Source organism: Condylura cristata, unplaced genomic scaffold (genome assembly GCF_000260355.1).
Source record: "Condylura cristata isolate star-nosed mole 26May11 unplaced genomic scaffold, ConCri1.0 scaffold00027, whole genome shotgun sequence".
NCBI lineage: Eukaryota > Metazoa > Chordata > Mammalia > Eulipotyphla > Talpidae > Condylura > Condylura cristata.
This window is the reverse complement of record NW_004567128.1, coordinates 20,468,369-20,531,168: the sequence shown is the minus strand read 5'-3', so window position 1 is coordinate 20,531,168 and position 62,800 is coordinate 20,468,369. Positions and strand designations below refer to the sequence as shown.

Below are 62,800 nucleotides of genomic sequence, written 5' to 3'. Positions count from 1 at the left end.
TTGGGTTGACTTTTGCCCACGAGGGGATGGGTCACTTCAGGTGTTTGATTTATCTTCTTTGTGTTCCGTATTGTATATTCACTGTATTAAAGTCCCTTTTCATTAAAGTTTTATATGTTTTGTCTTGTTGTGGTGGATGGCAGAACCCACTTAGAGCAGGCAGGATTTTGGGGCTTCAGGGATGTCCCTCTCCCCTTGTCCTCTAATAGAATTGGGGTGCCCTATAACAGGACCTCTCATTTTTTAAATTTCATTTTCCTGAACATTGTGTTTTAGAGAATTACTCATGTGCATACAGGTAGACCTGGCTCATTTATTATAACTGCTCTATGGTATTCCTGTTTGAGTAGACTCTCCACTCTTCTTCTGAGATGGACAGTTAGAATATTTCCACTCTTTTATTAACTGATATCCTCATGCCTCTTCGGACACATTACTTTCCCAATTTTATCTAGTTTGGAAAAATATTTTCTAATGTGGTTGTAATCATTTACACTCTTACCAGCAAGCTTCCTGTGGTCCTAAATACAAAAACACCTAAAACCATTCATGCTATTATTTTTGCCAAATGTTATCTTATCATGAGTTCTCTTGCACTTTTTTTTCGAATTATGTTGGCTCTTTCTATATGCTTATTGACCATTAGAATTTTTGTCATTGTGAATAAGGTCCTCTTTGCCCATTTCTTATTTCCTCTATGTCTTTTTCTTACTGATCTGTGAGTGTTCTAGGCACCTTCAGAGTACTAGCTCTTTTATCTGTTAAACTGTGTTTAATCAGTCATATTTACCACCCTTTCTTGCTTCAATAAACTACTTCTTATGCGCCTGTGAGCATTAAAGCCCTTACCACATAAAGTGGGAGCCACAGACCAACGGCATCAGCACCATCTGGGAACTCGTTAAAAATCCTGATCCCTCGGGTCCACCTTAGATCTGCTGAATCAGAATCAGAATTTTAATAAGACTACTAGATGATTTGTATGCTCATTAAAGATTTTAAAATACTGGATTAAATGATTAAGAAAAGTGTAAAATTTCTCCCCGGGGTAATAGCTCAGTAGTCCCATCTGCCTCCTATTGTCTCCTTATAAATAACCCCCCTGGCTATGGACCTACATGCCCTCAGTTCTCTTATCATGGAGCTGCATTACAAAATTTTAGACATCAAAGAAGACATTAGAATGTCAACTGTAAATTTGGATGTTGATGGGATTTCAGAGTGGAGTTCTCCAAGTGCAACATACCTGTTTATTCGATTGCAAGTAGAGAAATTGAGAAGGCAGAGGCATTGCAACGCAACTCAAAATGCAAGTCTTGGAAGTTCTGGTGAATGCTGTCAGGAACAGAACAAGTTAGCTAGGAATCAAATGCCTTCCTTGTTCATACATATTCCATCAAATGTCTTCCTGTTCTTACATGTCTCTATTTTTAGTTGGCATAAAATGCTCCACAAATGAATAACAGCTAGAATTAATAAGGAAAATTACCCAGAATTGTGCATGCTGTCAGCTGTGTGATGACTTCTGTATATCAGTGTGATTTCCTGACGCATATATACCTGACTGGCCACATGTGAAGGGACTATCCAAAGCACACGCAACTGCAGGAAAGACTCACAAACTTACACCTTGGACACTCTCCTTTCTCCAACATGTGAGCGGAGACACAGTAAGAAACTATCCAGGACCAGCCAGGGACAGTGGCAAAGGTAGAGAATAAGCACTCCCCACTGGGTCCTCCCTCAATTCTCAGTCCTCTTGCAATACACAGGAGCACAGAACTCTGGGTCTGGCCAAAGGTTTGTAAGCAGGAGAAACGTGTTTCATTTCTGGCTCTCTCTCTCTTTCTCTCTTCTCTCTCTCTCTCTCTCACTCTCTCTCCTTCCTGAGGTCAGAAATCACATGTAGTGCAGCTACAAAGTAGTTGACCCCCTGTCTATAGCTGTGGCCAGGTGGAACAGATCTTCCTACGGACCCACAGTGGACATAAAATGAGGAAGAATTGGTTTTGACCGTGGGAAGCCACTGAGATTGGGTGCTGTTTGCATTGTGTTAAATTGACTGCTACAGTGAGTACAGCTGACTCTGCCTTATTAATACTAGCGAACGCTGTGTTGAGTGATATTCTCTGCCAGACGCAGAGCTCTAAGTCCTTTTTTTATTTCAAGAGCAGATTTATTTATCCATTCACTTTTAATCCTGACCACAAAGCAGCAAAATCTGTAGGCTCATACTTTCAGTTGTAGATGTGATTCATTCAAGCAATAGCAATGAGATCAACCTCAGTGCAGCTTTATTACAATATTCATTTCGATCTGCAAGTTCTCCATGCGTTACCTAGTAGCTCACAATTTCTGAGAAAGACAATAATGTTTCCATAGATAATAGATCATGTGTGATGTAGATCCTATATGTCAATAGTACTTGGATAATATATGTGGATTAGATATGTAAATGAGAGGTGTGTTGGGAAGGAAGAGGCTTTCTTCCGTTCTTTCTGTTAAACTAGAAATTGTCTCAGCTAAGGCCAGTCTGTCCAAATGAGATCTGGATGCCATCACTTCCTCCCTAACACTACTGAGCATTCCTTCACTCTCCGGAATCTGTGATTTCTCCTCTCAGCACTTTCAAGTGTCTCTAAGCTTAAGAAAAATACTTCCATTTGTCTCCACTACTCCAATCACTGCCTCCCTGCCTCTCCTCTCCCATGTCTGTCTTGTCTCTCAAGCCCACTTCTTTCTCTCCATTTCTGCTGTTTCTTTTCCTTTATGCTATAAACATACTTTCTGATGCTAATCATGCCTAGATTGCTGTGCTCCTGGTAGGTTTTTACCTTACTGCACTTCCCAGCATAACCCATCACCATGGGCCTCACCTTCCTGCTGAAAACTCTATCCTAGTGTTTTGCTGGTGGTTGTGGGGTGATATCATACATCTGAAGAGGGGGGAAACTGTAGCCCCCCCAATTATCTACAGTGTTGTAAGCCATGGTCACCCTTTCTTACAAAAAGAATATATATATATATAAAAGATTTATTTATTCATACAGAACTGGGGTACAGGCCAGAGATGCGGACGGTGAGAGGATTCACCAGGGACAGAGAGGGGAGCAGAACAGGCAGATGGACGAAGTACACTGCTGAGGGGAGCAGCGAGCGGGTCAGGAGAGGTCTGCCACGCCATGTGGGTCAGCTCTGGGGTGGGGATCGAACTCATGCGGAAGTGGCTTTAGCTTCTCAGTGCTGTGCTTTAACCCGCTGCGCCACCAGGGAGGGCCCAAAAGAATATATTTTTAAATAAAAATTTATGTTTTTAATAATGTCTATTGACGGTTCGTTATTACCTAGTAATATCAAGGTCCATTTTAATCTTGCTTCTCCTCTCCTCCTCAGGGCTTACATACTATGTATGTGACTAGAATTTTTAAAGGATTCCACAAAAATGCTAGTGCATCTATATGATGTCAGTTAATATCTCTATAAGGTTATATGTAGTTTGATCTCTCAAAATATTTACTTAGCTAGCTTATTTATGTTTGCTCCATAGGAAAATAACTGAAATTGCTCTTTTCATGCTTTCTTGTCTAGGCTGGAATGTTCTCTCTACTCCCTGTACTTTGCTTGCCTACTCTCTCATCCTTCAATTATCAGTTCACGTGACTTCTTTCAGAAAGCCTTCTCAAGTCTGGGCAGAGTGTTAATCCCATATATTCCAACACCTCCTTTTGCTGCTCACCTTGTGATATCCATATTGTAATAGCCTAGTTGCTAATGTCAACTAAATTCAAACTCGCTGAAGACAAGGTTTACAGGTTTATGTTAATATTGTTTATGGTAGTATTGCTCAAGACTGGTAACATTTCTGATATCTGATAGACTCCCAAAGACTGTGCCTTGAATCAATGAATAGTTAGAACATTAGGGGGAAGTTCAACCTGTGGGTAATAAAATGTAATGTAATATTGGTGTCTCTGAAAAAAACAAACAAGAAATCCTGTCATCTGGTCGTTCTCCGTTTCAACTTCATACTCTGTCTTTGGGCTATTAAATACTGGTTTTCATCAAAACCCAAGCTAGCTTCACTTTCTTCCTCATTTTAACCCAGGCATTCCCCAAATATGAATCTCCAGATGGAGTTTCTGCCTGTCCATTGTATCTGCACTTCGAGATCCTCAATGTTGGCCACCACAGGAAACTGCACTCCTCCTTGTTTGCTAACACTAGAAAACAGAGTAAAGCTGCATCAGTGCTCTGGGCGCGCCCAACACCCAAATGTGCCTGTAAAAAAATGTTTTTTGATAAAATACAAACTAAAGCATATAAGGACTAAAATAAGTCTTTGGAAATTCTGACTTTCCCATAGTAACTATTATGATGTTTCTAAAAAGAAAATGAACTATTTTCCAAAATACTTTGGGGTCCCTTCTTACTGTTGCTTTAAAAGCTACTTGTAGAATGGCACTACCTAGCTGTCAAGAGACACAATTTCTTATTCATTCTACCTCCTGAAGTAGTTTCCTATCAGTCTGCTCCTCTCCAGTGTGAGTGCCTGTCTGCATTTCTGCAAGAATCTCTGAACATTCCTCCCTGCTCCAGTGAATTCTCTACACAGCAATCAGGCAGAATGATTTCAGGAACACACATAACGTAGCTTGTCACTCCATTGCTTAAAAACCCTCAGTGGATTCTCATTGTCCTTGGGATAAAGTCTCAGTTCCTTAACAGGCTCAAGAGGCTCACCATTTGTTATGAACTCAGTGTCACCTCTTTGAACTCTTGGAAGGGAAAATCTCGTGAGCCTTTGCAGATTTACTTTCTGCTTAGGGGTCTCCCAATCTCCCAGCATCTCCTGCTTAGATTTAATGTCCTTTCTTCACATAAGGTCAATGCTCCTTATAAACACTTGTAATCTGCTTTATTTATTTATTTATTTTTGGTAAGTGAATGGCTATTTGTATATTGGATAGCTTAATCTCCCTTCCCTAAGAAATTAGTAACATGCTCTAGTTGACACAGGAATTCAGGGATCCTATTTTGTCTGAGTTTAGATTTCAGGGCAACAACTACCACGTGTATATATATATCTACTCATCTTGGAAGAAGGTGACATTTTGCATCTTTGATTTACGGTGGTGAAGTGTTGATACATGGGAAACAAAGGCTTAACTCTAGAAAAATGACATCTGAGGAAATTCTAGCTATGTCATCCTGCTGCTGGTGAATCTCTTTGATCATAATTGTCTCAGTAGGAGAGTATACCCCTCCCCTCTGTGGGAGGACAAATGGGGCCATTCTAAGATGGACCCAGCTCTCCCATTGCATAATGCCCATACAATGAACATAGGGGGTAACATTAACCACCTTACAAGGTGGTAGGATGGGACTCATTCACTTAATATTTAATGAGCATCTAGTGTATAAGCCAGGTGTTGGTGTAGATGCTGGAGACATCATTTAATGTGATTAGGATGTTTAGCAGAGTGCCTATCTTATTGATACATATATTGATGGTTACTATTACTAGGGTTACAGTTTCCTGATGACGTTTGCCTATGTTACATCAGCTCTGACGACAGAGCATACTGTGTCTGTGACGTCCCTTAGTTACAATGTGAAGGAGATCAGGACAGGTCTTGCCTCTCCACCACAGTAAGCCCCCGCCTCAAGGCATCACGAGGCGTGGCCGCCTCTCCCCTCCGGGCCGCCAGAGGGCGCGCGGCCTCTACCTCCCCGCCCGCCCCTGGGTGTGCGCCTGCGCCGAGCAGGCCACCCGCCTCCTCTCCCCTTCCCTTCTCCCCCGCCCCTCCCCTTCCCGGCTCTCGTCACCCGCCCCGAGCGTTTAACGCTCCGCCTCCGTTGCCCCTAGCGGCTGTTTGTTGACTTCCGGGAGCGCGCAGTTGCCTATGCCCGGAGTGCCGCCATGGGGGCCCAAGGGGCTTCTGGGGCCCGCGTCGGGACCGAGGAGCGGCTTTAGGAGTCACCAGATCGCCCTCGCCGGCCTCCCGATCCTGTCAGAGGCTCCCCGTTTCGCCTTCAGCATGGGAGAACCCACCGAGACCGTGCCGGGTGAGTCGCGCCCGCCGTAGTGGCGGCGGGCCGGGGGCAGGGCTCGCTGGCGGGCGGGCGGCCAGGCCCCGCCTCTGGGCCGGCCCAGTTTGGGGACAGGCCCGGCGGCAGGCGTGCTCCTGGGGCCACAACTCTGGCCGCTCTGCGGCCATCGACGGCGGAGGGGGATAGGAAGGAGGAGGACCCGTGGGGGGACCGCGGGAAGGGGGACCGCGGGGAAGGGGGTGCCTGTGTTCTTTGTAAATATGATTTCGATAAGTTTCCCGAAGGCAGGGGCAGTTTCTACCGCCGAATAAACTTTCTGAAGTACCTCTTCGAAGTCCGCGAATCCAATTATGGATTCGCTGCAGCGGTTGCGATAGTTTCGTGGTGCTGTGTTCTAACCCCGAGAGTTGTTTGTCTCTCTTTTTTTTTTTTTTTAAAAATTCCCCCCATCCCCTTGATGGTTATTTGACGTTGTGACCTGATATTGAATTGGGGGGGGGGGGGGGGGGGCGGGGGGTGTGTGGTGGGGAGTGTGGGGCGAAAACGATCTGGGGAAAGGGGGTTGGAGAGGAACCTTTAGAGAGTTGTTTTTTTTTAAAAGATTTATTTATTTGTGCGTACAGAACTGGGGTACTGGCCAGAGGTGTGGGGGTGAGAGGACTCACGAGAGACAGAGTGGGGAGCATAACTGGCAGATTGAAGTACGCTGCTGAGGGGAGCAGCTGGCTGGTCAGGAGAGGTCCGTTGTGTCATGTGGGTCACCCCCCTTGGCTGGGGATCTAACTCGTCCTGCCGCGGTTGAGATAGTTTCGTGGTGCTGTGTTTTAACCCCGAGAGTTGCTTGTCTCTGTTTTTTTTTTTTTTTTTTTTTAAGATTTTCCCCTATCAGCTTGATGGTTTTGATGGTTATTTGACGTTGTGACCTGATATTGAATTGGGCGGGGGGGGGCGGGGGTGTGTGGTGGGGAGTGTGGGCGAAAATGACCTGGGGAAAGGGGGTTGGAGAGGAACCTTTAGAGAGTTGTTTTTTTAAAAGATTTATTTATTTGTGCGTACAGAACTGGGGTACTGGCCAGAGGTGTGGGGGTGAGAGGACTCACGAGAGACAGTGGGGAGCAGAACTGGCAGATTGACTGAAGTATGCAGCTGAGGGGAGCAGCTGGCTGGTCTGGAGAGGTCCGTTGTGTCATGTGGGTCACCCCTCCCCTGGCTGGGGATCTAACTCATGCTGCAGCGGTTGAGATAGTTTCGTGGTGCTGTGTTTTAACCCCGAGAGTTGTTTGTCTCTCTTTTTTTTTTTTTTTAAGAATTCCCCCCATCAGCTTGATGGTTATTTGACGTTGTGACCTGATATATGTAGTGTCACCCCCATACTTACCGTAGAGTATAACCGTTGCTTATACTAACCAGTTAGAGTACGTTCAGATCTTTTCTGTAATACATGTCTTTTAAAATGGTGATTGTGACCAACACAACTGACCCTCTGGCCCACAAGTGGGTCACAACCAACAGGTGGAAAAAATCGCACCTTCACTGAACTATGTATCACCTTTTCTACCATACTCTTGGCTCTAATATGGTTAGATTGCTACCTTATCCGTGCAGAGCCTAGAAAGAGAAAAGAAAGTAAGCAAAATGATATCATTTGACATTGGAGGCCAGAGGGTCAGAATTGAGCCTCCAAACCCTGACTTGGGTGATAATATCAAGGAAGGTGTTCTGGGAGACCAAAACAAGACAAAAATAGTTGAAATTATTCATCCTAGAACAACGCAGAGCCTATTCTGAACCCTGGCCTCCCAAATCTCCATTACCAGTTTGAACTGAGATACCTCGCAATTGTTATCAAAAGGTTTTCTATAATGACTTGTATTTGGTGCACTAATATTTATTAATAGTTAAATTCACTATGCTTTCCTTTCTGGTACCTATTATTAATAGTTTGTGTCTGATAATCCTTGAGATTTCAAATGCTGGATTTGGCCTATTGGGGACACCATTTGGTGGCAACAAGACTACTAATAAACAAGACTACTAATAATCGAGGACGGCTTTCTTTGTGATGATTTATTTCTTACTTATGCCAGTAAATGAGTAATATATAATTCACTTAGTAGATTTCAGAAATAAAACTCCAGTGAAGTTTGAGGAGTGAGACTGATTTCAGGGGCAGGAGGAGGTTAGACCGGAGGCAAAGATGTCACAAAACATGGAATCTATAGAGATAAGTTACTTAAAAAAAAAAATAGTAACAGGCAACACAGTAGGAGTTGTAAAATAGAAACTATCATTTATTTGCAGATTCTGGTGCTGTGTTTACATTCGGAAAAACTAAATTTGCTGAAAATGTTCCTAGCAAATTCTGGTTTAAAAATGACATTCCTGTTCATCTGTCATGTGGGGATGAACATACTGCTATTGTTACAGGTTAGTATTAAAATCCTAAATGAAGATAGTAATACTTAGAGAGTCCTATATTACAGATGTGCTGTTTTAATATGTTCGCAATATGTAGAAAGTTTTTTTTTTGTAGGTTTGCTTTTCGTTTTGCTTGAAAATTATTGACAAGGTGATTTATCAAGGGAGGAAACTTAGAGTTCCCTTAGTATATTTAAGTATGCTTTTTCTTTGCACACAACTTTATTGGAGTAAATGTATTTTAACATCAATATAATAAACAGTTGTTGTTTAATCTTAGAAACTCATTTACGCTTAGGAAAATCCTGCTCCTTAGATGGACAAGGTAACCTGTTTCAAGTGGAAAGGCAAAGACTTTTAAGTGTGACTTTTTCTCTTGCTTTGTGATGATATCACCTGAGGTTACTTTATGTTAAAAATGTTTCAATTTATTATTTCTTTTTCCTTCCCACCAGGAAATCATAAGCTTTACATGTTTGGCAGTAACAATTGGGGCCAGTTAGGATTAGGATCAAAGTCAACTGTTAGCAAGCCAACGTGTGTCAAAGGTTTGGGGTCTTTTCTTCTTTATCACTTCAAATGCTTAACAAACTATAAAGTGTTTTTATATTGATTGTATGGCTGATATTTTAAGTAGAAAAAGCCCTTAATTCTTCATTTTAATATTTGCTTGAATTCTTCATTTCAATATTTGTTTGAATGGTAATAGCATTGAACTTTATTTTGTGTATGTATTCAGGTCTACTTTGGTATGATAGGGGCTAAACACCATGTTGATGTCAAACCCAGAGTTCACAAAGAAAGTTGTGATTCTGCCACTGCAGCTCAACATCCCTTTCCTTGTGCTCGTTTGTGAAGTTACTTAACATCTCCATGCTGCTTATAGGTCATGGCATGTAATTCCTGGAGTATTTCACTTAGCCAAAAAGCATTTATTGAGCATAGTCTGCTCAATAAATACACTTGAGTGTATTTGTGGTGACTGTGATCCTTACTCTCAAATATCTGATAGATGAGCTAACAGGAGTGTCTAGACTTGGTATCCTTGAGACTAAGAACTTTGATTCAATGATCTTTGCACCTGCTCTGCTGCTCTGCTGTGCATTCGGGTGATGGTCCGTAAATGTTTACTGCATGTGTAATGAATGCATGAGGATCTGTAACAGTTCATGCCCATGAATGTAGGATTTACAGTGTCTTGGTGGTGAGCTTAGTGATGGCACTGGCAGGATGATGAGGAGGCAGCACAGCCAAACAGAATGGATCTCAGTGAATATTAATTGCCTGTGGAGTTTTTGAAAATATACAGATACCTGGGTCTTACTCAGAACCACTGACTCACGTTCTCAGGAATGTGGCTGACTGGTGTTTATTTTTCTCAAAACTCCACTGGTTATTATGCTATGTACCTAGTTCTGAAGACCTTCACTTTAGTGTTTAAGAATATCACTTTGGAGTCACATAGGCCTGGCTTAAATCTTAGCACTACCTCTTAATTACCACTTAATGTGGATTATTTATCACTTCTATAACCAAATAATTTGTCATGTTTTTATATTTTAGCGTTAAAGCCTGAAAAAGTGCTGTTTGCTGCCTGTGGAAGGAACCACACGATCATTTTGACAGGTACAGTCTTCAGTCTGTATGACTCCCTGCTGGATTTCAGGACTGAAGTCTCACTGTAGTAGAATTTATAGCTTTGTAAAGTAAATAGAAATAGTGTTGGGACAGCAGATTAATGTTTATAAAACTGTAATAAGTTAGTATGTGTGTTTGTCTTTGAAAATGTGCTGATAAATATTCACTGGCTGCAGACAAAGCTGTTTTTCTCAGATCCTATCAAGGGACAGCATCTCCTTACTTGTGTGCACATCTCAGGGACTAATTTCCTCCTGATTTTGGTCTTCCCTCTTCTCTTCTGAGGGTGAGTGGAAGCCATCCCCCAAAAGCTGTTGATGTAGGCTAGCACAACTTCAGTCAAAATCCAAACACTCTTTGTGTGTGTAGAAATTAGTAGGGTGCTTTTAAGTTTATAGGTCAAAGCAAAAGACCTAGAGTAACCAAACAATGTTGAAAAGAACAAAATTGGAACATTCACACCACCGGATTTCAAGACCTACAGTAAAGACACAGCAAACAAAGCTGTGTGCTGTTAGTGAAAAGGTAGACAAAGGAGAGTGGAACAGAACAGAGTCAGTCTGGTAGTACACTTATACATACACCCAACTAGTGTTTTTTTTTTTTTTTAAAGATTTATTGTATTTATTTATCCATACAAGAACTGGGGTATAGGCCAGAGGTACAGGGGTGTTTAACCAAGGTGCCAAGGCAGTTCAATTCTGGAACATTCGCCCTGGCCAACAAGCAGTCCTTCCTACCTCCTTTCCTATGCACACAGCTTCTTCAGTCTTCAAGCTACTCTCAGTTGACTCCTCCTCACCTCTCTACTCTCATGCACACTGTTCTCCTGATGAACTGTCTTCCTTTTTCTCTTATTCAAATCTTTCCCTTTGAAGATCCAGTTATAAGTATTTACCTTCCATGGAATTTTTTTATGACCAGCATTTTACTAATGTAGTTCTCTGAGTGACTTCAGCATTTCAACAACTCTGGTGTGCTCTGTATGTTTTAAATTGTGCAGTTCACTTTTTTGTGGCCTTGTAGCACTTTGCATTTGTAAAAGCTAGTCTTTTTGCTCTGATTAGTTTTCATTTTTTTTTCTAAAATGACTGAAATTTTTTGATTTTTTGATTTTTGCCTTCAGTTTCCCCAATAATATAGCAAGGTGTTAACTGTATGGTGCATTTTTACCATAAGTAATTGCTAATGTGTGTGTTTTTTTAAGAGCTTGATTAATTCAAAACTTACTGGCAATATTTATTATCTGGGTGTGATGAGCTTCTTATTTAATCAAGAAAGTAATTGACATATATGTATGAAGTATTTACAATAAGATAAATACTGTTCTCAGAAATTTTAAGATGTTGTCTAGTTTTCATAGGAAAACTCATCTGCCAGGAAGTACAGGCAGATGAGACTCTGAGATGTGAGCTCTCAGTGCAGCCTCCTCACACTCACAACTGTTAAGAGGCAAGCCAGAAAGTGCACCCTGAATGGCTAGCTCTGAGTCCTGTCTCCGAAGTACAATGCTGTATAGCCTTCCTAGTTAGCTAGAAAATTAAAATAATTACATGATAGAATTTTCATGCTTCTAATTATATTCTTTTTGGATTAGCCTCATTTACTTGTTACTTATTATATCTTAGGTTTAATAGGTATGGAAGTTAAAATTAATGAACCACATCTCTGTTAAAACAGCTTGATTTAGATAATAAACTAATTTGGAGATTACTTTCATCTTTTTTCTCTGAATTAATAGAGTGCTGTATTAACAAGAAAATACATTTCCCACATTCAATGCATTTCAATTGCTACTTAAGTGCTACAATGATATCTAGAATTAAAATTTCACCAAAATGTTTAACCTTTCTTGTTTTGCTTTTATTTTTAACAGCATAATGCAGTATAGCTGTCAATGTATAGGCTAATGCCAGCTTTCAACTTTCTTCACTGTTCAAAGAAGAAATACCTGGTATACACTGGCCTGTCTCATAAAAATGGTGACAATAGTATACTGATGTCTTTTTTCCACATGCAGAGGGAGGCAGAGTGTACGCAGCCGGCGGAAATGATGAAGGCCAGCTGGGACTTGGAGACACAGAAGAAAGAAACACTTTCCAGCAGATCAGGTTCTTTACATCCCAGTGTAAGATTAAACAGCTTGCTGCCGGATCGAATACTTCAGCTGCATTAACTGGTGAGACTTTCAAACTGAGACACACCAATTTACTTTAAACAGCACACACTAGTTCAGTACATTGAGGACAGCATTGCTGTTTAGCTTTCTTTCATTCACCATGTGCTTTCAGCAGGCATTTAAAATACAACTTTGAGTCATGACATCTATTGCACTGTTTGCTTATTTCAGATTTAGGTGTGGACATGCATTTTGAAGGTAAGTGTTAAGTACTTCCTAAGTTCCGCTGTTCTACTGTTCTTTTAGATGTTCTCAAATACTGCCACCATTATATGTTCTGTAAGTTATACGTGTACCTTTAGTAAAGTTGCTGTTAGAAACTATAGAAATCTAGTTGTTCAGATGTGGTTTGTAGTGATCATTGAATATTTCTGCTCTCCCTATCAAAAGCCCATATGAGAAATTTCTTTAGAATTTGGAGCCAAGGTAAGCCTGGTCTTACTGAAGAGGCTACTGGTGTGCCCCCAGGTAAGAGGTAGGTAGGTAATGTGAAGAGTTGCTAGGGCCATCCGAGGAGCCAGAATGGGCCCATCGCTCCATCCCCTCAGTCCATCAACTGTACAGTTAGAATTTTGACAACCTTCTCTTGGTTCCTATTTTCAACTGTCCTGTAATTTCTTTTTAAAATTATTAAACTACTTCGAAGATCAAAGTTTTTTAAATTAACTACAAGATAGGATAAGTTGGTAATTCTTTTCTAGGTTAACTGTTCAGAGAGTTAACCTGTTTTTGAGCTGCCTTATCTGCTAATACAATTCCTTATTCTTTGAAGCTAGATTATGTGTTTTCCCATGTAAAATGTCAAGGAAAGTTTAGAGAAATATATTTATCTTTTTCTTCCTTTAAAATGTCATTTCCACAGTGTTCTCAAGAGTGGGGCCTTTTGCCCTGGGATTTGCCCAGGGATGTCCAAGTGTAACTTACACTAGCATTCAACTTAGTTGCAGGTAGACTGTTCAGAGGGAGGAAACCATTTTCTGTTTAGCAACATTAGAATACGTTAAGATTATTATGGGAAAGGACAGCTAGTTTTGATGGTGAGATTAAAAATATGAGCACAGTGGGCTGTGATGGAGGACTATGGGTGGTTTGGTGGTAGGTACAGTGTGGTAACAGCACCTGAAGAGGGAGAGACCCTATACCTTTAAAACATGCATGATGTTGTAAACTAATATTACCTCAGTAAAAGACATAAGGACACAACTACAGTGATTTACATCAGGTTATTCTCTGTTCCTTATTACACAAACATTGCATAATAGAAATTGAGCTCTTAACTAGCCAGCTGGTGTAAGTGTCTTCATGTTTTGCTTTTCAAAACACACTTTTTCTAAACTGCAAAATAGTCTGTTGGAAATACAACAACTTGATATCCCTGCTACCTTTTAAAACCATTTCCCCACCTTACATTTTCTTTATAGAGGATGGAGAGCTTTTTATGTGGGGTGACAATTCTGAAGGACAAATAGGCTTAAGTGATTTATCAAATGTGTGTGTCCCTCATCAAGTGAGCGTTGGGAAACCCATCTCTTGGATCTCTTGTGGATATTACCATTCTGCTTTTGTAACAAGTAAGAAGGCATTTTGTATTCATAGCTACTACTGAATTAATAATAATGACTGCTTATATGTATACTACTTGGATCACTGTTCTTTTCCTTGAATAGCGGAAGGGGAACTGTACACGTTTGGAGAACCTGATGGTGGGAAATTAGGTCTTCCCAAAGAGCTGCTCATCAACCACGGAACACCCCAGCAGGTATCTGCAATTTGTGAGAAGGTGATCCAAGTAGCTTGTGGTGGAGCGCACACTGTGGTTCTCTCAGGTATGTGCAGAACCTACTGCTCTGTGGGGATTGAGGAAAATTTCTCTTACACATATTTTTTTATTGTGAGAAGAACACAGCATTTGATTCACCATCTTAACAGATTTTGATGTGTATAGTACAGTGTGGTTACTAGGCACAGTGTGTACATCAGAGCTCTAGAACTTACTGGCATAGCTGAAGCCAGACCTGTTGATTAGCAGCTCCTCTTTGCCTCTAGTCCCAGCCCTTGGCACATACCAGTGTATTCTCTTGCTTCTGTGAGCTTTCTCATTTAGATGCATCACCTATGATGATCATGCATTTAGTTCCCCACCTTTTATTCCCTTAGTTAAGATACATTTGTGGCATGTAGAAGAAATTTTTAAGTAAAAAAATCTTTTCATATTGTTTTGGTAACATAACTGACATATTCATGATCTTAACAGCTTTAATGACAGCAGATAACATTGTTTTTTTTAACTCATTCTCAAAGAAAAACTTCTTCATGTATGTGTATTCCATATTTATATTAAGTTAACCCTTTTTTCCTGTAATAACTTCTTTTGGGGCAATTCCCCATTATTGCTATTTCCACCATGCCATTGATAACCCATTTATTTGTGTTACTGACAATATCTAAATTGGTGATTTGTTTGTGATTTTTCTGTTCTGCAATAGTAATTCATTAAAAATTATTAAGCTTTTAAATTATAGATACTAAAATAAAGTTAGAGCTGTAATAGTAATGTCACTTTGGTTTTCTGAATTTTGTATTTGGTATTACATGTCATGTCTTAAGACGGTAGTTAATATGTTAAAATATACTTACTACTTGATACTGTGCTTACTGAACTGATGTTCCTGAATTTATTAGCTTTAGGTTTAGTTTTAGTTTTAGATGAGTAGCATTAAATTAATATAGTGAGATGTAGTAAATTATTACGGACTTTTTTTAATCAAAAAGAACTTAGCAGTTTCTGAAATCATCACTTAATCTTTAGTAACCCAGAGTTAGACATGATCTAGACAAATTTGGAATAATCCTTAATTCTCAGATGATAAGTTTAATGTTACAAGGTGATGGAGCAGTATCTGGTCTTTGGGTTTTCTTGTTTATGTTGATTTTCCGTTTCATCTTGTTCTAGTCCCATTCATGGTTATTAAAGGGTGGTTTCCCAAAATACAATTTCCTGTTGGAATTTTTTTCAAGTTAGAAGTAATTTTTTAAGCCCTCTAAATTTGGAAATAATTCTGAGGTTTAAGATCTTTTTTTGAGTTTCTGCTGACAAAAATTAATTTTTATATATTTTTTAAAAGATTTATTCTAGGATTTAAACTTGGAAAATAAAATGTATAAATTGTCAGAAAATTCATTCTGTAGAAAAGAATGCAACTTATTCTTTATGTGCTATATATTTTCTCTAGTTTATACAAAAATTAGAGAAATCAATTATTCAATGACTAAAGATTGTTCTGAAGGACCATCGTGCTGATTATTAAGATGTCATTCGACCATACCTCATAAAATACTATATAAAATGAACCCCAAGATAATCCATGATAATTTTTTAAAGATTTATTTATTTATGTATACATAAGTGGGGTACAGGCCAGAGGTGCAGGGGATGAGAGGATTCACCAGGGACAGAGTCGGGAGCAGAACAGGCAGTGGACAAGTACACTGCTGAGGGGAGCAGTGGGCGGGTCAGGAGAGGTCTGCCGCGCCATGTAGAGCACCTCTGGGGTGGGGATCGAACTCATTCTAAGTGGCTTTAGATTCTTAGTGCTGTGCTTTAACCTGCACCACCAAGGAGGGCCCCCATGATAATTTTAATTATTCTTAAAATTAAGATATATGTAAATGTGAATGTTTTTGGCAGTATTGTAGGCATTTCACTTTCTGTGGACCTGGTCTTGAGACTACAAACCATGTTGCCAGAAATTGTTTTCCAAGGGCTGGAAAAATCTCAGGCCACTAAAGGAATGAGTATGGGAACCAACAGATGGTTGCCATCTTCCAATTTGCATTTGGCTCAATTGCCAAAAAAGAAAAAATTACCTCTTTCACAATATCATGAAGTGTAGAGGGCATTTCGAAACAAAAATGTTAAAATTCTTAATTTTACAATAAAAGACACCTCAGTAAATTATATAAATGTACCTATATAGAAATTTATTACTTTATACCTATGTTTTACATTTCTCCATGGGCTTGTGAGTGCTTTATTATGAGCCAGCCCAGGCTCTCCCTGATGGCACAACTGGTTAGAACTCAGCGCAATGGGGCTGTCTGAAGCCACTGTAGTAACAATGTGATCCCTGGCCAGGGAGCTGACCCACATGGCATGGCAGACCACTCCTGACCCTCCTACTGCTCCCATCAGCAGTGTATTTCTGCTCCCCACTCTGTCTCTGTGTCTCCTCTCACCCCCACCTCTGGCCTGTACTCAGGTTCTTATGTGCATAAAGAAACAGTTCTTTTAAAAAAAAAATGAGCCAGCCCAGGTGAGAAACCTCTGTTCTGGAGAGGACAATGTGGACAGAAGTACTAATCATCAGTTTGACTAAGTACTAAATTGATTACCTAAAAGTTATAGAGTTCTTTGTGAACCTTAAAGGAAAGAGTATCTATATCTGTTCTAAATCTTTCCTTTCACTAAAAGAAAGGACTTAAGTTAGATGAGATGTTAGAGGTCCTCCCCAGCTTTGTTGTTCCTTTTCTGTAACTGTGATCTTAAAGTGTATTGGCCTATCACTCATGAAAACACTTAAAAGATCATTTAAATTAATATACTGCTGATGAATTCATTTAAATTTAATATTTACAGGAGACCATGATAGATTAGAAAATACAACTAGTTGTAGGCGATGGTTTCATTAGTTTCTCCTTAGAACCAAGGGCTGCTATTGTGAAAGTTCAGGCAGGAACTTATAACACTGTGTCCTGATAGATGTGGTCTTGTGAGTTTCCACATCAGATGCCTAAAAACAAGAAAGGCCCATTTTTGAGATGGGGTCCACAATGAAGCCTGGATCCCAAGGAAAATGAGGACTTGCCTTAATTTCTACAGCTTTATATTTGTACAAACTTAAAATTTCTACAGGGCATCCAGTCACTAGTCATGAAATCAAATGTAGTCTGTGAAATTATAGTAATGTGCACCTGAAGCTAACTAATAAAATTCATTTTCCTAAGAGAGTATTATTTATTAATGATGGGTTACATTAAATGTTATACATTTACAACTTTAGAGGAGAGTTTAATGTTAAATGTTAATGTTAAATGTTATAAAGGTATTACCCAAAGTTATGTTAGTTGCTATATATAATTCCTTAGATAAAAGGTTCTTAAGTTTTTTAAAAGATAGTGACTGCTGTCATCACTGATCATCCTAGCACCTAAAAGTGAACCAAACAGGGTAAGGAACAAAACCTGGTGACAGGATTCACCAGGTAAATGGTCTTCACAGGCCAATATCAGACAGTCCAAGAAACTTACCGTAGTTATTGGCTAGCTAGAGGTAGACACTTGTTTTTAATTTACTCAATATTCTGTTATTAAGCCTAATGTTGAAAATGGAGATGTGTAATGACTAAACTAAAAGATGGTTCTTTTTACACTAAAGGAAACTTTGCCATTGATTCAATACAACTTTGTATTCTTAGCAAAGACTATTTTCATTAAGGAGTAATATCTGTTTCATTTATAACATAAAAATTCTTAGCAGAAAGACAAACTTGTCAAACATTTGGCAAATTATTCTTGACCACTGAATGTTTGAAAACCTGCCTGAATGTGTTCACATTTAATCCTCACAGCAACCCTATTAGATAAGGGGTATAACATCAGAGAGTTATACTTTCCCTGCTAATACTAATGGACATTTGGATATCTACCTGAATCCAAAGCTCTTGCTCTTCTTTCTCTAGTAGGAGAGTCAATGTATTGAACTAAGGAGTGGTAGACTTAGTGTAAAAAAACCTGTTGCTTCCTAATAGCCAGAGTTGTAGGTCGAAAGGACCCTTTAGGGCCCTCCTTGGTGGTGCATTGGGTTAAAGCACAGCACTAAGAAGCTAAAGCCACTTCAGGATGAGTTCGATCCCCACCCCGGAGGTGACCACATGGCGCGGCAGACCTCTCCTGACCCGCCCGCTGCTCCCTCAGCAGTGTACTTTGTTGATCTGCCTGTTCTGCTCCCCATTCTGTCTCTGGTGAAGCCTCTCACTGCCCTTGTACCTCTGGCCTATATCCCAGTTCTGTATGCATAAATAAATTATTTTTTTAGAAAAAACCCTTTAATCACCACTCATTTATTTTGATGTTGTGTTGCTCTTTATTTTTCCTGATTTTCCATTTCTAAAAAAATATATATATGAGCTAATATGTACTAAGTTGCTGAAGATCCTTTGGAATCACTTAAAAATGCTAGTAATCGAGGAAAGCTTCCCCCCTCCTTTTATTATTGCATTTACTTGTGAAGGAGCTTTACCTGGAAATGAAAGTAGCATGTTTTCTGTAAGTTTTGATTCCCATGGGGATTCTCCTCTGATGTTTTATCAGGTAGATTAATCTATCAGTTTATTTTTGGAAGTCAGGAGTTTTTCCATAGAAAACATTTTTCTTTTCATTTAAGAAAGTGAAAGGAATGAACTTACTGACAATTGATGCTTTTTAAAGATCCGAGTGGTGGTTAAAGGAATGTTTTAGGTAGTTCGCACTTAAATGTCTGCAGCAATTCCTCTTAGGGTTATACATAAAAGACAGAATTAGTCCTGGGACATAACGTTTACGATTGTGTGCCTTGTCATTTTTCTTTTCCTTCATCGTTGAGAAATGCATACTTAATTAGCAGGTATTCTTATATGCGTGTTTCTTTCAGAGGTATGTAGCCTTCGATATAAAAGGCTGAATATTACAGCTTTTCTGGATAGAACCAAAGCAGTGCCATCTTTCCTGAAATCAATGTCTTCATCTTTCCCTTTCAGAGAAAGCTGTGTACTCCTTTGGACTGGGACAGTTTGGCCAGCTGGGTCTGGGCACTTTTATTTTTGAAACCCCAGAACCCAAAGTCGTTGATCATGTTAAGGATCAGAAAATAAGGTATATTTCCTGTGGAGAAAATCACACAGCTTTGATAACAGGTAAAGATAAGAATTTCTGTTGTTTAATTACAGAAGTAGGTCTATTTTATTACAAAATAAATATATAAAATGAATGTATCTAGCATGAGCAAGGAATTAATAACTGAGTAAAATATGCTAAAGTGTGAAGCTGTAAAGTCCTTTTGAATATTTTAATTTAAAGTCAGTATAAAAGTGTCAAAGATTTAGAACCTCCAAATATATGTCAGTGCTATCAGAGATAAGACCACAATATTCTACTTCGGCAGGAAGCTAGAATCTTTTTGAAGTTGTATCACTTTCAATGCTCTGAACTCTGTGTAGGCCAGAGGGGAAAATCTTGCGAGGAAGAACTTAAAACATTTTCCTGTTCCATCTGACAGAACTGCTTTCAGGCTGAATACATTCTTAAGGTGTATTTGACCAGCAGGGCCACTGCCCACCTCTCTCCACAGAGATAAAGACAGGGCACCTCAAAGATCACAAGTGAATATTTAGTCTCTCCATATTTTCCCCTTTGTAGTTTCTCCTTCAAGGAGATGCTGCTTTGACCTGCTTCTCAACCTCAGAAACTAGGTGCTGCTAATGTAAGGCTCAGTACCTTTCTCCCCTAAAATGACTCACTCACTGTAAGTAATTGAGACACTTCACAATTTTAATTGGTTTGGAACAAAAGACTAATTTTACTTAACTCTAGCTTACCTTTCTATCTAAAAATGAAGTAAAGCATTGAGGAGTTAGATATCATTAGCATTTGAAATAATCTAGACACTAGTGTGTCTCTATTCTTTTCCTTCTTTCCAAAAACGCCTCTGCTATGATGGAACTCATCTAATGGTCTCTGGTTAGGGGAAATGAGAACCAGCAAATGCAAGGTACTTCCTTCCCCAAAGAACCTTTCAAGAGAAACACTTGCCCATTTTCAAGGATTGGTGTCTTTGTTACTGTAGCATAAAATAGAACTATCTAGAATGTAGTTATTCATAGACAGGGTAGAGCTGTTTCTGTGTATCCATTGCTGCTGCAGCGTTTTAATCTCAGTTTCTCTGTCCTTCCTGCCATTTTCCATGAAATCTAAATTGCAACTGATAGCATATACTCACTTTTTGTGGTTCATCTAATATACAATTAGATTATTTGGTTAAACTTTCATAATACCTTTCCTCCTGTTTAAAAAGTTATAGCACAAATAATTGAACTTTAACTTTGATTGCCTTTCTGCTCATGAGGCCTACCAAGGGGATCAGTGTTAGGGATTTTTTTCTCTAGGATGAATGAGAGGTGTGTAGTGAGTAAGTTCTTGTCAGTTTCTCTGCATAGTCAGTGGTTCATGTTTGATAAAGCTCTCTGAGGTTGAAAGTACAATTGAGTAGAATAAGTTTATTTTTTCTGGCTAACCCTGGTAAAGTTACAAGTCAAACCTTGAAAACCTGTATAAAGAAATCAACGTAAAAAAAAGATGAAGATGCTGGAATAAAGGTAATAAGGAAAATATCTTAAAAAGGAAATAAATATTGTAAGAGTCCAAATTTAGAATCTGAACATTGTTCATTGCTTATTTCTAGGGATTCTGTTTTTATATGTTAACTTTTGAACTTACCACCTTACTAAATTATGTCCTAAAGAAGGGACTTGAGAAGAGATACGCAGGTTCAGAACAATTGCGATGGTAGTTGGCAAAGGGTAGCTAGAGAGTGGTGACAGGATTATTTATTATTGTGGACCAAGCTGTAGCGGAGACCCCAGTATTGACAAAGTGCTCATCAGCCTGGTTGGTTGATATCATTTTCTTCAGGAACATTCTACAGCCTGGGTTTGAAATTGGTAAAAGAGGCTTATGGAGCCAAGCCAGTGGTTCTCCACTTATGGACATAGTCTCCATTTGTGGAGATACTTTTGATTGCCACAGCTGCAGAGGTGGGGTGTTCTATGGCCATAGAGTAGGAAGAGGTCAAGGATCTTGTATTGCACAGAGCAGACCCAAATAGCAAAGAATGATCTGACCCCAAATGTTAATAATGTCAAGGTTGAGAAAGCCTATCTAACCAATGATGTGGAGAAAAAAGAAAAGATTTTTTGGGGAAATGGGGGCTCAGAATACACAATATCCTCTCCCCGGAGAAGGTGGTGTGTAGCAGATGTCATGCTGGATTGCCCTGCCCAGTGCCTTGCACATCTGGGCCTCAACTTCACAGACTGCCAAGGGGTTAGTCTTTCATTCTGATATTACCTAATACTATGCACAGGACCACATTGAGTCGTGGTAAATTTGTTGTACAACTTGAGGAGAAAATTACCATTGCAAAGTAAGTTAGTATAATTATTTGTTTACAGATTTTGGTCCACACAAGTAATACTTTTACCCCTTTTTTATATTTTAGACATGGGTCGTCTCTATACTTTTGGAGATGGTCGACATGGAAAATTAGGGCTTGGACTGGAGAATTTTACCAATCAATTTGTTCCTACTTCATCCCCTAATTTTTTGAGATTTGTAATTCACTTGGTAAGGGCATCACATTTTCTTGTTTACATTTTTATATCTACTTTAAGAATTTCATTGAAAATAAGTACTTTTCTAATTGTATGAAATAATATCATGGGTGTGTGTGTTATACATACTCATTTTCTAAAAGTCAAATGTCAGACATCATGCCACTCTGCATTTCTCCCTTTCCTGGTTTTCCTTGGTTCACGCCTTCTTTTCGACCTAATTTTGGCTCCTCTGCTTCATTCTCATGTGTCTCTTTAGAACCAGGACAGTGCCATGGCTAGAAGCTTTGTGTCTCCTGTGGAATCCAGCCGAGTGGCTTGCTCACAGTAGTCCTCTCTTAGTAGTTGTTAAGTTAGCAATAACTAAGACTCACACATTCTGCATGAGGGAATTTGATAGTAAACAAAGAGTTTTGCAGCTGTTTCATAGGCTAATTTATTGAGGCAAGAAGGTATTGTTTCAGTGTTATTCCCATTGGACATCATATCTCCATTGTTTTTAAAAACATTTTCAGTTAAGAACTGTGGGCTCGAAGATTTTGTTTACTTGGTGATGATAATATCACTTGAAATTCGTTCTCCAAAGACTCAGTGCTATGGACTCTTCCATTCCCTCATTTGACACCCATTAATGAATGCCTGCTCTGTTCAAGGTGCTGGACTAAGCATCAGGAATATGAAGCATGCAGTGATGAATAAAATAACCAAATCCTCATTCACTGAACTTTATATTCTTCTGGGGAAGATTGTTTTGTAAAATGACACAGACTAAATAAATTTTAGCTGAAAATATTGTGAAAGAAGGTTCAGTGCATGTTACTCCTATGCCACCATGTAGCTCATTATGAAGTTGCTAAAAATAAGTGTATTGCCAACACTGTACAGTAGACGTTTTAAGTATTTTGTTTAAAATGAGTTATTTCTCAGCATTATTTGAATCTGGATTTTATCATTCATTATTTTATCATTGTACATGTTCGCCTTTTATTCCAAGGATTCTTAAGCATTAAACTTCAAAAGTGTTGAAGTAGAGAAAGGCTTGGAGACCTAATTATTTGAGGAGACTGATTTATTCCCTGGTCACTTTTTTCCAAACAGAACTTCTCTGAGTAATTTTTTAAGTTGCTAATGTTGCTTCCAGATTGAAGTAACATTTTGTAACTTATAAGGAGAAACTTAATGTGCCAAAAAGTTTTTTCTCTATATTCTAGTAAGATGGTGTGCAATTCATGTTTGTGTGTATCTATGCATTTCTTTGTGAGTCAATCCAGGAAGTCAACTAGTAAGTGAATAGTTTGTAGCTGCAAAACTCATTTGTATTTGAAACCCTTGTCAATTAACTTATCTGTGGGTTTGTGCCTCAGGTTGCTTGTGGTGGATGCCACATGCTTGTTTTCGCCACTCCGAGAAGTGGTGTGGTCGAAGAAGTTGACTTAGATGAAGGAAGCGACTCGGGCTTACCTGCATCGCCTTTTCTACCCTTCAGCGATCACACCTCAGGATACGCACTACATAGAACTTTATCAGCACGTGTACGGCGACGAGAAAGGGTACTTGGGGCCTGTTGTCTGTAATAGTCATGCCTGGCACAGCAGAGAAAACGAATTAAATATCCATTTACTTTTTTAAATAAAGAAGGGTCTTCTCTGAGAAAACTTAAAAATTACCTGAATTAAGGGCTTACAAACTTTTGAGTTGAGAGCTAAGGAAGCCATTAAATATACCCATTAGGAAATTCAAATTATCCTGGAGAACCTTGGTTTATAGACAGAGGTAGTTACCACTTTCCCACCTCACTGCATGCTGAGCTAGGTGCTCTGCTGTCTGTATACTGACTTCTATTTTGCTGTTAACTTTTAGTTAATGCCTCAGAGCATACACTATAAACAGTGACACATAGAAATCAAAAAATAAGGACTTAAAATTGAAAGAATGTTCATTCTCCAATTAAATTTAGAGATTTATACTGTGCTTTAAATTTGTTATTTCAACAATACTTATGTTTTAAAAAAAAATACCTCCCCCAAAGAAAAAGTGAAATAATTTCTTTTTAATTTTCTATATCTATTTTTACATCTTTTTTCATTTTGTATTTTTGTCATGTCAGTTGTAATCCCCATGGACTTCCCATCACCATTTCACCCTGTGCCCTCACCATAGTCCCATGTGCTCTTCCCACCCCAGGTTTGATCCTGTTCCCCTCTCCTTCCTGTAGAATGTCTCTGGTTTATAGTTAGTTGATGTTTGTTTTTATTTTATTACAATTGTGATATATGTTTTTTTTCTTGATTTCTTACATTCCTACTATGACTAAAACCATCCGGTCTTTCTCTTTTTCTTTCTGGCTTATTTCACTAAGCATGATGCTTTCTAGCTCCATCCATGTTGCTGCAAATAGCAGGAATTTGTCTTTTTGATTGCTGAGTAATATTCTATTGTATATATACCACATCTTCTTGATCCAGTCATCTTTTTTTTTTTTGGCATTTGGGTTGATTTCCCACCTTCCCTATTGTAAATAGAGCAGCAATGAACATAAGGGTGCAGGTGTCCTTTTGAATTAATGTTTTTGTGTCCTTTGGGTCGATACCTAGGAGTGGAATTGCTGGATCATATGGAAGCCATTTTTAGCAGTTTGAGAAACCTCCACACAGCTTTCCCTAGTGGTTGTGCCAGTTTTCATTCCCACCAGCAGTGTAAAAGAGTTCCTTTTTCTCCACAACTTTGCCAACATTTATTGCATTTATTGTTGCTAGTTTTTTTTTTTTTTTAATAAATGCCATTGTCCCTGGTGTGAGATGTTTTCTTATTGTGGTTTTGATTTTCCCTTATTACAAGTGATGCTGAACATTTTCTCATATGCCTGTTGACCGTCTGTATTTTCTCCCATTTTTTGGAATGGGTTATTCACTTTATATTTGTTAAGTTTCGTCAGCTATTTGTATATCTTTATGATCATTCCATTATCATTAGTATTGGGTGCAAAAGTTTTCTCCTAGTCAGTAGGGTGTCTTTTTGTTTTTATAGTGTCTCTTTTGCTGTACAGCTCTTTAATTTGATGTAGTCCCAGCTGTTTATCCTTTCCTTCACTGTCCTTGGGTGGTGTATCTTTAAAGATGTTACTGTGGTGTATGTTACATAGTGTTTCATCAATATTTTCTTCAATATTTTATGGTTTCTGGTCTTATGTCTAGTTCTTTAATCCATTTTGAGTTGGGCTTTGTGTATGGTGTGAGGTAGTAATCTAACTTCATTTTTTTTTTTCACGTAGCAGCCCAGTTTTCCCAGCACCATTTGTTGAACAAACTTTCTTTGCTTCTTTGTAAAAGATTAGCTGTCCATAAAACTGTGGATTTATATCTGGGCTTTCTATTCAATTAATTGGTCTGTAAGTCTTTTCTTGGTGCAATACAATGAAGTTTTGATTATTATGGCTTTATAAAATAGTTTAACATCTGGGAGTGTGATACCTCCATTCCTGTCTTTCTTAATCAGGAGAGCCTTCAAGTTTTTGGTTTTTTTTTTTTGTGACTCCATATTAATTTCATCAGTATTTGTTCTATTTCTTTGAAAATGTCATTGAAATTTTTATTGGACTATCATTGAGTCTATAAATTGCTTTTGGTAGGATAGCCATTTTAATTATGTTAATTCTTCCAATCCATGAGCAAGGGATGTCTTTCCATTCCTCTGTGTCTTCCTCTATTTCTTTTAACAATGTTTTATAATTTCCTTTGTAGAGGCCCTTCACCTCTTGTTAGGTTTATTCCCAAGTATTTGATCTTTTTTTGTTTCAATTATAAAGGGAATGGTTTTCTTGATTTCTTCTTCAGATAGTTTGTATATAGGAAGGCTACTGATTTTTGTGTGTTGACTTTGGAACCTGCTAATTTACTAAATTGGTTGATTATTTTGGTAAGTTTTTTTTTTTTCCTGTAGATTTTTTGGGATTCTCTATGTATATTAAGTCATCTGCAAATAGCAATAGTTTTACTTCTTCTTTCCCTATTTGGATTCCTTGTATGCCATTTTCTTGTCTTACTGTTCTGGCTGGCTAGGACTTACAGTATTATATTGAAAAGCAGTGGTGAGAGGGGACATCCTTGTCTTGTTCCTGACAGGATTTTAGCTTTTCACCATTGAGAATGACACTGGCTATGGGTTTGTCATATATGGCCTTTATTATGTTAAGGTATGTTCCTTCTATCCCAAGAATTTCAAGAACCTTCCTCATGAATGGATGCTGGACTTTTTAAAATGCTTTCTCAGCATCTATTGATATAATCATACGGTTTTCATTTTTCTATTTGTTGATGTGTTGGATTACATTAATTGATTTTCGAATGTTGAACCATCCTTGTGCCCCTGGAATAAATCCCACTCGGTCATGGTGGATTATGTTTTTGATGCATTGTTGGATTCTATCAGCTAGTATTTTATTTAGGATTTTTGTATCATTGTTCTTTAGAGAGATTGGCCTGTACTTTTCTTTTTTGTATGTTGTCCTTGTTTGGTTTTGGTATTAGTGTAATGTTGGCTTCATAAAATGTAGATTGAAGTATTCCTTCCTTCTCAGATTTTTGAAAGAGTTTGTGTAGGACAGGCACTAGTTCATTTCTGAACATTTGGTAGAATTCATTTATAAAGGTGTCTGGTCCTGGGCTTTTGTTCTGGGAGAGAGATTTGATGATTTTATCAATTCCGCTGCTTATAATTGGCCTGTTTAGGCGCTCTATTTTTTCTCTGTCGAGCTTTGGATGATTGTAAAGTTGTGGGAATTTGTCCTTCTCTTCTAGATTGTTGAACTTGTTTGCATGTAACTGTTCATAGTAATCTCTTCCTATTCTTTTGATTTCTGCTGTATCTATTGTGATTTCTCCTCTTTTGTTTATGATCCAATTTATTTGTGCTTTTTCCTGTTTTTTCTTTGTGAGCCTGGCTAATGGTTTGTCTATTTTGTTTATTTTTTCAAAGAACCAGCTTTTCATTTCATTGATGTTCTGAATTGTGTGTGTGTGTGTGTGTGTGTGTTTTCTTTTATTTCTGCTTTGATTTTTACTATTTCCTTTCTTCTTTTGGCTTTTGGGTTTTTTGTTCTTTTTCTAGTTCTTTAAGGTGGGACATTGGGTTTTTTTTTTTTTTCAGTTCTTCCTTGTTTCTTGATGTGTGCCTGTATTGCTATATATTTTCCGCTTATAACTGTTTTTGCTGTGTCCCATATGTTCTAGAGGGTTATATCCTCGTTTTCATTTATCTTGAGGTATTTTTTAATTTCTTCCTTAATCTGTTCATTAATCCAGTGATCTTCCAGTAGTGTGGGTTTAATCTCCATGAGATAGGAGTGTTTCTTTCTTTTTGTGGTTTACTCCTAGCATGATGCTTTCATGGTCAGAGAAGATAGTTGGTATGATTTTGATCTTGGAGTATTGAATAATGTTTGTCTTGTATCCCACTATGTGATCAATTTTGGAGAATTACCGATGGGCACTTGAGAAAAATGTGTACTCAGATTTATTTGGGTGTAGTGTCCTGTAAATGTCCGCAGGCCCTTCAGGTCTAGATCCTTGTTTTAGAGTGCTAATGTCCTTGCCTATTTTTTGTCTTGTTGATCTATCCAGTGGTGAGAGTGGGGTGTTGAAATCTCCTACTATATATTTTCTCTGGTGTCTGTTTTCAGAGATGATAATAATTGTCTGACATATTTTAGTGCTCCTTCATTTGGTTGAATGTATGTTGATGATTGTTATGGCTTCCTGATGTGTTATCCCTTTAATCACAATGTAGTGCCCATCTGTATCTCTTTTTACCTTTCTTCAGTTTGAAGTCTGTTTTATATGATATGAGTATAGCTGTTCCTGCCTTCTTTATTGGTCCATTTGCTTGTAGGATTATTTTCATCCTTTTACTTTCAATCTATGTCTATCTTTTGTAGTTAAGTGTGTGAAACAGTTTTTAAAGGAGACATTCGTTTCAAAAAAAGTACTTTAACTCCGAAATGTATTCTTTTTCGAGGTAAAAAGGTTAAGTTAGACTTTAGATTAAGAAAAAGTATATATGGGAAGATTGAGAACTATTCCATTAGTATTTTGTAATCATTTCTGTCTCATGGGTGATTTTTTCATTTCTCAGGAAAAGCTCAGAAAACACAAACCCACTTTTCCCCAATCAGGTGAAAAACAGACTTCCAAATTGACAATTTTGAGCAATTTAGATACAGAGACAACAAAGCGGTTTTGAAAGCCCTTAGGAGTTACTAATAGTGAATATTGTGGGACACTGGCCAATTTCAAAATCTCTCAATTACTTTTAGCAGCCTCAGGGTAGGTTATGCTAGTATTAAATCCATAGCATCATCCAACAGTTTAATCCCTTTTATTTTAAAGGAGAAATCCCCGGATTCCCTGCGAATGACTCGGACACTACCTCCAATTGAAGTGACTGCTGCACCACCTGTTTGCTTTTCCCCCAGTGTAGTTCCTTTCCGTCTGCCTGCAAGTCCTCTGCCAGAAAAGAAGGTGCCCGAAAAGGGGGACCTCTTGCAGCCAGTAGAACCAGGTAACATTTGATAATCTTTTAACCTGCTCTCAGGAGAAGTGTGCCTTTTATTCTTAGTGTTTTCATGTTTACTTTAAGATCTTTTCACCAGTTAAATTGTTTTCTTCCTAACTAGTCACATGTTTCATTTTAACTCAGATCCTGGAAAACTCTTAATAGAAAGTGTGGCCAGATGCCCTAAAAATCCCACATTAACAACAGTATTATGTTTTTATAGAGCATTGTGTACTTTATTTTTTAAATTTCATTTCCTGTAAAGTTTTGCTTTATTTCCTTTAAACCATGAAGCAACCCTATGAAACAGACATGAGTTATATTCTCCATTTTTATAAATGAGAACAGCAATGCTTAAAGGAACCAAGTAACTTACCCAAAGTCACTTAGTTTGTAAGTGAAGTAAACAGGGTTTCAGTGCAAGTCTTCTGGACCTATGTTAAGTTCTGCATTTAGTAGTAGAGCACAGTTAGTAAGAACATGGAATATGAAGTTAAGAAGATGACCCTCTCACACTCTAACTCCAAGCGTCATATTTTTCTTACAATCTGCCTTCAAACTTTTGGCTATATCATCTTTGCCTGGAGTGAATATACCCTTTCTTTGTGTGGCTATATTTCTTACCCTTATATTTAAGCTAAGTGTCACTTTCCTAGCAAGGTCTTCCCAGACCACCTATCATCATAATAAAGATTCTGAATGACTAAGAAAAAGTAACTTTTTATATGTTGTGTGCATCCTTCAAAACATTCATTAAAAGGGTTTCAGTGAACAGTCACAAAAAAACAAGGGATGACTTTTGCTTTTGACCTAGTCTTAAAGTTATGCGTATCTTCTCATTCAAATCTCTTGAAATGAGAAACAACTTTTCTCAAGCCCTACACTTCTCTTTTCCTTGTACATACTGCTCATCAGAATCTCTTTGCCAGAGTTGTAGGGCTGAAGAGCGCCAGTGATTCTTATTGTGAAAGGAAACATAGAGAAGCTGTGGGTCAGATGCAGTAAAGTGGCTTATCGTCAAGGTCCAAGTTGCAGTTACCTTAGGGTCCATACCCGAGGCCCATGATTCTTACCCGAGTTCCTGAGCCTTTACTACCTCAACTTTTGGCCTAGATTCCAGATCCTGAAGATATAAAAAATTCTCTGTCCCATGGTTATTGATCTTTGGAACCCGGATTAGAAGAAAATATAGATAAATATGTGCATTTATTGACAAAAAGATAAAATAGATCAGATGAAGGCAAATTCATAAGCAAAAAAATATTTTTTACCTGTTTTCCAAATCCCCACTGCTGGCCTTCTCAAATCTGTCCTGTTCAGCACATTCCCCCCAATCATCCTTGAATGCAGTTCGGCTCCCATCTGCTCCAGTGTCTTCAGAGGATCCCTAAGTTTGTGAAAATTTCTCCTATAATTACCACCTTTCATAGCTTCTTCTTGATAGCTTTTTTCTTACCATCTTAATTTAGATTACAAATGTGCAATCTGTGACCCAGCTACCTGTTTTTGTACATAGTTTTATTGAACCCAGTTAGGCCTTTTCTTTATGCATTGTCTATGGTTGCTTTTACACAGTGGTGGCAAAGTTTAAGTTGTGGTCCACAAAGCCTAAAATCTTTACTGTACGGCCTTTTTATAGAATATTTGCCACCTCCCGATTTTGCTCAAACAGAGCTGTTCACAATCATATTTAGTGGAGTCAAGACACTGTCCTGAGTGGACACTTGGTGCCAAAAGGGTCACTGTCCCTTAGTTTCTTCATGTGTTCAGTGGCCGTATAATACTTATTGTTATGGGGTTAGCCCTACATGTGTAAAAGCGTGTTCTGGCACGCAGTAAATCTCCAGTGCAAGCCATTCTGCTGTTTCTGTTTGCCCTGGGCTTCATCCTACCACACACACCACCTCCTCTGCTTCTCACACTGATCCTTCCTTGCACCTCCTTATGAAATGTCTCCTCATTCCCACCATTCTGATTGGATTTGTTATGCCTCTGATGTCATCTTGTCATATTTTATATTCACTTCCAGACTATAGTCCATTAAGAATTTGCAGTTATTTAAGTTGATATATCCTGGATAGCATCTCACCTGAAACAAACACAACTTGATTTGCATTAAATCCATTTAACAAGGGAGAGATCAGTGAGGACTGGCATCTTTAGCACAGATTTCATTGAGGAATTGAATTATATATAGAAAGTGTATGGGGGCAAAATAATTGAAAAAAATGTAGTCAAAAGAGCTTATATTATGTTTTATGATACAATCTTGCAGTTTTCCATGAGAATTTGTATCCACTTATACTGGTTTGCTATTGCTATAAAAAAAAATGATCCTAGAACTTAGCAAGTTAAAACAAGCACTTCACCATAGTTTCTGAGTTAAGAATCCAGGAACAGGCTAGCTGAGCGGCTCTGAATTAGGGTGTTAGAGTGGTTGCATTCACATTGTTGGATGGGGCTAGAGTTGTGGAAGGCTCAGCTGGGATTGGAGGTTCCTCTTCCATGCGCCCTCATGTGGCCGCTGGGAGAAGGCTTCACTTCCCAGCACATGACCTTCTCCCTTGAAATGCTCAAGCATGGCTTCCCCTGAGCAAGCGTTGAGAAGGAGGGAGAGGGTGGGACCAAAATACACACTACAATGGCACCGTAGTTACACCTGCTTTATTTTATTGACTGTATAATTCAACCTGGTAAAAAAGTGGAAGGGAAACTAGATGAGGGTATGCATAGCTGGAGGTTGGGAGTCCTTGGAGTCCTTCTTGGGAACTGGCTATCACAGTGTTCAATCCCTGAGTAATATTTGACCCAAAGAAATGGCGTTTACCTATGTGAATTAAGCAGTTGTTATCTCATCAGTATCAAAGTCTTTAAACTTCCAAAATGAGATTTTTTAAATCTCTGTGAAATTTCACTGTGAATGAATTCATTTCCCTTAACATGAGGTTATAGAAACCTTTTTTAAAGATTCATTTTACTCAGTTATTTATGCATACAAGAGCTGGGATGTGGCCCAGAGGGCAGGAGATGAGAGGATTCACCAGAGAAAGAGTGGGGAGCAGGACAGGTGGACTGCTGAGAGGAGCAGCAGGCAAGACAGGATAGGGCTGCCGCACCATATGGATGGCTCCCTGGCGGGCATCAAACTCCTGCTTCATTGGCTACCAATAGGTCCATAGTGCCGAGACTTAACCCCTTGTGCCACCAGGGAGACCCAGGCTAAAGAAACCTTAATAAAATTATGCCTATACTTTCTATTACAGAATAATCTGTGTTAGTTTGTTGTCTTTCAATATCAATTGAAATCTAAGCTTTTTTTCCTTTGACTCATTCAGATTATTCTGAAGATAAAATGGCCAGAGAAAAAGAAACAGATAATTCTTCAGCAGGAGATACAGAGAGTCTTGGAGAAACTACTGATGTCTTAAATATGGTAATGGTTTCATTGAGATATAGTTATACACAATAAATGTCATCTCAACCTGTAACCTGTATTGTATACCATTAGTATACAATTGAGAGTTGCTGTACTGCTCTCTGAACTGTGTCATATTAATTTTATTTATATATGTTTAGAATGAATAAATATAGAATCATACATTTTTTATTCTTTTGTTGACATGCATATTTTAATTTCAGACACACATGATGAGCCCAAATGCCAATGACAAGCCATTAAAATTGTCACCAGTTCAAAAACAAAAGGTATAATATGAAGAGTTATTATCATTATGGTGGGTAAGAACAGTTTAAATTACTTTATTCCCTGCAGGGCTTCTGGAAAGCACATTTGAAATGTAAGCATTCACTTTCTTTAGAGTTAACAGCACACAGCGTAAATAGCCTCGGCACTTGTTCTGTTGGTGTGTGTTTTCTGTGGTGCAAAAGTGTCAGTGCAGACATTCACACTCTGAAGTCACTAGGAAGCCATACTCTCCTTAATGTCAAGGCACAAGATTATTATTGCAATTCTTAGGTATTAGAAGAAGCTGCTGTTATCAGAATGGTTTTGGACTTTGCTTAAGTGTGACTTTGGGGCGTTACTGTGCTGACCTTATTGCATGATAATATCTTTTCCAACTTTCAAATTTGGTGGTTTAATGAGAATATTCGACAGTTCCTTTTCTAGTGTTTGGAATGAGCTTTAGTATATCAAAAAATTGATAGCATAAAACCAAGATTAAACATTTGGAAATTAGTCAGGAACCACGCATGGGTGATAAAGCAGACACCTTTAATGAATAGCAAATGAACAGCAAGAAGTAGTAGTCTGTGGTTTTCACAACACTGGAGAGATAAAGGCCTGACCTAAAATCCTTTGCTTTTTCTAGCTTTAAGGACTAGTGGGGTGAAAGGATGAGGGGTTTGGAGATTAGAAAAATAAATTGGATGAATATAAATTGAGGGAAGAAGGATATAGAAAACATTTAACTTAATTTCTTGTGCCTTTGCCAGATTGCTAAGCCAGAACTCCTTAAAATCAAAGTCACTGAAATGAAAGGGAATCTTGCTAAGTTATAAAAATTTAGTGCCAATCCTCATTAGTCTTATCTGTATTTTACTGTGAGGCATGGTGAAAACCAGCATTCCTTTTGAATATGGAAAAGCTGTTCTCTACACAGTTGCGGAAGCTAAGTGAATGTTGACTGACTGCCTACCCAGCCACACTGTTAAGCAGCTGTCTTCTGCGTCTTTCCTTAGCTCCCAGGCTCGGCCCCTTCTGTGCAGCTTAACCGCACGATTGAAAGAAGGGCATGTGATTTTAGAATTCATTTCTGACAGTGACCTCTGTCGCTCTTAAAGCCCTGGAAAGAATTGTGACTTTATAAAGAATAGCACCTAGAACTAACAGAAAGGAAAATTTGCTTCCTCTAAAACTGATAGTATGGGGTGGCCAGTTAGTTCATTTATCAGTTAGTTAGAGTGTGGTACTCATAAACCTGATATATATGTACACTGTACATTGTCCTTTTTAAGTAGAGGCCTGGCCAGGCCTGTGCTAGACAATAAAAAATATTATATTTCTATATATTAATTTTGACCTGTATGTCTTAAATCATTTCTGTAGCAAAAAGTGACCTCTTCTTAGGCCAAATATCCATCACAATTTATAAGAGTTGCTTTAGCGAGGTTTTATATGTAGAGACCCAATTTATCAAACATTTCGGCTTGTAAATTTTAGGTAACAATTTGATCTAAATGGTCTTAATATTTCTTTTAATTATCAGTGTTACATGCCATAGTTTTTCTTAAAACTCCTTTTTACCTTTAGTAGTTTTTCTGCATAGGAAGTGGCTTTTATAAAAATTATTACAATATTAAAGCATATAATAAAAGGGTCATAAATGTGAAGATTTTGTTTTAAAAGGAAAAAGTATACACTTTATTTAGTATGTAGATTTTAAAAAGCTCATTTCCAGTTTTTATTTTAGTTTCTGTTCGCCTACAGATAAACTATTTTCCCATTTTTACAAATTTCACATCTTCATTCCTTTAATTTTGGAATTTTCATAGAATCAAAATATCAGAATTTGACAAGTACTAAGACCTAAAACTGAACGGCACTGTATCCAAGAGATGCATACATTTTTAACGGTATTTTGCAAAGTCTGGCTGGAAATGTAGTGTACTTAAAGATTGATTCAGGTTAAGAAAAGGAATAGAGAATAAATAGTGATGGTATGTTAGTAATAGCAAAGTTAAGGCAGGTGCTAAGAATTTGAAAATTTAACATGTTACTAACTCAGAATTAGTCAGACCATAGACTTAGTAAAATATCTGGTAGAACTGGGTATGTTTATACTCCTAGTGAAACTATAAGTATTTAGTAGATAAGTTACTTTGCCAACTAAAAGTAGCATGACAATTACTTCAAAAAATTTACAGAAACAAGAAACAGTTGAGCAACTGAAGCAGTGTACAGTTCATGCTGAAAGTGATGCTAGTAATGAATACGAAGAGCTGTCCCCAAAACTGAAAGAAGGGAAAGCACATAACCAGCTTTTGGCAACAGGAATGTACATGGCGCAAGAAGCTGTGACTCTGGAAGCATTTTCAGATGAGTATGTAGATAATGTGACAGGCCAGCCTGCGCCTCAGGCCGAAATCTTCCCAGAGGGTTTCCAAAGAGCATTATTTAGATGCCCAAGTAGGTATGACCTCTATTCAGTTAGTAGTAGGGAAGTAGTAAGGGGAAGCAGTGGAAGATTCAGTAAGACGTACTCAGAAGAAGTAGACTATGAGAAGGAAACGGGGCCGGAGCAGACAACAGGTATGAAGGATGTGAGACAGAGTGAAAAGAGCTTTAAAAATATCAATGCATTCTTTGACAAATCGCCAAGTAGAAATGTGAATTTCGAAGATGAAGAAAACAAAGGTTTCCATAAGGAATGTAGAGTGAGAAGGGAAGAGCTGTTCCTTGGTAGTGAGAGAGGATTGCTAGGTGACCCAGACAGTTACTGGGAAGGTGAACTTCACCGGGCTACAACTGAGTGCTTCGAGCTACCTGAGTCGGTAGAATTTAGTAGTGGAGAGAAAGAGGATGATGATGTGGAAATTGACCCAATCTTGTGGTATAGCAGACATTTTATTGAACATGGATCTGAGGAAGAGCCTGAGCACAGAATATACAAATTCCTGGCAAAATACGATTTTAAGTGTGACCGCTTGTCAGAGATTCCAGAGGAGCAGGAAGGAATGGAGGATTCAGAATCAAGTGAAATAGAGGAGCGTGAGATAGAGGAAACTATGAAGGAACCTGAAGGAAAAGAGGAGGAAGTAGAGATCCTGTCAGATGACCTTACAAACAGAACAGAGGTGAGTGAAAGCGAGGGAGAGGTAGTACGGGAGGCTGAGGATGTGCCTGAAAGTGGGGGTGGGGGGGTCTGGAAAAAGGGCAATTCAGGAGTGGAACAGAGGCCAAGTGAGGAGGGAAAGAAGGTGAAAGGCAAGTGGGGAGCAGAAATGGAGAGCCTGAGTAATGGAGAGAAAGATCTAGAAGAGGAGGAAGAACTGGAGCAAAAGGAAAAGGCACAAGACCATCTGGAAGAAAGAAAAGGGGAGGAGCAAGGAGAGAGAAGTGGGCAGGAAGAGGAAGAGATAGGTGAGGAGAAAGAAGAAGAAAAGGAGGAAGGGGAGGAGGGAGAAGAGGGGAAAAGGAAAGAAAAAGGACTTATGGAAGGACAGAGGGGAGAGAAGAGAAAGGAGGAAGAGGCAGGTGGATGGAAAGAGGAAGAAGCAGAGGCAGAAATGGAGGGGGGAGGGGAGGAAAGAGAGAAAGAAGAGGAGGAGGGGGAAGAGGCAGGGGAGGAAGGAGAGGGAAAAGGGGACCAGGGGGTGGAGGGGGAAGAAGAAGGGGGTCTGGGGGAGGAGAAGGGAGAAGGAGGCCAGGGGGAGGAAGGCGAAGAAGGGGACCAATGGGAGGAGGGTGGAGAAGAAGGGGATCTGAGGGAGGAGGGGGGAGAAGGGGACCAGGGGGAAGAGGGGGAAGAAGGGGATCTGGGGGAAGAGAGTATAGAAGAAGGGGGTCTGGGGGAGGAGGGGGAAGAAGGGGATCAGGGGGAGGAGGGGGAAGAAGGGGATCAGGGGGAGGAGGGGGAAGAAGGGGACCAGTGGGAGGAGGGTAGAGAAGAAGAGGATCTGGGGGAGGAGGGGGAAGAAGGGAACCTGGGGGAGGAGGGAGGAGAAGAAGGGGATCAGGGGGAGGAGGGGGAAGAAGGGGATCTGGGGGAGGAGTGGGAAGAAGGGGACCTGGGGGAGGAGGGGGGAGAAGAAGGGAATCTGGGAGAGGAGGGGGAAGAAGGGGACCAGGGGGAGGAGAGGGAAGAGCAAGACCAGGGAGAAGAGGGTGGAGAAGAAGGGGATCTGGGAGAGGAGAGGGGAGAATGGGGCCAGGAGGAGGAGGAAGAAGGGGGATGGGAGGAGCAAGAGAGGGAAGGGGAAGAAGGGGAGAAGGGAGGAGAGGAAGGGGAGTGGAAAGTGGAGAAAGGAAGAGCAGAGGAGGAAGGAGAGGGGGAAAGTGAGTGGGAGGGAGGGGAGAGGGAAGGTAAGGTCCGGGAAAGCAAGGCCTGGGGTGTTGGGGGGTGGGAAGGGGAAGAAAGTGGGAGGAGAGAAGAGGAGGAGGAGGAAGGGAAGGGCAGTGAGAAAGAGGAGAGGCGATGCCTGGAGAGAGGTAATAGGGAGAGTAGGAAGCAGGGAAGACAGGATATGGGAAGAGAGTCCAAGAAAACAAGCACAGTCAGGGCATCTCTGAAGTGTGACAAAGATAAGGCGTATCACAGTGAGTTTATTACTGGTGCAGAGGGAAAGCGGGTAAAGCATGAAGTACAGAGCTTTAATATGACAATGCAGTCCGAACAATTTGCAGAAAATGAGCCACCAGGCTCCAAAACATTCTGGAATCATGTATTACCACACTATTTGGAATTGAAATAATAAAGTTCAAATTTGATCTGATTATTTCAACCAAATAGCTGTTGCTCAAACAGCTTGATCACCTTACAATCATTTTATAAAGCTGATTTTATGTCATGATTATGTGTGGTACAGTAATGACCAATAAAGATAGCCTGAGGCATTGGCAAATGTGTGGGTCCTCTTACGATATTTTGTGCTGTATTTCCCCTAATTATAAGCCTACAGTTGGAAACTATCAAAAGGTCATAGCAGATAGTTTAAATCTTATGTTCCTCATTAAAAACAGGTTTGGCATATAGGATAGAAATCACTATAAGAGTACTGTGTGTTTACCAATTCAATCCCTTTTAAAATGTCACAGAGCCTTGAGTGCTGTAAAAGCATCTACTTCCAGGCATCAGTTGTTAGGATGTGTTTACAGTTTACCATCCATTAGAATGTTTTTTCTAAGAATTGATGGTATTCAAACAAAGGACTCACATTTGAACAGGTGCATTGGATGATAACTACAGCCTTTCCCTGAGGTTCTTTCATGCTGACAGGACACAGTGACATGAGCTATTTAACCACATTTGTTATTCACCTAAGAATTGTTTTAAAGAAGAAAAATTACACTTTAACATTAATCTACTTTTCTAGAAAGCATTGTTCTTTTAAAGCTAGTTCTCATATATCTCATCTATGATTCTGTATTTCTAAAGTCCTATGATTCCTGAGCTTCAACTGTACTCTCAGCATCTCATTCTGTATCTGTTTTTCAGAGACGTTCTGTAATTCTTTTCGATGGTTGCTTATCAGGATATTTCAAGTAAAATAAAAGCTAACTATATATTTCAGCACTTGTTTGTGAATAGAGAAATTAATACTAGATATTGAATTTTACAGAGGTCAGATTTCCACTGATTTCAATCTTCCATAAAATTTTCAGTGTATACAGTACAACTTCATCTGAGTGTTTATTCTTACGCTCCCTTTTCAGCTGATTTCCTTCTGCGATCCTTTCATATCTTGGACATGAGGGATTTCTTGCAATTTCTCTTATCGAGGAAATTCTTAAACTAAAAGTTACTAATGTTAGGGTGTGATAGTCATCTTTCTCTGAGGACATAATGAGCCAGCAATAGCAGAGTGATGTTCTTAAGATATACCCATTTTGGTATTGGGGGTGGTCTAGATAACCATTTTTAAATAGCATTTCATAGCCATTTTCTCACATTTCCTTGGCCAAAAATTCTGTATGTTTGTTTAAGAAGTGCTGTTTCACGCAGGTCTAGCTTTCTGGTCAGGAGAACACCACCTAGTTTTGAGACCTGAGTTAATACTTGGTTACACAGGTTGGAATAACTGATTCTTCCTTTCCTGCCCTCATCTACTGGCTGGTCAGGCTTTCCTTGTAGTTTATCAGTGACCATTTATGAGGCAGGTATGAGTTATGCACGTAGAATTCATTGAGTTACAGTTTCAAGTGAGGACTCTGGCAGAAACACACTCAGGTAAGCCACACAGGTATGCACGCAAGGTGTTTTCTATTGTTTTCTATTGTTTCACTATAAAGATACGTTCTGCACCGCACCTGTATTAAAAACAAAATGCTACTGTATAGAAAGGTGCTGCAGTTCCTTTCCCTCCTTCTTTCCATTATCGAAATTAAATGTGATATTACATGCCAAGTGCCTGCCACATAATTTTGTATTTGGTCCATGTTATTCATTCAACAAATATTTATATACCAAGCACCAAACAAAAATACAGAAAATTCCCTACATCAATTGTGTCTCAAGAAATGAGGGCTGCTCACAGTCAACCCCCTGTTGCCCTCTTAACTGCTAGGGACATTCAGTGAGTATAGGTTTCTTGAAAGAACACCAGGTAAATGGATTTTGTGTGTCTCTAACAATGTTCTTTGGTTTCTCAGCATCCCCTTGTTCTTAGCAAGACTGCCTAACGGTCTAAAAAAAAAATCTGAGTACAAATCTTTGGCTTTCCTGCATTAAAATCTTATTTAATAAGAAGAAACTGTTTTTGTGCGTGGGTTTGCAGACAGTAAGACGTGGCTTCTGATTCAAGCAACTCTTAGTTATTTCTGTAGACTGGCCTGAAAATTGACTGGTACAATAGAGTACTTCAGGAGAAGCAGATCAGCTGCCTCAGATAGTAAGAGAGTGCTTCCAGAGAGCCATGGTGAAATGTAAACTGAGTCATGAACATGTGACCTGAGTCAGGTGAAGGAGGAAGAGGGGGCTGGGCGTCGGAAGGGCACCATGGCAGTGGCAGTGTGACTTGGGCCCTTTGGCCGGAGAGAGAGAAAGTGTGTATGTGTTTGTAAAGGAGATTAAGCCTCACATATGCGGGCTTTTGTAACTTCATTTTGGCAACAAGTTGGAGGATGGATTGAAAGGAAATAGTAACAGAGCTTGGGCTACCAGTTAGGAGGCAGTTATAACAGACCTGGCAGACTGTCAAGGCCAGAATACTGGTGACAGAGTTAGGCATGCAGATTATTGAGAGATTTTCAGGGATAGAACTGGAGGGCTTAGTAAAGAGAGAAAACACTCCTCTTGATTCTGGCCTGGAGAACTGGGTAGAAAGAGTGCTTGTCCTCAAGACTGAGAACAGAGAAGTAGAAGCCAAGCTAGGGAGACAGAGGCTTACTGATGTGGATGTTCAGCAAGCAGACACACGCTTGGGTTTGGAGCTCAGAGGAAACTGCTAAGTGCCACCAGCTTACTTATGTAGTTGAAAATGTAGAGTTGAATGAGAGACAGCATTCCTCGTATGAACAGAAGAGAACTGAACTGAAGACAGGATTTAGGGAAACATCCGTTTGATAAGGGAGAGGTTGGAAGCCGTTATTGGGAATGGAGGTGTTGCCCAAGCTGTGAAGGAGCAATGAGAGGGTCAGGGAGAGGATGACCAGAGAGCTGGGGCACATGAGCAGCCCACATGAGCAGCAAAGGGTGAGCTCCAGGAAGTCTGCTTTGCCAAGAAATAGAATCAGAGCTTGACTTTGAAAATTGTCAGAGCACTAACTGACATGTTACTCAATTTGGGAAGGGACATTTACTCTCAGAAAAAAGTCCTAAATTTGTATTTGCTATTATGCTATATGATGGTACATCAGAATAAAATCTCATTCTAAAACCTTGAAATTGAGATTTGAAAATAAAGGCTTTCCTACCTGATAATGACCTAGATATAATTTTATGCTCTATTAACCTTTTTGGACAACATTTTCTATCCAGTATGCCTTTGTCAGGATTTATGGCATGTCTCAATGGCAGCACAAATTTCATGCTTTATAGTTTTTCCTTTTAACTTAAATGAAATCTCTTAAAGTCCGGTACATGCAAAAAAGAGTACATACATGTCTCACACAGGCCTAGCTCGATGTTTCCACACACTGAACACACACATAGTATCAGCATCTACATCAAAAACAAAACAGACAAACAAACAAAAACCAGGTTCAGCTCTACAGAAGCTCCCCTTCAACCCACTTCTAAACATCGCCGGTCCTCCCCGCCCCCCAACCTGGGCGATCACTAGGACTTTATGTGGCCTTTAGATAGCAGCCTTGAGTTTTTCGCTCATGCACTGTAATTGTATTCATAAGCAACCCAGAACCTCGTGAGGGGAGCCTTTGGTTTCTTGATAATTCCCATGAGAAAAGTGAACAAGCAGGTGAAAGGCCGCAGCTTACGTGTGCTGTGTCGGGCCAGTGAAAGAGGGTCCTTTTGTGTGAGCCAGGCCCATTCACTTTCCCGTGGTCCTAACACAGGACACGTTTCCTCTCTCCATACTCTGCTTCCCATCTTGCATGTTTGTTTTGTTTTGTTTTGTTTTTTTACAAGAATGTATTTAAACTTTCCCCTTTCTTTTTATAAAATGACAGTAATTCTGCCACTCTCTCCTAAATTGTTTCGGTTTGAAGGTAAGTGCCACATGTGATTTAAAGTAGTTGTTCACATGTATAGATTCATGTTAAATGTGCTTAATAAGTGTAACTGTGAAAACAGATGATGTGATTTCTAGTGAAAAGGTCATTTTCTGAGTCTTCTCAAATTAGAAAATGACACAGTTGCAACAGTTCTTCGTGGGTAGAGATTTTCTTAAAGTCAGTGGGGAGGTGGTTCCCTATGAAAGAGATGTCTTCTGTTGATTTCTAAAATGAGGTGAAACTCCATGTTCCCTTTTTATAATAGCACAAGATCCTGTGGCTACATGAATACCTTAGTTAGCTAAGCCAGTTGAAGCTGACCCTCGGGCTAGGGTGGTAGCTCCCTCCAAGTCAAAGGACTGAGCTTGAGGACAGCTCACCAGCCCTGCCTCTGGGAGACAGATGGGCCCAGTGTGAGGTAGTCTCGAGAGCACCACTCTTTCCAGTGGGCCTTTCATTCGTGTGTTCTTAGCAGCCACAAATCTTAAACCCAGCAATATTGCTTCCTGTTCCTTTCCAAAGTGATGTTGGCGATAATTTTAGCTGCCCCATGTGCATCTGGCATGATACCCAGTGTTAGTTCCTTAGAGGGGATAATTTTAGCTGCCCCATGTGCATCTGGCATGATACCCAGTGTTAGTTCCTTAGCAGGGGGACGCTTTAGCTGTCTTTGTAAGTGTAGTTGCCTGCAGTTAACTGTTTCCAGCCTCGCGAGCTGCACATCCTTTGATACAGCTGCCTTGCTCCCCTCTCCTGCATCTCCTGCGTGACCTGTGGTTAGCCACGTGCTCCCAGAGTAACTTCTGAAACTCTTTTTAAATCTCAAGGCTACACTTCTGGATTGTCTGTGCTCAGTGGGAATGCTATTAGGCCACACCCTCGTGGCCTGAGGATACCACTTAATACCTCTGACTAAGGTGTGAAATATAAATATATCCTCTATCTGCGTCAACTCTCATTTTGTATTTTGCCAGAGAAAAAATGTGAGTTAATAGAGGCAATATTTTCAAAGCACCCACTTAAGGAGTCTGCTGTTGAGTTGAATGGAATGTGAAGGGTGTATCATCTGAGGCAAATATGGCCACAGTGAGCTTTGAAAAAGCCGCCTTCTAGCCAGTGAAAGGTAGTGATTACTTACTGCCTCCCCTCTTGTAGGGACCATTATATCTTTAGTGACGTACATAAATGAAAAGCATAGGGAAAAAATCTGGTAATGAGCCTAGCAATAAAAAAAATTCCACTCAAGATATAAAACTGAAGGAAAAAACCTCAGTATAGAATAAAAGATGAAACTTACTATTTTCTGCCTAAATGCATAAGCGCATCATTTACTACCAGTCTATCATACCGACAGGTAGGCTATTTTTGTAATCTGCCTTAGCTGGCCAGTAATCAGATGGGCCAAGTTCTACCTTTGTTTGGTTTCCTTCACCTTTAGATAACTAAGTTCAAATCATTTAAACTGTGTATGTCTCTTTATCTTTTTCCTGGAAAGTAAAAATTATACTTAACTCTTGTGAATACCAATGAATGGTACTTCTGAAGTCAGTCTACATTTGTGTTTTGGAATATAATGTAGATAGGATTGTGCTATAATACTTAAATAGGTATATAAAAAAAGCTTTGAATATCTCTTAAATGTACAAGCACTCTTGAGACAACCCAGAAAAATATCCACATTTTCTTCCCTTTTAACCATGCCATAGGTGCTTAATAGAATTTTGGGACTCTTAATAAAAAACGTTGAAATAGAGCCACATGCATAAAACCTTTGGCAATATAGAAAGTGGACAGTCAGCAAGAACTACACAGTATTTTATGTCTTTGACTTCAATGTGTGTTGAGATGGTTTGATTATTTATGCTGGCAGTATAAAATCCATGTTTTTAAAAATAAAAACGTTAACTTTTCCTTGGTGACTATCAATTTTGTCACAGAATGACGAATTTTCGGAAAATGAGGGGCTAGGCGATGCCGATGACGTTAATGACAACCTGGAAGAGGAAAAGAAATCTGTGAGAGACCATGAACATCCTGAAGATGATAGCAGCAAGGCAACTGAAGAGATGTCACCAGCCACTGAAACGGTATAAAATGCTTACGCCCTGAGGTCCTGCCTAAGCAAAAGTGTGCGGGTCCCCTGCTCCCCACAGAGGGCAGATTCCAGCTTCCTTTGGGAATAGAAATACTTCAGTGAGTGTACTTTTGTCACGTGCAGTAGGAAAAGCTTTGCAAGCGTATGAATCAGCACACTTTGTCCCTAGCCCTCTTTCCCCAATTCTTGGTAGCATTCTTTCCCCAATTCTTGGAGCTCTCTGCTCCACCTTAGCAAAATCAGCTGATAAGGGCTAGCATAGAACACTGTTGAAAAACTAACCAGAGTTCAGCACTGGATCCTTGAAATGATCGAATGGCACAAATGGGAGGTATGTGTGTATGTGTGTATACAGTCGTGTGGGTTTATCTGTAGGCAAGTAAGAGGCATTCAGCAGAATTGGACACAGCCGTGTCCATTCGGCATTCAACTAGTCTACATGAAAGAACTCATAGGACTACGAGGTACCACTAAGGAAGAGAAAGCCATCCTGCAAGTGTAGTGAGGGCTGTCAAACACATATCTTTAGGTTGGTGGTTTTGTGTAAGGGTAACCCTGCTAGGAGACAAGCAGAAAGTTCTAAATCATTCCTTTGCTGACACTACTCTGAAATAGTAACTGTGTTGATTTATTTTCATCTTCCCTGTTTGGGCCTCTCGCATAGAATACTGAGTTACTCATTGCTTCTTGCTGAAGAAACCTGCCATCACTAAGCTGTGCGCTTGAATAATTGACTGACTTTTACTCCCATCCCCCTCTTCGCTGACATAGTCATTGAAACATGCTTTTCCTTTTTATTTGAATATATACCTGCAAAACGTGTGTGTGTGTGTAATTTAATGTATCTAATGCATGCATGACATGCATTTGTGTTGTAGAGTTTATTCTCTTCCTTGATTCACTCTTTCCAAGACTCCTTCCTCTCAGTAAGGGGAAAAAAAACAAACAAACATGTTCTAGCAGTTATTTTCTTTCAGAGGAGGAAAATGACTTTTTATGGAAACATTTGTGAGTTTCTGTTAGGGTAGTTCCTAAAATTCTTTAACCTACAAATCATTAAACTCCAATTTGACACTGTAGAATGTTGAGCTAAATAATATACCAATTAATGTTCTTGAGTCTGAGTAGAATTTTTAAATCATGCAATTTTTTTAATCATTCAATTTTAAGCTAAAAGATGGATATTTTACATTTTGGACTCGTAAGAGTCCAGGGAAATGATGTAATTGTCACATGTTTATCTTGTTGGTTAGCAGTCAGCTCTGGACGCTGCTTAAAACCAAGGCTAAGTTTTCTAATACAGTAGAAATACATTTTTTTAAAAGATTTATTTATTTATGCATACAGAACTGGGGTACAGGCCAGAGATGCGGAGGGTGAGAGGATTCACCAGAGACAGAGTGGGGAGCAGAACAAGCAGATCGAGGAAGTACACTGCTGAGGGGAGCAGTGGGCAGGTCAGGAGAGGTCTGCCTCGCCATGTGGATCTCCTCCAGGGCAGGCGGGAATCGAACTCATGCGGAAGTGGCTTAAGCTTTTTAGTGCTGTGCTTTAACCCGCTGCGCCACCAGGGAGGGCCCAGAAATACATTTTTTTTATTATATATTTTTTTTTGTTTATAGGCCAAAAGAGTCAACCAGGAGGAACGAGCCATTCACGAATACAATGAAAATCCAAAAGGTGTGAATATGTTTTATTTCAGAGCATGTGTTTAAAAAACTAGTTACTTAACATACATACAAAGCACCTGCATTTATGTGTGCAAGTGTGTGCTATGACTGAGCAGTTAGAGCTGTCACATATTTTGTTTATACTTTGTCCTGTCTCACAGCTCTTGTAGCCAACTATGACATGTGAAGTCAACGTATTCTGTTCTCGTTGATAACTACCACAGGTTCTTCACCTAAAATATTCATGTTAGCAATGGCTGCTTTTATGTCAGTGTTAAGAAGCTTAGAACAACCTTTCAACTACTTTATTCATCTGTGTATTCACTTTTATTAAGTGGAACTTCTGCTTCAGACCTCAAGTCACATCTCTGGGAGCACTATACTCTTTCTTGTGACGAGGGTGACCCAGAGCCACTGTAGGACATCCTGTCACTTCCCCCAATGCTCCGGGAGGCCTAAGGCTTTGGTTCTTTCCTGGGCCTAGCTCTTAGTGTCAGAGAAGAGGTGTCACAGAAAGGAAATTGTGATCACCCTTGAGATGACATACCCTTTTTTACTCCCAAATCAGCTGTCTTTTTCACTGGACAAGTCCTTCATTAATTTTCTTCATCATCACATCACGGTGTTTTGTCATTGAGTTCTCGTTAAAAACAATTGTTCTAATAGTGGATATCTAAGCAGAAGGAATAGTTTCCTTAATCCTGTTTTCCTCCTGACTTCTTCAGAAAAAGTAGTAAGTTAATACTTGAAGCAAAATGTTAAAATATTGACCACCTTATATATTCTTAGCATAAAACCCAGAGTGTTAAAATGAAATTAAATGTAAACTTCAAGTAGTTTGTAATATAAAATTAAAGCAATGCATCTACTTGAGTATAGCTTAAAATCTTTCTTCAGCTATGTAACGTGTGGGTTAACTTGAAACACCAAAAACTAACATGTTCCTTGAATTCAAAAAAATTAAATATAACTAGGTTAATTTTTTTTTAAAAAAAAGGAAATTTATATCCTATAGAAGTTTGCCCTGACATTTACTGTTACCTTTGTAGCTATATTTGGATACTGGTCATCTAAGTATTTACGTTGATCAGTTCTTCCTGGGCATTTGGCCTTAACTAAACTTTTTAGGAAATACACAGTATAGTCCTTGTCCATTACTCTAGCGGTAAGCTATTTAAGTAGTTATTGCTCCATAATTCAGGGTTGGTAAAGTTTCACTAAAAACATAAGGGCTTTTCTTTTTCCCATTAGTTAGTTAGAAAAAGTAGTTCTAAATATATATATGTATATATATATTCTATTGTAGGAAACGTGTACGATTGCGCAAAGAGTGGTACTTCAGAAGATGCTAAGAATGTAAAAATGTCAAAAAAGGTAAGCAAAATGAATTCTTTAATGTTAACTCTGAAGTATTGAATGATTCTTTTTGCATTCCATGTGGATATCTATATAATCTTAACTCCCTGAATAATTTTTATGGCCCCAAGATGTGATGAATTTCACATTTTTAACATACCTATTATTTATTGGACTTTAAATTATAAGTTTAGTTGCTCTGCCAGAATTTAGTAGCATTTTCCTTTCAATCATTCCATCATGTTTATTCATCATAAAATAAAAGATAACTATATACCAGAGACATTTTGTGGGGGTGGAGTGGGGAATGGGATGAAAAACAGTTGGGGGAGGGAAATGTACTGGACTATGGTGATGGCACACGGGTGATTTGGTGATAGGAAACCCAAGGGGATTGCAACTGAGATGGGAAAATACACAGAAATGTGTAAAAATAAACTATTATAAAAATTTTTAAATAATAAAAAAGATATATTACACAACTCTGTTGTTTAAGTTATAAGAGTATAACAATCATCAGCATCTAAAAGAAAATAAGGCAAAGCCAAGAACACAGAGGATGAATGAAAAAAATACAGATGGCCCTGCTTAGGAAACATTGCAACTTGTGACTTTACTTGCTCCCAACTGTTACTCCTGTTTTAGCGGTGTTACAAGTGTGATATATGTTTCCTTGGAAATAAGTGACTTTTGCATTTGCAGAAGAACTTTCCTTAATCATGAGGCCATGATTCAGGGTACAAGCATTAAATGGAAGAAGAAGAAAAAAAAAACAAAACAAAACAGGAAAAGCCCTTGTTTCTGCACTTGAGATCTCAGCTTAAATGTCATTTTCACCTAGAGGCCTTTTGTGGCCAGCAACACTTCTGGAAAGTGTGATGTCCCATTATTATTATGTCACATAACACCCTTTTCTTACCCTTCTTAGTGTTAAACACAATTTGCAGTTATACAGTTATTTGTGTATTTATTTGCTTTATGTCTCTCTCTGTCCACTGGTCATTGGTTTTATGGGGATAGAAACTTTTCTATTTTGCTTTCACGTGTGTCTTTAGAATTCGGCATAGGTCCTGGTACGTGGTACATTCTCAGTAAATATTTTTGGCTGGCAATAAGTTGTAAAATGTAAGAGCGTAAGAAAAAAAGAAAGGGTGAAAGTAAAAGTGGGAGCCGCCCTGTCTTTTACCCTCTCTGAAGGTAGGTTCCACTCTGCAAACCTTTCAGAATTAATTCGCGATTTTAAAGTTATTGTGACCTAGATCCCATAGTGTTATCTTTTACCAAAAGTTACTCCATGATCATTTTTACTTTTATAAAAATTATGTTTGGGTTATTATACCAAAAAGAGAGTTGTGACTGGGCTCAAAGGACACTTTGCATTTATTATCCTTCAAAGTTTAACATATATTATCAGAACAGTTGACAAAGGGATAACAGTTGACAAAGGGAAGTTTTAGACTCTCTGTCTAGAAGAACAGATCATTTAACACATACAACACATACTGTGCCATGCTTCATAGCATTTCCATGAAGACTTGTCCCAATTATAAGGGCTCAGGGAAAGTGTCTGGGGAAGAAAATCAAATTATAAGGGAGAAAGATGAAAAGTCATGGAGTTAGGAGACATAAGAACCTTAGGAGAAGAAAAGTGAAGTGAAATGGTGAGAAAAAGATTGGAGACGCAGCTCTCACCCAGTAAACAAGAGAATCCAAGAATACATGCTTGAGTCTCAGGAACTTTTCAGCTCTCTGGTCTTCAGCACTGCTCATAAGTGGTTCAGAGGATTTGGGTAGAGGCAGGGCAGGAATGCCATGTGGGGGGCAGAAGGAGGCTGAGGAGGATGGAACCATCCTTGTCAGCTAGGTACAGCTGGATGATAATATTCAGCTCCTTCTTTTGTTCTTTTTATTCTGTACTGAGAGATGGGGATTAATATGATCCCTGCCTAGAACTGTGAATTTGTCTGTTTCTCCTTGTACTTCTATTAGTTTTTACTTCACATATTTAAAGCTGTTGCTTGGTTCAGTAACATTTAGGATTGTTAAATCCTGTAAGATAATTGACCTGTTAGATAATTTCATTAAGAAATGGCCTTCTTTATCCCCAGTAGTATTCTTTGCTCTGAAATCTACCTGATTGGACATTATGTAACTACTCTAGCTTTTTTAATAGGGTTATCATGATATATTTTTTTCTCTCCTTTTACTTTTAGCCCATTTGTGATTTTTATATATCAAGTACATTTGGTATGGGCAGCATATAGCTCTATCTTTTTAGTTTATTATTGAGGTCACATTGGTTTCCAACACTATATATGTTTGGAAGTATGGGATCACACCCTTCAGGTATATGTGCCCAAGGCACCCAGAATTCTCCACCATAGTCTATTGGATCCACTCCCCATTTTGTTCTTTTTGATCTGAAAATGCCTTTTAATTGTAGCATTTAGGTCATTTCTATTTAATATGGTAGTATTCTCCTATATCCCTAAATATGTTAAGGTTTATTTTATATGATATTAAGATAACTTTCTATAAATGTGAACTCCAACCTCATACTAGGAGAAACATCGTTCTTCTTTACTCAAAGACTAGATCAAGAGACATGTTACTTTGTTACCTCCCAGTATTTGTCGGTGGACCTACATTAAGGGTGTAGTCATTGGAGGGTCCCGGCTTCCTGTTGGGCTCTTGGTTCCAGTGTTTCACATTTCATAAGGTCATATCTTGAAAATCCTGGAGTCTGAATTATGAGATCAATACTTGCCACTTCCATGCTCACTCACCCATGACGCTTCTTGTTCCCTCTTGGTTTCTTAGCCCACAAGGATTTCCCTTCACTTTTCTGAGCTTACTTACACATGATAAAATCACATTTTTATGTTGGTATTTGGTAGCAGAAATGTCTAGGAGATGGATTCCTTCATAATAGTAGAAATGGGAGTTCTCTCACTGTGTCACAGACCTCTTTGTTAGACTCCAGCTTTCTGGGTTACTGCTTTTCATTCAGTACCTCCATTTTTTAAGGCTAAGGCTGTGCTACTAGTAGTGACCAGGTTGATTTATGCAGTAGTCAAGATTCTTTGCTTTTGTCATCTTGTCAAAACCTTATTTGTCTTGTCACACTTTAGGAATCCTATTTCCCTTTTGGCTAAATGCTCCAAAAGGGCTTATATGAAATGGAACTTTTTAGTGAGCATCTTTGATCTCCCTTGCTATGGCCTTCCTTACCACTCCCTTCTTGATATAGCTTCCTCCCCTGACTTCCGAGCTGCCTCTTTTTCCTCTTTTATTCCAGCAAAGTTCAGTCCTCACTGCTGGCTCGGCTTCCCATGCCTACCTCTCACACTTGGCTTTCCCTCAGTCTCTATTTTGTCTTCTGCCTGCCTTGGACCCCTCGGGTAGGAGCACAGTTCCATCTCTTTAGCTATTATCTTTATTCTGCCTGGCAGCCACCCAGGCCTCCCCGAGCAGCAAGTTCATATATCCGACTGTCTGTCATCATTTGGCAGTAATAACATTTTCCAGAAGCTCTCGTCTACAGCAGCGGGGAGGTATGTCCTCTTCTGTTCCAAAACAGCCTAGTTTTCATCATTTCCCTCTTACAACACACAGAATAAAATACCAAAGTTGTTCATTAAATTAAAAATAATTATTAGCAAGGCATTGGTAGTGTTGAAGATTACACTCTGAAAAAATCTTGTCTTAGGAGGGAATCACTATCACTGGCAAAAAGAAAAAGGCTGATGGATGCCAAGAATGTGCCAGTGCACGGGGGGGTAGGCCCCATGAAGACATTATGAGTAATGATAACGAAGATGACACCCCCAAATATTAACAAGTGAATATTTCACTTACTGAAAATTCTCTTGTGTATGTATTTTTTTCTAGATTTTCCTCTTTAAAAGGATGTCATTGACAGGTCAGAAAAGTATGCAGGACAGCGAGCCATACCCGGAGATAAAACCAATTGGAGATCAAATAGTTGTGAAGGGCAATAATAACCAGGTGGAACAAAATCAAGACACTTCGCTCACAGTTGTTACTAGAAAGGCAAGAACTTGCACGTTACTGTAAATACACTCCTGTGTCTCTGTCACCAAGCGCATTGTAACTATACTTGAAAATACATGACTCCTGAAGGAAAGTTTTCGATAAACCTTTAAAGCTAAAGATATAAGTTAATATGTTTTATTTGGTGTGATCAGTACACGGTCAGTTTTGTTATTTATTTATGCTAATATTTTTGACAAGGAATTTCAAAATTTATCTCAGAGTCTCCTTCAAGTGTTGTGGCCTTAACTGTTCAGTGTTGCATAAAAATATATTTTTATATGTGAAAATTAACTTAAGATATTTCATAGTTTTTACTAAACAATTTTACTTCTTTATAATTTCATAAGGCAATATTTGCAATTGCACAACACTGTTAACAGTTTTTAATGTATTTAAAATTTTTAAAAACTGAACAAAAATGTTTTTGGAGAACATATTTTAATAAACTATATCTGGTTGGTCGGTTTACTGCTTAAATGGATGAATATGAACAAAATTTGGATGTGCTTGGGGTTATCAATTGACAAAATGCAGGCCAGAGAAACCTGATTTTAAAATATTGAAGGACACAAAATGCATTGACCTCTGAGTAAAGAAAAGGTTAGTGCATCGGTCTAAACAGTACACATCTGTGCCTTCCATGCCTGTCTGTGGGGTGACTTGCATGGAAACGCTGCAGATGGTATTGCGTTATCTAGGGTGTTTGGTCACTCTGCACAGCCCCACCACAGAGAAGCCCCACACAGCCAGGTCAGCTCCTTCCCACCACAGGAAGCACGGACAGTGGTTACCTGGGCTGGTCCCACCTCACAACGCTCTGCCTCAAGAGTAGGAAAGATAAAGCCCACCAGGGCACTCTGTGGAAAGTGCGTACCTGTGTGGCCCACCTCCACTTTCCCCATTCAGCTTCTGACTAAAACCTTTTCTTCTTCTGTCAGCCACTATTGTCCTATTCAAGCAAAGTAAGACAGACACCATCTGTGTGTCTCATTCACAGAGTTGGTAAGGGTGTTAGTCTACAATAGATGTGATTTTGAAATCTTTTTTTTTTTTAAAGATTTATTTATTTGTACACACAGAACTGGGGTATACAGGCCAGAGGCTCAGGGGCGGTGAGAGGCTTCACCACAGACAGAGTGGGCAGCAGAACAGGCAGATCGAGGAAGTACACTGCTGAGGGGAGCAGCGGGTGGGTCAGGAGAGGTCTGCCACGCCATGTGGTCACCTCTGGGGCAGGCGGGAATTGAACTCATGTGGAATTTGCTTTAGCTCCATCAGTGCAGTGCTTTAACCCGCTGCACCACCAGGGAGGGCAGTGATTTTGAAATCTTAACAAAATAGTTGTCTGTGTAAGCATTACATTTAGTATAATTTGATTTTATTAATGGTAAATTTAATAAAGTTGTCCTGCTGTTGCCACTGTGCTGGCACTAGTTCAGTATTGCAAAAATACCTTACCAGAATATAAGCTACAGTAGACACGTGGTTATCTGTTATGCAGCAATAGGGACTTGAGAGCAGTTTTATTCTCTCTATGGCAGCAGCCCTTATCAAAACCACAAGGGAGAGTCAGTTGAGTCTACTAACAAGACAAGGGTCAGAGCTTGAGGTAGCATCGTCATGGAAGTGACATCCTGCCACCTTTAACATATTCTGTTGGTTGAAAGCAAATCACATCCACACTCAAGATGAGGGTATAACACAAGTGCATGAAGAGGAGGCTAGAGCCCCAGGCGCCACCCTAGAACCCCACCCACCACTGCCAAGGGGAAGGGGAAGATTAGGCGCCAGAGATATTTTCAAGTCAAAGCACTTGGAAATGAGGCAGAGCACATGAGACCAGCATATTCCATCTGACAAAGAGACCCTGCTTTGTCAGACATCTCAGAGCAATTCAGACATTTAATAAGGTGATTTATTGAGGATCAGCAACACCAAGAATACAGGTTAGTGATGCGAGAACATACTTTTATAAAAAGTTATGAAACATTATCCGAGCTATCTGCCCTTGGACTGAGGATGCTTGTATTTATTCTCTAAATTTGGCTTCCTATCTGGCTTTTACATTGGAGAACCACCTACTGACACTAACCTTGTGCCAGCTGTTCCTCCAGAAACTCAGAAAACAGTCACAGTGATAGAGGAAAAGGAGGAAATTGGGCTAGGAATGCATTATCAATTGAAGATATTATGAACATTTAAAAGCCTGATTCCTAGGATGAAAAGGAGGTTAGTGGACAATAAACTTAAGTGAAAAACTAAGCTAGCAAATTCAAGAACTCTTTCAAAAAGTTAAAAAAGAATTGCGTTTACTAATACAGTTTCAACAAAGTAAAATTATTTTATTTTAATCCCCAAGCTAGTCCTTAACTTTTAATTCCTCTTCTTTCCTCTCTGTAATAATGTTGCTTTGGACATTTCTTAGTGATCTGAAAATAGACCCTTTGGGACCTGAAAACACGGATTTGTTGACTATGGCTGGGTGGGCGGCGAAGAGGAAGGGCAGTTATTGACAACATTCAGAGTACATTGGGTCAAATTTTCAGTGGATGTTAATTTAGTAAATGGTGCTGGTGTAAGATGTTAAGGTATTAGGAAAGAGCAGAGGAGCTCATCCACACCAGAACATTAACGGCAATGAAAAGATCGGTCATCACTAAAACCCTCCTGTGCACAGAGAAGAAATGTGTGGTTCTGGAAAGGTGCTGGTATTGGCCTTCTAGGGTTTCTATAACAAAGGACCATAACCTGGTTGGCTTAAAGCAGAAGCTTATCGTCTTAGAGTTCAGAAGGCCAGTTACCTGCAACCCAGGTGTGGCAGCCTTGCCACCCCTGACAGTGCTGGGGAAGTTCTGTTTCTCTCCTAACTTATGGTCACCGCCAGCATTCCATGCCTTGGGGATACGTCACGTCACACCTGTGTCCTCACGTGGTCTTCTCCCTGTCTTCCCATTGTCTTCCTTCCGTGCATGTCCATCTCTGGTTCCAAATTTCCCCTATTTATAGAACACTAATGTAGGGTCTACGAGTCACCTTAATGACCTCATTTTAACATAATTACCTCCTTAAAAACTCTGATACTGCAAAGTATTATGTTCTGAGACACAGGGGTAAAGACTTCAACAGATCTTTTTAGACACAGTTCAACCCATAACAGGAGAATCAAAAATAATACCTCAATTGCTCGTAGTCCCCAATCTCTCACACTCTATTACTTTCCTAAAATTTGTAGACTCTTGCTACATCCTGGCTTTCTGATAATAAGGCATTCTCTGTGGGGACACTGTAGGAGGTTGAGATTGCCATCAGTGTGTTTGTAGGAGTTGTGATGGTTATGTTCGCAGCACCCCCGGGTGCACTGAGCACTACTAACTGGTAAGTGATTATCAGATTTTCACATTTGCACTTGGAGAGTTTGGAGAGGATCTTTTTTTTTTTTTAGAAGTTTGTGCACAGTAAATTTAAACTCAGCTTTTTAAAGCATTTACCATATGGTTCATCGCAGTGCAATTCTACCACCCATAGGCTATTAATAATTCTGTATGGAAAAGAAAGTCTTTCCATAATCAGGAGACAATCTGTCTCTTCCAAGAGAGTAGTGAAAGCCATCAGACACATCCAAAGGGGGTGGGAACAACTTGTTTTATAATCATCCGGGTTGGAAATGTCACCCGCCGAGGGAGCAGGCACAGATGCCTCAGCACTGTCCCACCCTCCAACAGCACAAGTGGATAAGCTGAGGGGGAACCAGCCGCCCTCCCCTGCTCCACTCGCTGGGAATTGGAAGATGGACTGAAAGGCCCAGCTCCCAAGCTCCTGAGGGCTCTTGAGACCCTGTGGTCACGATTGAACAGAGGACCCCACAGACACCAGGAAGGGCAGGCAAGGAGACAGCATTTATTGATGAGCCAAAGAGCAAGGAAAGAACATCCAGGGAGAACTCTCGAGCTGAGAAAGCCAGGAGAGGGGACTCTAAAGCTCATTTGTCCATCCAAGTGGGGTCCTTTTCTTGTTAGCAGTTGTGAGCGCCAATTAGCTGGAGCTTGGTGGTGTAGAGCTTGTGAACATCTTGCAGGTGAATGACTCATGGAGGCTGTGTGTGTGTGCCCACAGCTCCGTCTGACCCAGTCTGGCCTGAAGGTCTGTAGAGCGATAGCTGATAGAGATGTCCAAGCTGGGGAAAATCAGTAAAAGTCACCATGGGCCAAGGGCATGTATAGAAGTAGGTGTCAAGGCCTATAGTTCTTAGCCTCTTGATTGCCAGTCTGAAAAAACTGCTGGGAACAGCAAAGTTCTGTTCTTGAGTCCTGCCCTGCTTTCTCCTGGGGCCCTTCCTGCTTCAGCAACAAGACCAAGTGAAGACCAAGTTATCACAGGCTTCTGCCCACAGGACAAGTAAGTGACAATAGAATGAGGTGAGACTGAATAATTCAACTAATTTCTCTATCATGCTCCTGAAATTCAACGAAGCAGTTCCCACCTGCTTTGATTTCATGAGGCTACCAAAATCGAAAATATTTTAGAAAAAATATTCCAGACTTAAACTTTCTTTTTGCTAGGGCGCCTGGTTTAAAGAGTTTTGTCTGATCTTTTAAATTTATTTTTCTCAGATTTTATTAATTTACTGATAATGCACATAACTATAATTTCAGGAGTACAGCTTCAACTTCCATGTATGCACAGTCTTCTCTCAGCTTCCACCAAAGTCTAGTACCTGATCACTTAACCCTCTGCTATTTCACCCTCCCATGCCCTCTGATAACCGCTCTATTTTTTTAGTCTTAAGAATTTTTTTGGCTGTGCTTTACCAGTTTGTTTTCTTTAGTTATTTATATTTCACAAATGATTGAAGCCACTTCTACATATTTATACAAATCTGAAAATACTAATAGCAAAAGATTTATGCACACCGATGTTCACAGCAGCGTTATTCACAATAGCTAAGACATGAGCCACATAAATGCCCATCAACAGATATAAGCTCATAGCTGCAGTACTAAATTTGGCCCACAGAGGGCAAATGATGACCTGGGTTTTAAATAAAGTACATTATTTTGTCAAAAGAAATGTCTCTACAAGGAAAATACGTTGAAATAGTGAATTAGGTCCTGGATTCATCTCAATGAGAACCTTCCCTAGTTTAGGCTCAGGTTTTAAGCAGGAAAGGAAAGTCAAAGGACGGCCTAGGAAACAAAAAGTCTAAGGTAATTATTTTGTTGCATGCAAATAGAGGAGTTAGAAGAAATGTGATATTTCATAAACCCTGAGAGACACTGAAAAAAGGTCTTGAATAAATGGTAATGGCCAAGGTAGGGATTTGAAGCCCTGCTCTGCAGGTGTGGGAGACCCCTGCTGAAAGTCAAGCAGACCAATTTTCTGTCTGGGAGGAGCTCAGTTGCCCACTGTTCTGTATGGCCCCTGGATCTGGCCTCTAGGGCGTCTTCCTTGTATGCTCCTCGCCATACCTAAAGTAGCTACTGAAGAACATCTCTGTCCCCCTCACCGGTGTAGCTTTCGCAACTGCAGTCGGAAGGCTGGGATTGCAATTGAAATCACTAGATTGGTTTTAAGTCTGTAATAGTCAAAGCCTGGTGTGATTTTTTTGTTTGTTTTTGTTTTTGCCCAGGCTTGTTGCTTCTCTGGCAGTATAAGACTCTTAACTCATTACACTTACAAATGGGTGACTAGATTTAAAAAATGTAGTGTTTCCATATCATAAAATTACATTCTGCCATAAAAATGGGGTGACCCATGGAACAGTGTGGGTAAACTTTAAAAACATGGTGCTAAATGACAGAAGTCAAATATAGAATATCACAGATTACATGGTTCTGCTTATGTGAAATGTCCAGAATAGACAGATCCATAGAGACAGGAAGCAGGTTAGTGGTTTCCAGAGGCTAAGAGGAAGGAGTAGGAAATGGGAAGTGACTGGTATCTTTCTTTTTGGGGTGATGAAAGGTTCTGGAGTTACATAGCATGATGGGGGTGGGTACAACTGTGGTACACACCACCAGTGAATGTGTACCCTTGAAAAAATTAGCTTAATAGAAAGCTATTTAACGTAATAAATATATGGCTGTAGTCAGTTCCATGTAGCAGCCACACAGTTGTTGGGAGATAGGGTTTACAGATCTAAAACATTTTTTTGCTGTTTTCTAAATCCTATATTGCTTTCTTGATTTATTGATGAGGGAATCCAAGGGCACAGAGAAAGCCATAATCTTAAATCTCTTCTGAGTGATTTTATACAAGTAAGAGGTTCTGTTGAGGGCTGTACCCTTAAATCTGATCAATTCCCTATAGTGCATTGAAAAAAATAGCTTCATTGAGGTATAATTGAAATATAGTAAGCTATACCTATTAAAATGTGGTATTTTAAGTGTGGTGTTTTAAAATATGTACATGCATCACCCTTAATATTATCTACCTGTCATTCCCCAAATGTGCTTCTTTGTGACCCCTCTTCTCTGCTCTTCTCTGTCCTCACCTCCAGACAGTCACCCATAGGTTTTGTCACTTAGCTAGTTTGCATTTTTTCAGATATTACACAAACAGACTACTTTATAGAAGTAGTCTAGCTTGCATTTTTTAGAATTTGTAGAAACACACTATTGTAACACACTTTTTTGACAAGAAAAAAAAGCCAGAGCAAATGAAACTATTTAAATTGCAATTTTCAAGCATATATAATAGTATAGAGAACTCACTTTAATAGCTTTTTGTAGATTTTATTGGATTTTCTACGTAAACAGTCATTTCATCTTTATGTAGACAGTTGTTTTTTTTTTCTTTCCAATCTGCAAGCCTTTTATTTCCTTTTCTTGCCTGTTTGCGCTGAAGTTATTGAATTAGAGCTTCCTATACTAAGTTGAAGTAGTCAGTGTGGACGTTGGACACTTGGGGGGGGGGAATATGCAATTACTCACCATGAAGTGTGGTATGAGCTGCAGTTCTTTTGTAGATGTTCTTTATTGGGTTGAACAAGTTTCTCTCTGGCGGCGATTTTCTGGGAATTTTAATGAGAAATGGATGTTGGATTTTGTCAGATGCTTGGTCTGCATTAATGTTTAGTATTGAGATGATAGTGCAGTTTTTCTTTTATGGTCTGTTAATTTGGTGAAATACATTGAGTGTTGAAAGTTCAAAAGAGTTTGTATTCCTAGGATAAACTCCATTCAGTCATGATATATTATATTCTATATTGTTTGAGTTAATTTACTAGTTTTTATGTTTCTCAAATTTTGTTGACTTGCCAAGCATTTACATAACTATATACTTAGGGGAGCACAACATCACACCTCCCTTTGGACACTTGCTGCACTCGCCAAAGCTCCCCGACCACTGCCCTGTCGCCTTATCTCCCCGTCCCTGTCTTCCTACCCTGGCCCCTGTGGGAACCACTGTATCTTCCCCAGTGTCTAAGTTTTCCTAGTTGTGTTTGGCCAGTTTGTCTGTCTTTATTTCTATTCCGCAAACGAAAGGGAGCATCCGGTAACTTTCACTTTCTGACTTATTTCACTTAGCATCACCACCTCCAGATCCATCCATTTTGGTCTCCAAGGCACTGCTTCATCTTTTTAACAGCTGGTCAGTACCCCATTAAGTTAGACAGCCCTAGTTTTTTATGCGGTGTTTCCCAGTGGGTACTGTTTGGCTCCAAATCTTGGTCATTTGGGACAGTACTGTTGGGGGCCTAGGAACGGGGCATACATCTTTTCAATTTGCTAAAATTTAAAGATTTTGCATCTATGTCCATGAGAAAAATTGATCTATAGATTTTTTTTTTTTTGTAGCTTTGATGGTTTTGCATCAGTAATAATGTTGGACTCATAGAGTGAGTTGGGACATATTCCCTTCTCAGTTTTTTTCTAGGAGTTTATGAGAATTGGTATTTCTTCCTTCAGTGTTAGGTAGAACTCTCCCATAAAGTCAGCTGAGCTTGTACTTTTCTTTGTGCAAAGGTTTTGAACTATACATTAGCTCTTAAATGCTAAAGCTGGAGAGGATGCCTCAAACTTATGGCCAGACCAGCCACATTTCTGCATCATTGCAGAAAGCTCAGAGATGGAAAGGAGCACGTGCTATGTGGTGGTCAGGGTTTGGTTTGCGCCAGAGGCCCTTTCAGAAAAGCTAGATGTCTGCGTGAGCAGTTGCCCAACGTTTAAAGTCCGGAGAGGTGGCAATTCCATTTCTAGGCAGGTTCAGCCCCTCCAGCACTTTGCAAAAAGTCCGTTACTTTTATCGTACAACTCTGGAAATAAGATTACATTCTCTGCTGTGGCTCTGTTTTCTGTTGAGTGGAAACTCCGTTTTCTCCTTCTATGGCTTCTGTTCCACATTGGTGAAGGAAAGGTTTTTATCCAAGTTAGGCTTTGGCAGGAAAAATAATTTCTAGATCTGATCCAAGATGAAAATGGTTCCTTAGCTTTATGGAAACACAAATATCATGACTCTTCCTGTCTTACACTATAAATATTCCAGTGTCTGCAGCAGCTTCTCTTGGCCAGAGAAGTGTTTAAATATTTCATGTCCACCAGTATTTAGGTTATGAAAACCCACCAAAGTCTGAATTTTATTAATACTTTCATATTAGTAACACTCAGTTCTTAGACCTAACAGATAAGTTTGTTTGATGATAAATTAAGAAATTATTGGAAGTTATAGCTCTCAGAGCCCATGCCAGGTGCTAGAACAGAGATCTACTGTTGGTGGCTTATTCGAGGTACATATTTCTCACTCAGATCACAGTTCAGAAATGCGCAGTCCCAGACTAGTAAAGCTGCTCTGTGGTCCTCGGTATGGGACTTCCATTTATATCATGCTCAAGATGACTTGAGTTCAGTTTGCATTTTCCAGCTAAAATGAAAAGGAAAGGCTCAGGAGAGCACACAAAACGTCCATTGTAGGGGACAACTATGAATGTCCACATCACATGCACTCGCATCCAATGGCCAAACATAGTCTCCTGACCACACTGACTTGTACAAGTTACAAAAGGGAGGCAGCCGTTTTGTTGGGAGATAACCATCTGGATTTCCCATACCCCCAGATTTTTCACAGTAGGCAGTACCCCCCAAAAATGTGAGGTACCATTTGGAAGTGGTGTGAAACTGTCATTGAGACGCACATCTACTGTATCACTCACTTAAAATATTTGCCAGAATATTGGTCCTGTTATTTATTTGTTCAGTCTCAAAACAAGGTTGTGGCTACTATAAAAAAGGTGCCATCTTAGCCCGTGGCTGCCAACCTCTAGGTATTATCGATGCTTTCTTTGTCCTGTTTCTCATACTGATGCCTTCTTTCCCATTTGTTGGATTTTTTTCAAGTCTTATTATCTGTTACCCGAATGACCCTTCTTTGGCTAGGATTCTTGAGATGCAAGTCAGGAACCCTACTCAGGTGCCGGTGGTAGTGGCATTTCTTACCATTGAAATCAACCTGGGCCCAGGTAAGCCAAGCCCCATGCATCTGGGCTCCGGTTGTTTCTCTCGAAATTCTCTTCATTTTCCTTCCCCATGCCTTGGCTTCAGTCACAGGCTGTCTGGAGACACAAATAATATTCAGGTCATGACATGAGAGTTATTTCAGAGGCTCCGTGTGGAAAGACCCAGATTGAAGTTGGTTGATGGGACCAGAGAGTTTAGACAACTTTGCTGAAAGGGGAAAAATAAGAGTTGGAGGAAAGCTATACGCTACAACCATCATGCAGTAGTATCTACTTGAGAATTATAAGCCAAATATTGGGTTTCACTGTACCAGATCATACATGAAAGTGACACGTCACTCTTTATTATTCTCTTGAAGAGAAGGGAACATGACGCAAATGGGGAAAATGCCTCTATCTTACATGCTCCTGATAAACAGAAATTGGAGTCACCCCAAATGAGCAATGCAGGAAAGCTTCAAGAAGCCGCCTGAAAAAAAAAAAAAAAACTGTACGTGCAACACTCATAGTTCAGCATCTTTATTCAGCTTGAGTGTTGTTTTTTTTTTTTTTTCAGCTTGAGTGTTTTTAACTCTTGTGGTCCTTGATGCAAGCCTTGTAACTTTTCCATGCATCAACTTTTCTATGCATCAACTTTTCTTTGGCTGTTTACCAGGGTTAGACAGAGGACGACCCTTGAAATGGACTTGGAACAAAAAGCCCAACAGGATTTGATTAATGATGTATTTGATTAGTTATCACTAGGAGCATGATGCAACCCAGGATGGACTGTTAACTCATTGTTTCTGAACTTGGCTTATTTTGAAGTTGGCTGGAGTGCTCAGGGTTCTGGCCAAACAGCAAGGTTTCCAGTGTGTATTCTGGACTCCCAGAAGACCTCACAATGAGCCAGAAACTCAGCCTCCAAATTCTCCAGGAGAGATCTTTAAGAACAGCAGGAGAAAGAGCATGGGAACGACCACGAGGGGAGGTAGCTTGTTAGCTGTCCTTGTTTCTGGAAGCCTTTCTTTAGCCTGCAAAACTAATTTTCCAGTCTAAGTCCTGGCAATGAAGATGACCTTTGGGCTGATTACAAAAGAGTAGGTGAAAGCTTTCCTTCTCCTCCACACATCCTTCTTTGACTTGAAGCATGTGACAGAGCTGTGGCTCCAGTATGAGTTTGAGAATGAATCAGCATTCCAAAAGACAGAGTCCCTGGATGTACCAACATTGTAGAATGGGAAGGATTAAAAAGAGATTGAGTGACAAGTCAATGGATGCATCCTTTTATAGGGGTCAATTGCACTTCTGTGGGACTCTCTGAGTTGACCCCCCTTGGCCAAGAACTGGGGAAATCAGTATCATAATAGCTGGCTGGGAGCATATTTCTGAGGGTAGACCTCATTCCCCAAAATTTGCCAGTCTCATACTGGTTACCCCTTGGAATGCATAGCCAGTGGGAGACAAATTGATTGCTTCCTTATTAGCACGTTAAGTTATTACCACCTCAGATATATTCTAACCTCTTGCGTCTATGTCAGGCAGAGAAAAGTGTCACAACCCAAGTTACAACTCAAGGTCAGAGCTTTGAAGTTATGGGACACAGACCTTACGGGAAAGAGATTCAGCCAGGGGTCTCACTGATGTTATCTCACTTCATTCCATTTTCTGTCAGCTTCTAGAAATGGGTCATGCTCATATGTATATATTTCCACAGGTCCTATCTGACAAAGAATAAAGACCCCTTCCCCCACTTGAACTTCAGGTGTCTCCTGTCAAGATTGAGAAGTTGGTATTTACTGTGGTTTCCTTCACTTTTGCCTGTCAGCTTCCTTCTTTCCTTCCTTTTTATCTCCAGTGTTCTCAGCGACCTCAGGTTTCACCTCCAAGCAAGCATTTCCAATATGACCATCTCTCCTACTGAATTTCACATTATCCCGGAACTAGACATCTCCACGTTGCTGTTTTGCTGGTACTGCAATCTCAGCGTGTTCAAAACTAAACTTATTTTCCCTCCATACATGACTTCTCACCTGTATCAGTCTGAGCTCAACCAGAGGAATAACTCAGTAAGGGATATACAATGATTGCATTGGGCCAATGTGGATGTGTTACAGGGACTTGCTTTTATCCAGTAGTGGGCACTCATTAAGTAATCTCTGTAGGACTGTGGTCTGTCAGTCTAACGCTAGACTGGAAATTCATGAGACAGTCAGTAGGCAAGGAAAGATGGAGAGGGGTCAAGGGTAGGTTCGAACCAACAAGCATGAGTTGGAGTCTCCCTGAGGACCCCAAGAACTCATACTAGTTCTTGTCACCTCAGATTTTGTTGATAAGGGGATCCAGTAGAAGTGGGGGAGGGTCTTTGTCATGTAGACCTGGCCTAGGAGATGAAGCTGACGGCGGATGTGGGAGCTGAAGGAGCCTGGGAGAGTTGTTGCAGTCCAAGCTGCTGCTTTACACCAAATGAGGTAAGTCAACAGAAAGGCACTGTGATGTGTGCACTAACAAAATGGCTGCTGCTTCCCTTACAGCATCTGGATCTCCTAGAAATCTCCCTTGTGGCTGACCTTAACTAGAAACAAAACGGGAGTGAATTTTTGGAAATATAGCTCAGCCTCGCCAAGGTGACGCATTACAGAGCCATTAAAATCCACCTCTAAAAAAAAAAAAAAATCCACCTCTAGTCAACTTGGCATACACACATCTCTATGAAGTATACCTAGTCTCTGAATAAAGACCAGAGTTCTTTTTCTGCCTGGCATGATACAACTGTCCTGCATGCAAATGAAAACAAAAAAGCAAACAACAACAACAAAACACAAACCCTTCCCCAGAAGAGAATACAAAGATACAAAGGTCTTTTTTTTTTTTAAAGATTTTATTTTATTTGTGCATACAGAACTGGGATACAGGCCAGAGATGTGGAGGGTGAGAGAATTCACCAGAGACAGAATGGAGTGCAGAACAGGCAGATCAACGAAATACACTGCTGAGGGGAGCAGCGGGCGGGTCAGGAGAGGTCTGCCACGCCATGTGGTCACCTCCGGGGCAGGCGGGAATCGAACTCATGAGGAAGCGGCTTTAGATTCTCAGTGCTGTGCTTTAACCCGCTGTGCCACCAGGGAGGGCCCAAAGGTCCTTTTTTTTATCTCGAGTGATATTCTTTTTCATGCTGATAATATCTTACAACCTAAATAGTGAAAAAGTTTAAGTACTGTTAATGCCTTGTGTTAGATGGTGAAGGGATGAGAAAGAAAAATCAAATATCCACAAACACTTGCATTCCAGTAAGGAAGAGAGAAAACTCTTACAGGCCTTGTTTCATAGGTAGCTGCCCCTTATAACCCCCTTCTTTGCATATTCTACCACTGGATGTTCTTTTTTGCTGTCAGGAAGCACCTCAGCCACTGGTCATGGTCCTTTGCCTTTTGAAGGCAGAGAAGTTGCAGGTCCAGCTGCTACTTCACACCAACAAACAGATCAGCAATGACATGTGAGCTGCAAAATGGCCACTCCTTCCCTCCCTGCTTCCAAGGGATTCCCTTTGGGCCAACCCAACTGGAGACAAACAGCAGAGCGAA

At 39.6% G+C, this 62,800-nt stretch overlaps 1 protein-coding gene across 1 annotated transcript; it reads left to right on the top strand.

Moving 5' to 3' along the window:
• Positions 1 to 5,902: 5,902 nt before the first annotated feature.
• Positions 5,903 to 36,690, top strand: RPGR (retinitis pigmentosa GTPase regulator). Its single transcript, XM_012730272.1, has 17 exons — positions 5,903 to 6,066; positions 8,353 to 8,478; positions 8,925 to 9,017; positions 10,033 to 10,095; positions 12,128 to 12,286; positions 13,708 to 13,857; positions 13,954 to 14,112; positions 19,081 to 19,236; positions 21,597 to 21,721; positions 23,073 to 23,258; positions 28,092 to 28,263; positions 31,593 to 31,690; positions 31,897 to 31,962; positions 34,144 to 34,332; positions 34,933 to 36,222; positions 36,262 to 36,316; positions 36,371 to 36,690. Exons 1-17 carry the CDS (start codon positions 5,904 to 5,906, stop codon positions 36,688 to 36,690), a joined length of 3,570 nt encoding a protein of 1,189 aa, XP_012585726.1. The 5' UTR covers position 5,903.
• The last annotated feature ends 26,110 nt before the right edge of the window (positions 36,691 to 62,800 follow it).

Excerpts from the sequence above, each read along its gene's own strand:
- RPGR (XM_012730272.1), top strand. The coding sequence starts at position 5,904 with ATGCCCGGAGTGCCGCCATGGGGGCCCAAGGGGCTTCTGGGGCCCGCG. Across the intron at positions 34,333-34,932 it reads CAGATGAGTATGTAGATAAT|ATTCCAGAGGAGCAGGAAGG; the intron begins GTGACAGGCCAG and ends CGCTTGTCAGAG. Across the intron at positions 36,317-36,370 it reads GGAAGGTAAGGTCCGGGAAA|AGGAGGAGGAGGAAGGGAAG; the intron begins GCAAGGCCTGGG and ends GGAGGAGAGAAG.